This window comes from Oreochromis aureus, linkage group 9, assembly GCF_013358895.1.
Source record: "Oreochromis aureus strain Israel breed Guangdong linkage group 9, ZZ_aureus, whole genome shotgun sequence".
Taxonomy (NCBI): Eukaryota; Metazoa; Chordata; class Actinopteri; order Cichliformes; family Cichlidae; genus Oreochromis; species Oreochromis aureus.
This window is the reverse complement of record NC_052950.1, coordinates 37676298-37740655: the sequence shown is the minus strand read 5'-3', so window position 1 is coordinate 37740655 and position 64358 is coordinate 37676298. Positions and strand designations below refer to the sequence as shown.

Here is a 64358-nt window from a genome sequence, read left to right as displayed (position 1 = left end):
TGGAAAGGGTGGTGGTGGTTTTTGAGCCAAACAGGCATTGGCACAAGCAGTGGCCTTTGCCTCACCAGACTCCATGACTGATTTTTGTTTCATGGATGTTTTTCAAAAATGACAGAATGTCAAATGCCGTGTGTCTGTGAAGGTTCTCAGTCATTGAGGTCATTGTAGTCTAAGGAGCTTGGAAAGAAAAGTGTCTGGACTTCTTAAGAACTGAAGAAGCTTCTCGGATGAGAGGTGAAACATCTTCAAGCAACTTAAAGAAGTCCAGACGCTTTTCTTTCCAAGCTCCTTAGACTGTAAATGCTGTGCCTTTTCAGTAAAAGGAGGGAGTAAAAGAGAAGATTGGATAACATGGAAAAAGGACAAGCAAAAATCAACCATTAAAAAAAAAAAAACATCAAAAAAACATTTGAGACCATTAAAATCAACACAAGCCATAGAGTGGAGGCACTTTAAAAAAAAAAAATTAAGTGCAAAACATGACTGCAAAAGAAAGCAGTTAAGGACATCAGATTTAGATCAGATCTACAAAGTGAGCCATTGGAGCATCCAGATCTCACCTTGTATACAAATCGATCAAGACACGAAATTTTGGTTAGTCAGAGCCATGATGGATATGCAACACAAAGAAACATAACACAACCTTCCTTAGCTCAGGTGACAGAAATTCACCAAATCACTAAAAACCTTTGTTAAGGTTCAGAATATTGAGGGGAAATCCAAAAATAACCACAGATCCAGCCGCGTGCAAATTAGACGGCATTTTAATGAATACACATATGCGGAGCCAATACTGTTCAGATTCAGTATTGAACTGCTTTACAATAGTCAGACAAAGGCTTTATAGAGGTGAGAATTGTACCACCCCCTCTTCTGTTGCCAGGCAGACTTAATATAGCATACGTCAACTCAAAACCACAATGACTTTTAACATAGTTTAAAACAGAACATCATCTTCGCGTCGAAGCCAGGTGCTTCCTGTCTCCACCCTGCCCAGGCTTATCTTCTGGAACATCAGGTCCACGTTCTGCACAAAATGTCACTCATGCAGGCACAACTTTGCAGTCGCAAGCAAAACATAATTAAACTTTTACCTACTCAAAGGAGTCTATCTAATATGTGTGTGTGTGCACGCATGGGGCGCGCGTGCGTGCGTGCTGTGTACTGCGTGACGTGTCATGACCTCTCTCACTATATGTGTCTGTATGTGTGTCTCGCCCCTTAAATGCTCTCACATCTCACCCGTTGCACTTCTGACCTTTCACCAGAACAGAGGCTCATCCTTACATATAATAACCTAACTGGAACTATATATGTAATCTACTGAATAAATGTTTTAATCAAAAGCCTCTACTAAAAGCTTAATACAGTTTCATATCCTACTCACAGTACTTGCATTCAGAGTCTGCTTTCAGTTTCACTTCTGCAGGAGCATGCCTTGCAGACGTGTTTCCTGTCCCTGCTCTTTGAGTGCTTCACCCACTGAAGACTTCAGTATAAGAATATAAAAACATTCAAAAGCCTTTAAAATTATAGTTTCAACTCAACAATTTAAAGTGGTTCTTCTGGACTTGTAATAAAGACTAATATAATACCCATATATTTGAACATCTGAATGCATCTGCATGCAACATCACTATTAATAATGAAATGGTAATGATGATTATACTAATAGCAGCAAATAATAGCAGTAAAATATTTCTCCTCTTGACAATACCCTCTCTCGACCTCTGGCACACCAGAGGTCGCCATACATTATGTTGGGTCACTCCTTGGCCCATTCAGCTGCTTCCCTATCCACCCCTGACGTCATGGACATCCCGGTCACTGTTCCTGCTCTGACCCTCTCTAGGCATCCTGTGACCTAACGAACCAGACAACCTCATGTCATCTAGGTGGTCTAGTAATACGACACCAGCTCCCACTTGAGAACACTCATGCTTGAGGTTAATCACACCAAAGTATCAGTGAGCCTAAAGTTGATCAACGGCAGGAGAGAATAAGAGTGCGAGCAGAGCTCAATCAGCACTCCTCCCTCACCCCTGAACCCAATCATACCCGGTGAGAGACCCCTTACACTTGTGAATCTCCAGTGGTCTGTCCCTTTCCTGGGTCCCTCTCTAGTGGAAATCAGGCCGCCTGCAAAGGAAACAAAACAGCTTTTCCTCCTGCAGCTCGCCAACTTATGTCCCTCAATTGTTCTCTTTATTCAAACCTGATTCAACCTAATCTTACTCAAAACATGAACCTAATTTCGTATTTGGTTTTTGACTTTTATTTTTATATCTTAATCAACACCACTCAGCATTTGTAAACCTCTGAAAGCGTTGTCTTTAAGAGTATCAAAGGAAGCACGTCTCTGCATGTGCTTCCTGTTGCTCCTGTGCACAAAAATGTCGCTGCTGCACGGAGCTCTCCCTTAACGTCACCTTTCACAAGAAAAATCATCATAAACACTTAAAACAACCACTTTAATCACTAAGTGTAAGCACCTAGTTAATTGCTCCTAGATAAATTTCATCCTAGCTAAAAGCTGAACTCTAACTGTATTTTAGAACTCCCCTTTCCTGTGTTATAACCTGTTTTAATATATCATTTTATTTCATTTTGCTGCTCTTAATGTAATGATACATTCTAATTTATACTTTATCAGACTTAAGCAAAAAATATATAAACTTTCTCCCATTTGCTTCTGTTTTAAACAAAAACTTGGTCACTTCAACAAGCATTTGTTATTCTGTAACTGCATTTTATATAATGAGACTAATTTAGAGCTGCATGTGTTATCTCAATATTTTACATGTCACACAGTTTAGTTACAAGCAAACTCCTATTCAGTTCCTCTTGTCTGTCACTTTTTACAGGGCCAGCTCAAATTCAGTTAAAAGCTAAATGAATTTCAGGCCCTAGGCCTCAAATCAATACTGTCATATGTGTGGATGAACTCTATATGTCTGTAAGCGTGTGCAATCCTTCAATAACCCAGGTCATTCTCACAGTAGATTGGCTAATCATTAACGCTAACCAAAAGTTTGTGACCCTCAAGAGACGACTCTCTGAGCCACAACTCCGTTAAAGGCACCGAATGCAATGTGTATGAAATCATCCTCCTCATAAAAAGCTCTCCTCTACCCTAGAAATAAATCTATTTACTATCTGTTTCTAAAGCCTACATTATAACAACTTATTCTAAAAATCAAAAAGAAATCACACATTTTCTACTCATAAAATCTTCACTGTTTTTCCCCATTATTATTATTCCCACAGTTTCCCTTTAAGTTTGGTGTACAACTTCTTATCAACACCAGCAATTCATCTTCTAAACCGAATTCAGTTCATTTTCATCCTTTCTTTAAAGAATTTAAAGAATTTTACCATCTCTAAATTATCAAAAAAACCCACTACAATCATCCTAAACCCATTTCAAATTAAACAAATTAAATCTTAACCCCTCTCTTTTTTGACACATCTCATGTGGCAAAAAACTCAAAATGCTTCACCCAAGCTTAACAAATTAAAAGGAAAAAAGGTTAGTCATATCATTTCCCAGAACAGCTCAGCAATCCTCCTCTCCGGTATTTTGCTCCGGCCCTAAAAACCTGTGTTTAAGGAATAAAATCAATTTAATCATCAAGTCAAATCTTCTTGAACTCCTGCTCCCTTCGAAGTCTGGATCCTTGGAATTTCCTGGAAACAAAACCTGTACTTTACATTTCATACTCAACTCCCCCTTTATGATCCAGTCTGTGTCATGACAAAAATAAACTTAAACAGAACAGTTATTAATCCTATGTCACCTCAGTTAATGGTAACTCGAGTTATATCAAAAAATGTTTCCCTTTTAGCATTTTATAATGTAATAACCTGGTCTAACCCAAATCAATAAAACAGAAATTCACTCAAAGGAACATCAGCATCCCCAGATTTAAGTCTCCCACTTGTCCTGCTTATGGCAAAAGCAAAACAAAGCATCCCCTTTCTTTTCCTCACATGGTACATTTGTCCACATTTATTCATCCCCACCTGAGTCCAGTCACTCACATTCACTCACACGCATCCACACATGATATTTTTGCTGATACTGCAGCCTTCTGCACATATAATGAAATGCTCCACATCAGCAAAATGAGCTCAATCATTTATTTTATTTCGTTTTCCTTTCTAGGAAAATAGTTCTCTATACTTTTGACTGGATTGAATCGCTGCAATCCTTGTAGACAGAGACTCGCCGCCAATCAGGTCTCCTCCTCAGCCAATTTATAATCTGTAAAGCCCACCTGATTTTTGTACTCGGTAATTTTGTCAGCGCCGTCAGTTCACTCTCTTCCAGGCCTGCTTAGAACCAAAATGAAAAAAGAGAGCTGATTATTAGCTCATCAAAGTACAAAACAAAATCACCTGACAGGTTTTTTCTGAGTGCACTACTACAAAAATTTCTCGGGCCCCTCTCAGACATATCCATGTCTAATCAAACTCCCTCTCTTGAAATAGAAACAACAGCCTCAAAAATCTGAAACAATATCAAAGTTCACCCGTTCAGTGCAACCTGGACCTCATCACAAGCTGCACCATTTTACACCCAACGATGTCCCCCTTTACAACAATGTATCTTCACCAAATTATAAATTTCCTGTTCACATCTGCCCCTCTGAACAGACCTGCCCACCGTAATCAATTATCGTGTTACTTTACCATTATATATTTCACCAAATGATCCTCCCCAGTCACCGCTCTGTTTCCTCTACTGAAAACCTCCGACACACACGCACACAGGAAGTGTCTTTACTCCAGCTAATTTGCATAGTGACTCATCTCAACAAGTCAACTTGACAAAAGAAATACATGTTGAAACCTTAACACATTATTGAATCATTTTCATTTTCTTTCTATACTAATCACTTACTTTTATCAATCAGTACGAGAGCACTCCTAAGTCACTCTTTTAGACTACTTTAATCACTTTTCTTCTGTTAATTTTTTTCATAGGTCACTCCCCTGTCGTATAACCCCTTTGAGTCAACTTCAAGCTCAAGCTTAAGTCTATTTTATTAACCATTCACACCATTCTATCACTCATACAAGTAGCAAGCTGATCTTCATTGCGTATGCTTGTGTTCTTAGCCAGGTTTATTCAATATCTATTCATTAATCTTCATGAGCTTGTCTCTGTAAGGTTAATGCATTTTCTGTTTGTGTGTGTTATTTTTGCATATATGGCTTCGCAGTCTGTCAGACACCTTCCCAACTCTCCAGTTAAACAGTCAGTTTTCTCCTTCCCCGAATTACTAACCCTCTGTTTTAATTTCCCACCTTAAATAAAGCACTCCTAGTCTTCAGCCAGGAGCTAGGGCCTGTTTTCCAGGTTCATGGACACATCATTCTGTGAACAATTCAACCAGAAACTTCCCTTAACTTATCCATTGATGTTAACCTCTAATTTTCTTCCGACTGCTGCCGTGGAGAATTGGTCCGGTTCTGCTTTACTCCTGAAAATAACAAAACTAAGACATTTTCATTATTATCACAAGTGCTTAAATGACCCATTACTCTATCTCTGGTCAGAAATACCAATTATGCCATGCATGTAAGCGTGTTCTTCCTTGCAATCTACATTAATTGAATGTAAGCTGCTTTCTCCGTTGCATGTCATGTGATCATCTTAATTAAGTGTAAGCTGCATCTTCATTGCATCCTATATTGTAATCAGTTTTACTTCATGCATTTTTCACTGAGCTTTAGATTCAAACTATCTCACTTCTGATTCATTTCAAAAATAATCTCACATGTAACAACTTGTGTATGTGTGTTTTCTATTCATTAATATAGTTGTCAGCTATTTTGATATCTTTACCTTTTGTATTGTTTACCTCTTTGTTGTGATGTGGTGGACATCCCTAAACAATCATGAGATCCGGCTTCCATTTCAATCCAATCATATCCTATATTCTCGCAGTCAAAGTCGTCCAGCTTCATCTCTCACTGGTCCTTTTTCATTCACAGTGTCCTGTTCGGGCTTCAAAGTTCCAACAAACACAGTCTCAACTCAGCTGTTGTCTTCTTCTCTGTTTCTTTACAGTCTTTTCTTTTAGGTTAAGTCCCAGCATGGCAAAATATCACCTTCAGTGCCTTCAGTCTTATTTTCATTTGCTCTGTTTTCTTCATCTTTTCAGTCTTCTCTTCCAAGATTGCTCCAAGCATGGCAAATATGAGAGTCAGTGCCTTCAAGCAGACACATCACACTGTTCTTCACCAGCATGCATGTTGCATCACGTGCTTTCTTTCATACTGCTGGACTCATCAGTCGTCGTCAGTGTTACTGCTTTCGCTTGCACTGCTTTTTTAGCTTCAGTTAATTCTCCAAGTCCACGATGTTCTGTCAGTCTTCATCAGGAAATTGACTGTCCTTGACTGTCCTTTGAGTTTCTTCTCAGTTTCAGGGACAAAGTGAGAGATCAAGCTGCACAAGTTCGAGCCAAAGACTGGCTTATTTTCTCCCAATTCTGTTAATCTATTGTTCTGCCGCTGTACTCAAGGTCCCAACGTTGAGAGAAGTCCACCTGTATTGGCACACTAAAGCATATAATTAGTATCATATTCATTTTTTATCTTAAAACCTCCATTTTGCTTCATCTGCCTAGAGTTAACTCGTCTGTCTCTCTTCTCTAGGTGCGTCACCGTGAGTTTCCCTTTTATGGGCATGCATTTCCTGTCCCAAACACACACACACGGTTTCCTGTTTCTGCAGCCTCTGCAGAGACTTCCTGCAGGCAACAGGCAGACTCTGTCTCCCTTTGAATTTCACAGTCTACAAACAATCAGTAATTCTACTAAATCTTGATTTAAAAACAATACACCTTCATTTCACTCACGCACTTTTAAATAGAGCTCTTTCCAACATCAGGACAACTAACACTTCTCCACACACATCACCCTTCTTTAGGTCAGTTTGTAGCGTATACACTTATGTGTTTTCAATCAGAAAAATAAACTCAACCTCTCATAACATCACTCATGCGTTTCTTGAATTAAAGCACTTTCAAACTTTAAACATCCTATTTTACATCACAAAAGAAATATATTTCACACTCCTTTATTTCATACACACTTTTAAACGTTCTAACCTCTTTCGGACGCCATGAATCGTCTCACACACACTGCCTTTTCTCTCACTCAGACAAATCATGCAGAGTCACTCAAATCAAATACTGACAGCATTCACACGGTTAAAGTCACTCAAAATACACTTTCCTATGCGTATTTTGGACATGCCTTCCATAATCAGAAAGAGCAAGTCAAAAGAAAAAGAAACTGAAACCTCTCATCATTCTCACAGCTTCTCACCACACACACATAACTGAAAAAATAAAACACACCAGCATTTATGGCTCAAGATATATACATCTATCAAAATTCAGTCAATTACTATACATCCACACTAATATATTCAAACTGTATTTATACTCTCGTAATAAGCAAAACCAGCCTCTTAATTACAGGCATTTAGCAACATTTTCAAACAATAGTTACAAAGCTCAATACTCTCGAAACTGAAAGCAACACCCTTCATGCGCGTCACCGCTGCTCATTTACATTCTCACACACACACCATCAGTGCACATCCGGCTGTGCACTGGTGGCACAGAGACTGATCTCCCACAAAGATCTCATATTTTATATTACACAGAGACGTCTTTTAATTACAACTGCACAGATTTTTTAGGCCTTTTCAACTCCTATGTAATTTCGATAAATTTAACATAACGGCTCCAACCGATAAGTCCCAGACTTTTTGTGCTCAATTCACCAGGGCAGTCCCAGACTGTCCTGTCCAGATTTCTAAACCTAACTCAATTTGCCAGCATGCCCAATCAAGCGCAAAAATAGGAGACTCTAACTCCTAGCAATTTTGGAGATTCCCAAGTCCTCCCCCGCTGTCGACGGTACTATCCCTACTCTTCAGGGTAGGTCAAGGGTCAGCGTCCTGCCCAGGCGCAAGCGTTACCAAGGAGAAAAGTGCGCTTCTTAACAGACGCCGCTGTCGTTCTAGAAGAATTTAGAATAATTTGAAACAACAATCTAAGCCCAAAACAGGATTAGGATTGAGGCAGGTCTCCCGTTGTGGACATAGGGGACTCTAACCCACAAAAATGACCATCACACGTAGACCAAATGACCAACGGGACTCTAACCCACACAATGACCAAATTCCCTATCATTCTAAGTTCACTTAGCAGTCCAACTGCTTTCTCTTTTCATTCCTTTATTCTCATTACTCAGCACTGTCACTTATACTTCATTATCATTACTTCAACCGGTAAACTTCATGAAAACTTCACCAAAATCAAAACAGACATTCACCAGTAATTTCAGTGAGTAGACTTTAATTTGTCATATTCAATTTGGCACACTTTGGAAAATTCAACAGGTATGTGCCTTACCTTTGGATAAGCCGGCTTGTCTCTCACTTTCAACCACTGACTCGTATCTGCCCGTCTAATCACCACGGACCCCCTCTCACCGGACGATGCCCCCAAATGTTAAGGTTCAGAATATTGAGGGGAAATCCAAAAATAACCACAGATCCAGCCGGGTGCAAATTAGACGGCATTTTAATGAATACACATATGCGGAGCCAATACTGTTCAGATTCAGTATTGAACTGCTTTACAATAGTCAGACAAAGGCTTTATAGAGGTGAGAATTGTACCACCCCCTCTTCTGTTGCCAGGCAGACTTAATATAGCATACGTCAACTCAAAACCACAATGACTTTTAACATAGTTTAAAACAGAACATCATCTTCGCGTCGAAGCCAGGTGCTTCCTGTCTCCATCCTGCCCAGGCTTATCTTCTGGAACATCAGGTCCACGTTCTGCACAAAATGTCACTCATGCAGGCACAACTTTGCAGTCGCATGCAAAACATAATTAAACTTTTACCTACTCAAAGGAGTCTATCTAATATGTGTGTGTGCGCACGCATGGGGCGTGCGTGCGTGCTGTGTACTACTGTGCGTGTGTCATGACCTCTCTCACTATATGTGTCTGTATGTGTGTCTCGCCCTTAAATGCTCTCACATCTCACCCGTTGCACTTCTGACCTTTCACCAGAACAGAGGCTCATCCTTACATATAATAACCTAACTGGAACTATATATGTAATCTACTGAATAAATGTTTTAATCAAAAGCCTCTACTAAAAGCTTAATACAGTTTCATATCCTACTCACAGTACTTGCATTCAGAGTCTGCTTTCAGTTTCACTTCTGCAGGAGCATGCCTTGCAGACGTGTTTCCTGTCCCTGCTCTTTGAGTGCTTCACCCACTGAAGACTTCAGTATAAGAATATAAAAACATTCAAAAGCCTTTAAAATTATAGTTTCAACTCAACAATTTAAAGTGGTTCTTCTGGACTTGTAATAAAGACTAATATAATACCCATATATTTGAACATCTGAATGCATCTGCATGCAACATCACTATTAATAATGAAATGGTAATGATGATTATACTAATAGCAGCAAATAATAGCAGTAAAATATTTCTCCTCTTGACACCTTCAGAAGAAAAAGAGTGAACATCAATAGAGACTCCGCAGTTCATGTCGATGGACCACATTTGGTGATAGCCAATACTCCAGTAAAACATAAAGAACAATTGGAAGAACTGATACAAGCTGCCCAAGGGAACTGGCAGCGATGATATGCAAAGGACATCAAAAGAACCAAACGTGGAAGGCAAAAAGAAATGAGGATGTTTAAGGCAAAAGAGGAAAGGATGATATCAAGGATAAATGGTCACTCTGGCAGGGGAATTGCTACCGTCACTGACAGAAGATGATATCAAAACAATGCAAAAAGAGGCAGGAGCCTACGAGATCAATTAATGGAATGGCAAAAGGAGCAACACAGAACAGTGGACTCTGGAGAGCACATGATGGGAGTTTAGTTGAGTATTTTGTTAACTATTGTTAAAAAGCACATGATCCTTCACTTGAGAGTAGAAAATAGATTAAGAAGAACATGGAAGGTCTGTAAGTGGTGCTGACACATGGGAGATATGGTGGAAACCCATGTGACAGAAAGCAACACATTTAATGAACCCAACCCAAAGCAACTGTACCAGTGTTTCAAAGGGAAGTTTCCGATACTGGATGTCCCCTTTAAGGACATCAAAATGGATTTTACAGATACGAGGAGCTGACCAGAGGACAACAAGAATACCAATATCTTTTTGTAATGGTGGACAGATTCACCAAATGGAAAGAAGACACGACCCAGTCATAAAATGGCTGAAAATGACTTATTAAGCCCAATTCGGGGTAATCCTTTCTGTGAAGACATATGGCTGCTCTCACAGATAGGTCGAGTGCAGTAAACTTGTAATTCCAACTGCCAAAGAAAATTAAATCTTTTTAAATGACAGATATTTCCCTTCTGCTTACTTGAGAAGAAATGGAACATTACACTGCATGAGAAAACTCAGGCCTGGGCAGCCATGAGAAAGTCCGGACCTTATGCTGATTGTCTACCTGCAGGTGATGAAAACGTAGCAGATATTTTTTTACTTTAACCAGTGACAGTCTAACAACCCTAGGAGGTTTTGGCAATGCATAAAGTCTTTCTCTACCAGTTCTTATTCCTCAGAGCACTCAATTATTGACTCCTCTCCTGTGTCAGACAAAAATGAAATGCTCAATTGTTTTAACAAACATTTTATTTATGGCTCGTGCTCTTTGTTTAAAACAGTTTCTGATGGTAAACCTCTTGGAATAAACTCTGCTTATAATTCTGTTAATATTATTTTTTCTTTTACACCTTTCATGGTAGAAAAGGCATGTAAGGCCTTGAAGAGCCTTGACACTGAAAAGTCAGCCAGTCCTGACAATCTTTCTCATTTCTTCTTCTGACTGGCTGCAAATATCATAGCTGATCTCATTTCTTATATTTATATTTTTTATCATTCTATACAACAGAACACATTACCAGACATGTAGAAGTGTAACTTTGTACTACTGAAAGGTGGTGATTCACCCATGGTTAATAATACAGGCCAATTGCGAAACTTTGTGTCTTAGCTGAGGTTCTTGAAAGGCTTGTAAATAACGTAGAAGTTATCTAGCTGAAAATATTATTTTGTCTCGCATGCAGTCTGGTTTTAGGAAACTGCACAGTACTGTAAATGCTTCCCTAAAAGTTCTCGGTGATGTCTATGAAGCCCTGGACACAAAGAGCTACTGTGCAGCTCTTTTTATTGAACTATCAAAGACCTTTGACACTGTTGACCGTGGCATTTTATGTCAGTGATTACTGGAAACAGGCCTTTCAGACCAAACAGTTGGCTGGTTCTCTAACTATCCTTTGGACTTAAGTTGTGCAGCTTAATGGTCTCTGTCTTTCAGTCTGAAATGGAGTGCCATAGGGTTCTGTCCATTGGCCTACTTAATTTAGGCAAGGCAAGTTTATTTATATAGCACAATTCAACAACAAGGTGATTCAAAGTGCTTTACAGAGACATTCAAAAACAAACAAATAAAAAGCATGATTTAAAATTGAGAAAAAAAAGAAGGAACAGTAGATATAATCAGTAGTTAAAATGTAAGTTTTGAAATTTAAGCTTAAAAGTAAAACAGTGTGAATTTGGTGCTTTATTCAAATGCAACTGAGAACAGATGAGTCTTCGGCAGTGTCCGGCAGCCTCGCCTCTGTCAGTACGCCCCAGGGTGGCTGTGGCTACAATGTAGCTTGCCATCACCAGTGTGTGAATGTGTGTGTGAATGGGTGGATGACTGATTGTGTAAAGTGCTTTGGGGTCCTTAGGGACTAGTAAAGCGCTATACAAATACAGGCCATTTACCATTCAACCTGGATTTAAATAAACTGAGTGTTTCAGCTGATCTGAGGCTTTCTGGGAGTTTGTTCCAGATATATGGAGCATAAAAGCTGAATGCAGCTTCTCCGTGTCCGGTTCTGACTCTGGGAACTGATAAAAAAACGGATCCAGATGACCTGAGGGATCTGGAAGGTTCATATTGGGTCAGGAGGTCACTGATGTATTTTGGTCCTAAGCCATTAAGAGCTTTATAGACCAGCATCGGAACTTTAAAGTCTATCCTCTGATAGACAGGCAGCCAGTGTGATAGTGATGGGTCGGTCGCGAACGAAATGGCTCTTAGAGCCTTCAAAATATACGCTGTTCAATAGTCGACCTTAATCTTACAGAGAATGTGATGATTTTGTGGATAATTAAAGTCAGTCATATATCCACAAACACAACAAGCTGAAAGTCAGTGATGCTGCTCGGTTTGCAGTCCTGAATATGACGGCACAAGCAGGATTCACTGCACTGTTAATGTTAGCTATGTTATATTGCTGCCTCTGTTCGGTGGTGTCGAGCCAAACGGACTTTAACGTGTGTTTGAACGAGCTGACGGTTCACTCGTTAAGCTGAAAGAAAGATGCTTTAATCACAGGAGTCACACATGTGTCCACTGCACCATCTGGAACTCTTCTTGTTTAGCACTCGTAATAACACAAACACTAAATCCTCCTTCTCTTGTGCTGTTTTGTAGCAGTGTGTACACCTGAGACTGTCACCTGTCTGTCTGTCCTGCACTCTCTCTCTGTTTCTTTCTCTCTGATTGTGGAATAAAAGTTTGAACATGTATTTATAAGTTACACTTGTGTTTGAATCCTGCAGCTTATCACACATTTGATTTCCATGTGTGACGACTGCAAGTGTCCAGAGTGAGGACAGACTGAGGGACCCACTGCTGCACATCATCTGTGAGGCTTTGCACCCTGATGATCCACCAGGACACACTCAGCAGTGTGTGAGGAAGAGGAGGAGGAAGAGCCAGCAGCAGCTGACAGATGGAGAGAATAGACAGACTGTTCCCTGTTTGTGAAGGACTGCTAGGAAAGTTTAACATAACTAATTGTCTGTCCTGAATCAGTCTTATTAGGTAATGTTCAAATAATGTTATCATCCCAGTGTTTTCAGTGTGGGAGAAAGTACTCAGGGCCTTCAAGTTACACACTATGAAAGGCAGCAACAAGTTTAATATTCAGAAACCTAAAGTATGTATCAGCAGCAGAATGGAGCTAAAAATAAATGTTTGTTTCAGTTCTATGAAGCTTTGAGTGTTTTGGATTAGTAGCACTGCTGTGTTTGTTGCATCATATTGCTGTAATTGTTTATATGCTTTATATATTCTGAGGTAAGTTGATCTATAGTGTTACATCATATTCTATAAGGATGTTATGTGTTTGTAGACTTTCTGCCCAGTTTGACCCATTTAGCAGAAGTCAGCCTGTTTAAGGCTCTGATATCTATTCTGTATGACTTAAAGCAGTTATGACATGGTCTGATTTTCTCACCCAATAAAGGAATATTTCATATATCAGTCTGATCTTCATTCTATCAGAAACAGTTATCACAGCTCGTACATTTGCTTTTTACACATATATGTAAGCATTGACCATATCCTTAAAGCAAGTGTCTTGTAGTGGAACGAGACAAATTATGAGGGACATTTCTAAAAGGAAAAAAATCCCACAAACCTTAAAGTGCACTTGAAAAGCTCACACAAGAAGGCTAAGCTAGCTTACCTGGAGAAGGTAAGGGAGCACGCCCAACCCTCATCCCCAGAAACAGAAGCTAACCCCAGGCAAGGCAGCGTGATGCATCCCGAGACAACAGGACTGGGATATCTACATAACTGTGTGAGTCAGTTGCCTTAACACCCGGTGCTGCAAGAGTTAATAGTCTCATTAGGGCCAAGATATACATTTTATAGTTGCCTGGTATCAATGGTTGTTCATCTGCCTTTATTTATTTATTTAAAGAACCCATAGGTGGGAATGTGAGTTGTCTGTCCCTGCGACAGACAGGCGACCTGTCCAGGGTGCAGGGTATGGTAGCTGGAATAGCAACATACCCAAGGATAAGCAGAAGAGAATGACTGATATGATGAAACTGGGATTTTGTTACACTTAATTATTGCAAACACAACTAAATCTATAACTGAAACTAATCAAAACTAAACTGAAACTAAGGAGTTTCAAAAAAATAAAAACTAAACTAAACTAGCAAACAATTGGTAAAAACTAATTAAAACTGATATAAAATTGAAAATCTGAAGTCAAAACTAAATAAAAATAAAAACTAATGAAAATTGCAAAACTATTAAAACCATGGTCCTGAGGGTTGTCCACATGGATGTTAAAATCCCCAACAATAATTACACAGTCGAAATCAACACAGATCACAGACAGCAGTTCACTGAGGTCATTAAAAAAGTCTGTGCAGTATTTGGGAGGCCTGTAAACATTAAGAAACACAACTTTGGATGGGGCCTTCAGCTGTAAAGCCACATATTCCAAAGACTGAAAACTTCCAGGAGATAGCTGCTTACATTGAAATGTTTCATTAAATAAGACAGCAACCCCTCCTCCTCTCCTGCTCACCCTGGCCTCACTGATAAAACTGTAGTTAGGAGGGGTCGACTCGATGAGAACAGCTCCACTGTTACTTTGGTCCAGCCAAGTTTCAGTTAAAAACATAAAATCAAGGCTGTGCTCGGTGATTAAATCATTAATTAAAAATGTTTTCCCAGCTAAAGATCTAACATTTAATAAAACCAACTTAAGTGTTTTAGAGGTATTATTTGCCCCCTCGTGTTTGGGAGCAGTCTGTGGCACACAAGGTATGTTTACTATATTTAAAGATCTTTTAGAGTGCAGCTCTCTGTGTTTTGACCAGGCCACATGTCTCCTTCTGTCCCCTAAAAGTACAGAAATTTTAAAACCTTCTAATAAACAGGGTCCCAGCTTCTCCTGGGAAAAGTCACCACTGCCATAATCCTCGCAGCCTGGACCCTCCACACATCATACATCAGACTGCGGAGACAGAGCAACAAGGTGGTAAGGAGGAACTAACGGAGGCAGCGCTCGGCAATGTAACTTTGATTGGTCTGTTGAGGGCGGGGCTTGGTAGCAAACCTTTGACCGCTCTTGTGGGGGGTTTATGGGGTACAAAAAGAGATTGGGCCGGGGGGTAGATCTGAGCCCAGCATTGACCCGCTCCATCATCTCCTCAGTGAATTTCAGGTGTGGGGAGGAGGGAGAAAGGGAGGGGGAGGAGGGTGATGGCCTGTCAGGGGTTTGGGGGACTGGGGAAGGTCGTGGTCCCTGGTCCTGGTCGTTGGTGTTGTTGAGAGAGTTGGAGGCAAATAGGGACCCCTCTTCTTGCCTCTGATGTCTCTCTTTTCTGAAGCTGTTCCTGGTGTTCTGGGAACACGAAATTAAGTGCCAAACCATCCTACCTTTGTGAATGTGACCTACAAGCATACTTTATCAGCTAAATTTAAGTGGCAAACCATCCTACCTTTGTGAATATGAGCTAGAAGCATAATTTTACAGCTAGAATTCAGTGGCAAATCATCTTACCTTTGTTAATAAGAGCTAGAAACTTACTCTGACGGGTAAAATTAACTGCCAAACCATCCTGCCTTTGTGAATGTGACCTTCAAGCATACTTTAACGGGTAAAATGAAGTGGCAAACCGTCCTGGCTTTATGAATATGAGCTACACGCATACTGTGATGGGCAAAGTTAAGTGGCAAACCGTCATACCTACTTAAATTTTTGCTGGAATTACTCTGTGACAACAGTAATGTGCATAAACTACTTACGGTAGGACGTTTTGCCAAAGTAGGATGGTTTGTCAGAACACCGGGTGGGGGCAGATGAAGCTCCTCCTCAAGATTTCTGCTGGGCTTTGTCTGTTCTTCCAGTACTGTTTGTTCCTCTTTAACCCCTTGTTTTTCTCAGCCTTGGCACCAAGCACAGATAGATGACGTATGAAATAAAACAGGTTGGAGGGGAACAGTTTCAACCGTGACTTGTTAAAATTAAATCCATTTGCTTTAAACAGATGCCTGTGTTCCCAAAAAATATTAAAATTGTTGATAAAATGCACTGGGTGGTCAGCACATGCTGATATAAGCCATTTATTCAGTGCAAACAACCTGGTGAATCTCTCGTCTCCTCCTCTGACAGGCGGTACAGGTCCACTGATGAATACAGCTGCATTTAGAGAGTTTACAGTATTCAATAATCCAGTAAAGTCCTGTTTCAGAATCTCTGACTGTTGTTTGGACACATTGTTTGACCCTGTATGCAGAACAATGTTTGTCACAGTTGGATATTCATCTGCAACTTGAAGAATTCTCTCCTTCACGTTGTTGACCATATCCTTAAGCTGGGCATAAACTGTGCGATTTTTTCAGTCGCATTATTCAGCTTCTGCTCAAACTGCATGATTGACTCGCAGGGGTTATAAGTTCGTAAGTCACGATGCAGGGTCTCACACTATACGGCCTGATGCTCTGATGTGACCTGAGTGCTCACACTGTGCGTCCAGAAATTCTGTTGCTCGCTCTCCCTCTCTGTCTTTCACTCACACACACACACCACCACCATCAACTTTGCTAAATTGCTAATGAAAAACATAGGGTCAGGCAGCTGTGATTGAGCAGCAGTGTAAATCCAACTATTTTCACGGTTGTTGTGGTTGTGATAATTTTGTGAGGCCACATCGAAAAGGATCGGATGAGCTTTCCAAAGTTCTACAAGTGCCTCCATCGCTTGTGTCCAGATCACACGCTGCACTACCGTGCTACTCCTCTTTTTCACCGACATGTATGTGTTTGCGCGTGCACAGCGTGAGCGGCTGTGGTGAAATCCTCACGACCAAGCGATTGATGATTGGGAGCTGGTCGTGAGGTGTTAATTGCTTCTTGTTACCCCACATATACTACACGATGCGCGACGCACGATGAAGGCAAAAATCGGGCCGATCATCAAAACGATCGAACGCCTCAAAAATCGGCTCACAAATGGGCCAAAGATTGCACAGTGTAAGCGCAGCATTAGGAAAGCAGAGGACTTTAGTGTTCTTACCGCACATCCTTTGTACATCCTTTATGGCAGAGTCACCCACAATCAGAGTCTCAGGCTTAGCCTTTAGCTTTCCCTGTGGCCTTTTACTTTCCAACAGATTTTCAGTCCTTACTACTTTTAGATCGATGGTTGTCTGATAGAGATCCAGGGTCCTTTGATAGTGGAGCAAATCTGTTCTGCAGTTTCACACTGAGTTGTTTTGGAGGTTTGTTGTTAACCTTCCTATTCACGGTTGTCCAGTCCTGTTTCCTCCCGTATACAGGGGTAGAAGAGCTTCTCTGTCACGTAGGAAGTGAAGGCCAGTTGGTTTCAGAGATTTCAGCTCGCTGTGCCCTGCCTGTGATACGTCCTCCCCCTTCCAGGAGACATGATTTATGTCTTTTGCACCAAGACAGCCCAAGGGGGGATTATCGCTTGAGGATTTATTATAATGCACAGTCTACTTTCTTGGTCATGTTATCTGTGCTCCTTAGCTGTGTACTAGCTTGCTCATCGCCATTGTTTTGAATCAAAGGCAAGGTTGTTTCATTTCCACACGGTCCATTTACCTCCACGTTTACTTCTAAGTAATAATTTTTTGTCTCCAGTACTGCAATCTTCTGCAGGAGGCTGTGGTAGTCATCTGTGGAGAGGGAAGGCATCTTGTTGCTAGTTAGCCTAGTGGTTAGCACCTTTCCAGGCTATTGAGGCCGGTTGGTGCCCAGACGCTATAAATCAGCCTTCAGCTGTGTGTAGGCCACAGACACACGCAACGCTGAAGATAAGGTAACTATAAAAATGTTGATGTTTCTGTTAAGAACACTTTAGTCCTAATGATCTGTAAGTGTCCAGAAGCTATCACAGGTAAGCTCATATGGAAAAAAGGGAAAAAAATCAGCATAAAAATCAATAAAAGAAGCAAAGCATGTAAAGAGCAAAGAGAGGAAGTCCCCACACTCACCAAAGGGGGGTGAAACATTACTATTAATGGGACGTGTGGGACAAAATGTAGATGCATCTGTTCATTTGTATGCAGATGATACAATTATTTATTGTTGTGATCGTACCATCAACATGTTTTTCAAACAATTACAGCAAGCTTTTCACAGTATTCAGTCTCAGCTTGGTCAATTCAGACTGGTTTTAAATGCAGAAAAAAGTCATGTGGGAGATCGTGGCGCAAGAGTTGGTTTGTCTTGTAATCGGAAGGTTGCCGGTTCAGACAGTCTCTGTCGTTGTGTCCTTGGGCAAGACACTTCACCTACCGCCTACTGCTGTTGGCCAGAGGGTCCGATGGCGCGATATGGCAGCCTTGCTTCTGTCAGTCTGCCCCAGGGCAGCTGTGGTTACATCTGTAGCTTGCCTTCGCCAGTGTGTGAATGTGAGAGTGAATGAATAGTGGAATTGTAAAGCGCTATATAAATGCAATCCATTATTATTATTATTATTTATGTCATCTCAAACAGAAAGAGAGTGCCTGCAGTGCTTCCTTCTCTTGTATCTGCTCAAGGTATTTGTATAGAAACAGTGGCCTCATACAAATACCTATGTATTGTGATTGATGACAATCTTTCCTTTAAACCACACATTGACCATCTATTAAATAAACCGAGAAACTAATGTTCCTCTTTCACAGAAAGGAAAAAGCTTGTAGCTGCCACTTTTTTTTGTTAACCGTTAAGACACCCTCTGTAAACTTTTGTCCTTATTTTCCTTGATGCTCATTTCGGAATTTTTAGTAAATTGCAGGAACCCCCAAGTCTCCTCCTCTGATAAACCTCCACCTGTACCACTGAAAACAGTTAATTTGAACATGAAATCATGGCTCAAACTACTTGTTGTCAGACCATTTCTTTATTTTTTACATCAAACTGTTTTATAAAATAAACTTTACACGGAGTTAATCAAATATAACAAATGCTTTAACAGTATCACTGTTTCACAATACAAACTAGACCCAACAAGAAAACAGCTGCAAAACATGCAGCTCAAAATGCATTGACTAAACAACACGTGGATTTAAAGGATACAGTAAAGACACTAAAGTGAAAGGAGGACCCAAAAGCAGAGGTTTGATAGAATTTAAATTAAGTACAAATTGTCTTTGTGATCGTTTCAATGGTCCTGATATGTGCTGCACATCAGCTAACCTTAACAATTCTTTGCTGCCACTGTGAATAAGAATGTGTTCTTTGCCTGATTAAATAAAAATTACACTCACTGCTCAATCTTCTGGTACAAACTAGTACTACATGGAAGTACAGCCCATTGCCAGTTTAGCTTGAGATTCTTTTTTCTGGACATTAAGTCAAAGGAGCTTTTGTTTCAAAGCTGGTTGACAATTAAGTTTGTATTGGGTGCTGTAAGAGCAACTAGTGTGAAATTATTTGCGGTTTTGGGAGAAAGGGATTTAAGATTAAAGTTTGAAAAGATAACACATAAAATTACAATAAAACAAGGTGGGTTTTAAAAGAGAGCATCAACATTTATCAAAGAAAAATTAAGTAGATCTATATATCCATAATTGCAACTTCTAAATTTAAGATTCAGGATTATTCATTGCAGGTCCAAATCAGAGCTACCTCATCCAAGTGTGACATCAGCTGACACTCTTTTTATAGGAGAATCCAGCTGAACTCTGTAGAGCCTGATCTCGAGATTTTAAGTCTGACCCTGAAACCTGAAGGGGATCTTTCTTTTTCTTCAGATTCATTGTGATCCATTGATTTCAGTCATGCATGATCATGCTGATGTTTGCACAGAGAAGATAATGAAGTGAACGTTTTTGCACATTGGTAACAGTGAAACTGTTTATTTGCAGCGTGGGATCGTTTGTGTGCAGAGTATGAACTGAGATTCTTGAAGGTCTTGTCACACTGGTCACAGCTGAAGTTCCCTTCAATGTGTGTAAGTTCATGAACATTACGATGGCCTGAAAGTGAGAAGCTTTTGTCACAGTGTCTGCACTTATATGGTTTCTCTCCTGTGTGGACTCTTTTATGCTCTTTAAGCTGATTTGCAGTGAAGAAAGATGAACCACACTGGTCACAGATGTGCTTTTTAACGCCACTGTGATAAACATAATGTTTTTTTAATTCACTTGATGTGGGGAAGCCTTTCCCACACTCTTTGCAGTAATTCATGTTGTCTCCAGTGTGTCTACGTTGATGTAGTTTTAGGCTATCTGGATGATTGAAAGTTTTTCCACAAAGGTCACAATGAAACGCTTTCCCACCACCACAGCGACGACAGGGTTGAGAAGTGGATCCATCTGTGTCGCTCTGTTTCTAAACAAAGACACAAAGACAGTGTAAGTTATGACAATATTAAAACATCTGTTTCATATTCTATGCAAAATCAGCTGTTCACGGCAATATTTTTTAATCGATTTGATGGTCGCTGTAGAGGCTATATCAATCTCTTGAAGTTCTCTCTTCCTCTTTTATTTAACCTCCTAAGACACTCTTTCATAGCATGCATTTTCAATTTCTCTTTGCTATTTGTGCTGATTGGGACCTAAAGAATGCAAAAACAAAGAATTACCTAATTATTTCTTTTATCTGACTTTTGTTTCTGAGAAAAATGAGATCCACATAGGAGGACATGATAGAAAAGTGGCAGTATAGTGTACTTTAAGTTGATATCAGGCCTTTGTAGAGCAAATGTTTTTTTAATTTTGGTGTACACAATCCAAATTGTGATGTCCAGGTTGTATGAGGTTAAAATAACCACACTATGGATGGACAAATAAATGTTTTTATGCGTACTTTCGTTAGCAAAACCACTGTTAGTGAAACCATTGTGTGACTCCGCCGTCAGCTTGTTTATTTTCCACATAAACCTGTCACGATAAAGTTCAAAATCCTGTTGTCTAAGGAGCTTGGAAAGAAAAGCGTCCGTACTTCTTTAGGTTGCTTGAAGACGTTTCACCTCTCATCCGAGAAGCTTCTTCAGTTCTAGTGTCAAATGGTGGAGAGTCTCAGATTTAAACCCCGTGGGAGTTTCCCCCCAAAGAGGAATAAAAGGACCCCGTGATGATCTTCTACCTAATCGCATGAGTAAGGTGTGAAAATGGGTGTGGGTCACAATCAGCCAGGGTTTCGGGTGAGCTCATTGTGAAACCTAGCCCCACCCTATCATGTGATTTCCTGAGGTCAGATGGCCCAGGGTGTGAGTCGGCATTAAGGCGTCTGGGAAGGGATCTCAAAACTGGATTATAGATGGCAGACAGTTGGTGTCATAAGCGACCGCCTCTGTTCAAAGATGGTCGCTCACAGTGGACATAAATGGCTTCTTTCACTCCTGTTTCAAACCATCTGTCCTCTCTGTCCAAAATGTGAACGTTGGCATCCTCGAAAGAGTAGGGATGCCATTATGGCACCGGTTCTGACACAAACAGTAGTAACCAGACCGAAAAGCAGTGCACATTTCGGTGTTATTTTTCCTGAGATGTCATACACTTTAGATTCTAGCCGATCATTTTACCTTTCCAAGGATAGTAGGCGGGGCCAGGTACGTACGTTCTTTTAGAGCAGAGCTACAGATTAAAAATGCCCAAGGCGAAGCGGTCAAAAGTCTGGCTGTACTTCACAGCAAAAGATGCAAACTCAGCAGCCTGCAACAAGTGCTTTAAGGTGATACTGTCAAAGGAGGTAACACCTCAAATCTGATGAAACACCTGGCGACGCATTTTTAAAAGCAGAGAAATGCACCGTACTTGATAGCTTGCTGCGAGACCTCACACTGAGCACATCTATTGCGAGTGTAGTGTCTGTTATCAGACCCAGAGTTAGCAAAAACCCCCAAGAACCTGAAGAGGAGAGTCCTGGCCCTAGCCCTGCCAGTGTAGCATGATGATGATGATGGCAGCAGCAGCCGTTCTTCTCTGGGTGAGTAGCTTAATGTTGTTTGTGTGTAATTTACGTTAAGTAGGCTAACTACGTTATTAAATTAATGCATGCAAGGCAAATTAGCAAACACGTTGTAGTTACATGCGGCTGTCTTTTTGTTTGATGGCAGATACTCCCTTCATGTTGTATCAACAGAAAATGCTAACTTGGTTATCATTTTGCAAAAAAAAAAAGAGACTGCTAAAAATAAAAACATAAGAGGTTTTTGGTCAAAGTTTTTGTTCTCCATTTTTTAAGCACCGGTTCAAGCACCGGTTCAAGTACTGTTTAAGCAAGGGCACCATATCAAAAGTACCGGTTTGGAGCATGTACAAACTGATATTAGTCTTTTAAACAAAACAACTGCTGTATAATGTCCTCCGCTATTCTTAGTTTAATTGGTCACATGACTGCATCACACGAATAAAATGCATCATCATTTTCTTAAGTCTCAGTTTTCACTGTCCACACTGCCATGCGAAAGCACTGTGTTCAAATGTATGCGTTTTCCAGAGCGTTTTCAAAACGCTGTGTTTTCCTTTGGGGAAAACGCCATCTCTCTGTGGACGGGAGGCCAAAACGGAGAGAAAAAAATGCGTTTTCGTTTGAACACATTAGTGTGTTTACGTCTTTGTGAAATCTGTTTACCTGCTCTCATTTGCCATTTTAGTTGCTTAGTGGTTGTTGAAATAGTTTTGGGAGCTCCTGGCTTTTCTGGCAAAATATATCTATATTTAAAAATCAGTTCAGTATTTAATTAATCAATATCGCATTATTCAAACTAAAATCCATTTTAATCAGAAAATCGATTATTGAAACCCACCCCACTACTTTTTTTTAGTCGTACCACTGAGAATGTACGGCGCAATGTAATCATGCACAGACTCATTTGCACGGTTAATACACAGGAAAAAGTCCACATATGGATGAGCTAATTGTCAAAAAAAAATATCAAGTCGCCAATTTGGGATTTCTTTGGTGTTAAACTAGATGAAAGACTTAAACCTAAGGATGTAACCAAAGCGCTGTGCCACTTGTGCTGACGTATAGTGCGAGCAAAGGACTCAAATGCTACTAACTTGCATTAGCATTTACGTATCCACCATCCAGCTGACTATGCTAGACTATAGAGGTGGGTGGATCGATCCAAATATCGACAGTATTGATACCAAGTTGGCATCGGTATCAGATCGATACTAGCCTGGTGAGATCGATTCTTTACTTTGAGTTCTGCTTGTTTGCAATGCTGCGCTGTGCTTTCGGCAAAGACGAAACACCGAAACACTGGACTCGCCGCTCCTGTGTCAGTGAAGAGCAGGCACACTTTGCTCCCCCAATCTTATGTTTCGGTGTTGCGCTGTCACGTCACGTGACTTAGACACTTTGGGGGTTGTCAAGTTGTTTATATATTAATTATATTTTTACCAGTTGTTTTTGTTGTTGAGAATTTTAATTGTAATTTTTGTATTATAGTTTATCAACAGTATTTGTTTTAATTTGTTTACTGGTTTGCATGCACTTAAGATTTTTCGAAAAAAAAGAAAAAAAAAAAGGTTCGCCAGCCCGGCAGACCCGATGGCATTTTCATGTTTCGCAGCATCATTTATTCTAACAAAAAAAATCACATGGTATCTGTAACAGTACATTCAACGGCTGCAGCTCTACCGCTGCCAGCCATACACATCACCACCACCAAACCTGCAGAGGCATCGCAAACATGCCCCGCCACATACCCTCATCACCTGCTTCAGGCCGGGGAGTCATCCGGCCTAACCTACCTACTCCCCACTCCGTGAGCAGGCGAGATAATCGGCCCAGACCATCGGCGCCCCATGACCCAGCCCAGCGACGGGGAAGTGTCCACTCTGGCGGCGCCTCCAGCGGAAGCCCTGGAGCTGGTCTGGTGGCCACCCATGTGGCAAACAGTAGCGGCGCAGCAGGCGTGGATGTGAGCCGGGGCTCACAGGCAGCTGGCAGACGGCCGGCACGCAGGTCAATGCAGCGTGCCGGCCTCTGTTGGAGAAGGCTGAAGCAGACAGCACGCCGCCCTCGGGCGGGGCAGGATCCCCGCGCACCACGTGGTGTCCACCCTTACAGTAATCACACGGTTGCTGCAACAGTACATTCAATGGCTGCAGCTCTCCTGCTGCCAGCTGTACACATGAACACCAAAAACAACAGCAAACAGCACAAGCAGCGCACAGGTTTTAAGCCCACGAGGCATGATTGTAGATGCCGTGAAGGTGAGTCCATCTCACCTGCAGGGCATCGCAGACCACAACCTGCCACAATAATAAAGCATTTTTTAAATTTAATTATAAATACATTATTTCTCCTAATTATGTCCTGGGTTTTAACTATTTAATAATAAAAAAAGGAAACATCACAAAAAATACTTAAGGTCATGAAAATTAATTGTGATTTAGCAATTCAATGACACATCCACCTTATTTATTGAAAAGTATCAGTATCAGTATTGGTATCAGCGATATTGGCCTGTATTTACTTGGTATTGGATCGATACAAAAATACGGAGTATCGCACACCACTATTAGACTATCACCAGCTTCTGCAACTCAATCAACAAGCCCTGGAAAAGCTTTTCACCAGCACAATATTCTAAGTCCTTTTACTAAAACAGTTACACATTAAAAGGGCAGCCCCAGGTGGACACGGTGAAAACTGGCTGCATCTTTATATCTATCAAAGGGAATGATGCCGTTTCATACAGTGAAAAAAGAATTCATTAGTCGAGTTGCTGAAAACCTTTGACAAGAAATACGTGCTTCCAAGACGGAAATGTTTTTCAAAAACTGCCACACCAGATTTCTACACCAAAGTCCATGGACCTACAAGCAGCTACCATATTTGTGTTGACCACTGATATGAGCTCAACTTTAAGCACGGTGTCTTATATGAGCATCACAGCTCACAATGTCAATGAAAACTGGGAATTAAAAGCAAAAAGCAAAATCTTGAAACCATTTGTTTTCCCAATGATCACACAGCTTCAGTGCTTGCTGAGGAACTTCCAAGAGCGCATCGAGGAGTGAGGCATCATGGAAGAGAAATATTATAAGCACTTTAAGAACTCTCTACTGGCCATGGCTAAATTGTTTTTTGTTTTTTTGTCTGAAGACCAACAAGGATACCCAATGGATTTACTTTACCAAGTGGATCATTACGGCCTTGCCGTATTGGTCCATTTGATCGACCTTTGTTGTTATTATTTATTTTATTTTATTTTCAGTTGTTACAGACGGGACAGACATGAGTGGGGGATAGGAAAGGGAGAAAGAAAGACGAAGGAAAAGAAAAACAGAAGGGAAGAGCGACAGTGAAAAAGGGCACTTAAAAAGAGAAAGAAAAATAATCTCCTGGATCACCTGTTGAGAGAAAAAGAAGACAAAACAAGCAAAAACAACAACAACAGAGGAACATAATAAACACAATACCATCGCATTAATCTAGCTAAGTGTAAACAGCAGTAAATACTAAATATTGAATGTTGTTGTGCAGCACGCAGGACCGACAGCGCACAATGTGCTTTGAGGTAGCAGCCAAGAAAGGTGTAGTTTATGTCTATGAACAGTGAACACCCGTGTGCGCACATCCCAATCGGATGGCCAACACCTCCTCCCCTAGCCCCCCGTCCCGATGGCCAGCAGAGAACGGGGGTGTGTGAAGACCCCATACCACCCTCCTCTTGCGCATGTGTAGTGTTGCTGCGTGCTGTTCTAAAGTGCATTAAAGTGCTAAATTGTTTTGGACATAACTTAATAATAATCAAAGTGTTTTTATTGAGTTTTCAAAAAGCATATCATCCATACAGAAAAACTCGAACTCAAGTCCTACAACACAATGTAAGACAAAACTGTACCCAGACAGAAAGAAAGGGGGGAAAAAGAAAAAAGAAAAAAAAGAAAAAAAAAAAAAAGAAAAAAAGGGGGGGGGGGGGTAAAAAGTTGCCAGTTATGGAGTAGACGGAAACTCATCTTCAAAATAGGAAATGAAAGGCTGCCAGACCTTAAAGAATTTCTTGGTGTTGCCCTGTATAGTAAATCTGAGATGTTCCAATTTGAGGTGTGCCATCACCTCTTCCACCCAGCGTTTATGGGATGGCGGTGTTGCCTTTATCCAGTTAAATAGAATCAGTCTCCTAGCCAACAATGAGGTGAATGCTATTGCCTTCCTCTGAGAGGCTGTTAGTTGAGTTTCCCTCGGTGCCACACCAAAGATGGCTGTCAGAGGCAGTGGTTCCATATCTTTATTATAAATGAAGGAGAATGTTCTAAAGATGTTAGCCCAAAAGTCTTTCAGCCTGGAACAAGACCAGAACATGTGGCATAAGTTGGCTGGCACCTGTTTACATCTGGGGCAGGTCGGATCGGCCCCCTGGTACACTCTTGCCAGTTTCTCCCTTGACCAGTGGAGTCTGTGTAACACCTTGAACTGTATCAATCCGTGTCGTACACATACAGAAGCAGAGTGTACTAGATCCACTGCCCCTCCCCAGTCAACCTCTGAAATGTCCAGCCCCAATTCTTCCTCCCATTTCCTTCTTACATTGTCCAGGGAGGGGGAAGCCACCTTCTGAATATTTGCATATAGCGTGGAGATTGTCCCCTTAGCAGTCGGATCTGTGTCCATCAGCTCGTCTATCCATCCGCTTTGTGGAAGCTCGAGGGAGGGGCTGAATGACTTTTTCACAAAGTCCCGAACCTGGAAATATCTAAAGTAATTAGTCTTGGAGGAGATTCCATAGTCCTTTTAAAGTTGAGCAGCAGACATAAAAGTACCATTTTTAAACAGATGTTTGACACATTCCACCCCAGCTCTATGCCATTCCCTAAAGGCTGTTCCCCCGAGGGCTGGGGAAACAAGTGATTTCCATAGATGGGAGCAGATAGGAGGGCGTTTCTGTTTTTGAAATGTGATCTGAATTGAGTCCAAATTTTCAAAGAATTAGATACCACCGGGTTGTTTGTGTAAAGATGTTTGCTCAAGGGTAGAGGAGCGCAGACCAGGGAGCGCAGGGACACTGGGCTAGAGACATACCTTTCCATATGAACCCATATTGGGGTTTCATCCTCATCTAACTCTCTCAACTTATGTATATTGGCAGCAAAATAATAGTGCATATAGTTCGGCAGAGCCAGGCCTCCCTCTTCTTTCTGTCTCTCAAGAAACTCTCTTCTTATCCTGGGGACTGTTTTTTTCCAAATAAAGGCAGATGTACATTTGTTCAATTCCTTAAAAAATGATTTAGGAATGAAAATTGGTATCGTCTGAAATAAATAAAGGAACCGTGGCATTATATTCATTTTAACAGAATTTATCTTCCCTGCTAATGATAAGGGGAGCGATGCCCACCTTTCCATATCTAATTTTGCTTTGTCCAGTGTGACTTTAAAGTTATTGTCCAGTAAATCTTTATATTTACTAGTTACATCAACACCTAAATATGTAAATTTATCCTTATGTATTGCAAAGGGATAGGCCCGGAAAGAGAGTTTCCTCGCCTGTTTATTAATGGGGAAAAGAACACTTTTGTCTAAATTAATTTTATAGCCCGACACCCTCCCAAAATCTTTGATAATACCAAGGGCCACCGGGATACTAATGGCAGGGTTTGACAGGAAAAGGAGGAGATCGTCAGCATATAAGGACAGCCTATGGGTTTGTGTCCCCCTTTGTATCCCTACCAATTCAGCAGCCTGTCTTAGCATTATCGCAAGGGGTTCAAGTGCCACATCAAAGAGCAGGGGCGACAAAGGGCACCCCTGTCTCGTTCCCCGGAATAGAGAGAAGGGTTCAGATATGATATTATTTGTTCTTACCATAGCCTGGTGGCTCGAATAAATTATTTTAATCCACGAGCAAAATGTTGGACCAAAGCCGAATCTCTCGAGGGCCGTAAATAGATAGTAATACTCTATTCTATCGAAGGCTTTGTGGGCATCTAGGGATATCACAACCTCCGGCATAATGTTATCTTCAGCAGTATATACTACATTGAACAGACGGCGGAGACTGCTGGAGAGTTGTCTACCTGCAACAAACCCCGTCTGATCAGGATGTATTATCTTACTTATAACAAGCTCAATTCTAGCTGCCAGTACTTTGGTCAGTATTTTATAATCACATCCAAGTAAACTTACTGGGCGATAAGACTCACATTTAAGTGGGTCCTTATTCTTCTTAAGGAGTACAGAGATCAAGGCCTGTGACATTGTTTGGGGCAGAGCTTTTTTATCAAGAACTTCCTTAAATACTCTGCAAAGCAAGGGTATCAGTTTGGGAGCAAATGTTTTATAAAACTCACTTGGGTACCCATCAGGGCCCGGCGCTTTTCCTGTCTTCATATTCCGAATTGCTTTGTCTATCTCCGTGGCAGATATGGGTCCCTCTAACCTATCTCTATCTGCTGCCTCTAGTGGTGGTATTTCAAGGTTGTCAAAAAAATTCTTCACTCGGTCCCTATCATTTATTTCTGAGGTATACAAGTCCTCATAAAAAGATTTAAATTGATTGTTAATACCCTTCTGATCTATAATTTTATTACCCACATTATCTCCTATCTCTACTATCATACCAGCAGCTGCTGATTGTTTTAGCTGGTAGCTCAGGAGTTTACCAGCGCGCTCACCATGTTCATAGAGATCTTGTCTTGACCTAAGATATAAATCCTCCTCACGCTGACTTGTCAGGATGTCATATTCAGTCTGAAGCAAAATCCTTTTTCTATACAACTCCTCAGATGGAGTCATAGAATTTGCCAGGTCAACTTCTTTTATTGCTTTCATTAATTCTGTGGTACGTTTCATTTTTCTTTTCCTTTCACCAGCACTGTATGAAATGATTTGTCCGCGTATATACGCTTTTAATGACTCCCATAAAGTGCCACTGCTTATATCAGGAGTATCATTAAGATCCAAGAAAAAAACTATTTGCGAATTAATGAATTCTTTAAAATCATCATCAGCCAATAATCTACTATTAAGACGCCACATCCTCTGAGGTGGTGTATAGTCAGGGAATTTAAGTGTCAGTGTGACCGGGCTATGGTCAGATAGTACTATACCAGGGTATTCTACATTCATTACCATAGGGGTCAATTTATTGTCTAACAAAAGATAATCAATTCTAGTATAAGTTTGGTGCGGTGGGGAATAAAAGGAGTACTGTCTGGTAGTCGGATTTGCATATCTCCATGGATCGAATATACCATATGTTTTACAAAAGGAGTTAACGCATTGAGCAGATCTACTTAGCACACTAGGTGTTGGGCTAGAGTGGTCCAGAGTTAAATCTAGGACACAATTCAAGTCTCCCCCCAAAATCAAATTATGTGTGTCCAAATTAGGTAGTAATGAAAACAAATCTTCAAAAAATTGAACATTATCCCAATTGGGTGCGTATACATTTGCCAACACCACTGGCATATTGAATAATTTCCCAGCTACAATAACGTATCGACCATGTTTGTCTTTTATGGCAGTTGTTTCTATGAATTGTACATTCCTGTGTATGAGGATGGCCACTCCTCGACTCTTACTATCAAAATTTGAATGATAGATCTGGTTGAATCCCCCCCTACACAGCTTGAGATGGTCCCTGTTTAACAAATGTGTCTCTTGCAAATATACTATCTCTGCTCCCTGGTCTCTTAAATGGGAAAAGATCTTACTCCGCTTAGCCGGTTTATTGATCGCCCTCACGCTCCAGCTCATCAAATTTGTGCCCATTCTGCTCACATCCATGTTTGGTGCCATGCCAGGAGTCCACAGCCCAACATGCCCACTACACTCCTATGCCGTCCACTATCTGGATCACACCCTGAAGATCTGGCAGCAAAACAGAAAAATAAAGGGGCGGTGTCTGGGAAAAACGGGAAGCAACACACACACATACACAAGTAACACACAACACATTGCATATATGAACATGAACCCAAACACAGTGCTCTTTAACAAGCACTCTCGTGGCCAACCGGGTCCACCATCTCCTACACGCCAAGCCTACCGTGTGCGGCTCGCAAAAATATCCCATGGTTCTAAAAATATAATATCACCCTCCAATCTACTCACCTCCTAAAAGGAGGGAAAAAAAAAAAAACAAAACAAAACAAAACAAAAAAAACAGTAGGGAAGCTTGTAGCAAAAGATCTTTGAAAACAAAATACAGTAATACAAAAATAATGTGTAAGTAGTATGAAGCAGGGCCACAGTATTTCTTAAATAAAATATTCAAATATAAAACAATAAAATGAGATATTACTTTGTCACTATTGTAAAATCCAATCAACAATATCTTTCCTGAGACATTTAAGTCCCTACACCAGTGCAGCCCTTATACTTAGCCAAACTCAGACCAGCCCATATACTTCACCCGGGATTCAGTGTCTTCTTGATGAACTCCATGGCGTCCTTTGGGCTCTCGAAGGTTTTCGTTTGTCCTCCTTCTGGTGTAATCACCAGCGTTGCCGGGTAACGGAGCCCATATCTGACCCCCACGCAAGTGCGCAGGAGGCTCCTTGCTTCTTTGAAGGCTGCTCTCTTGTTGTTTACTTCCTGGGTGTAGTCTGGGAAGATGTGAATCCGTCCATTCCGACCTTCTGGCGTTCTCTCCATTTCCCTCGCCTTCTTCAGTATCTCCTCCTTCTCTGTATAGTAGTGGCATCTCACCACGAACGCTCTCTCGGTGGAGCCCGGCTCCATCTCGCCTCGCGCCGAGTGTTCGTGTGCTCGGGTCAAGCGTCGGTGTCACTGATAGCCCCAGCTTTTCTTTCAGCAGTCCAGCTATGAACTCCGGCGGCTTCTTGCCTGTCTCAGCCCCTTCTCTTACCCCCACGATGCGTATGTTGTTGCGTCGTGATCTCGCCTCAAGGTCCTCACTCCGTCTCCTCAGCTTCAGCATCTCCTTCTCCATTTCTTTCAATTTCGCTCCATGCTGGTTATACTGTCAGACTGGTCGCTCAGCGTGTCATCCACTTCTTTTTTCCGCGCTTCCATCTCGTTACCCAAACTGATGGTCGTCTCGCTTACCAGCCTCACCTCCTCACGTAGCAACTCAAACTGAGCTTTAGTGTTATCTTCCACACTCTTAGCCCACTTCTCCATCTCGGCTTTGGACTCTTTTCTTCCTTTTTCTATTTCTTCTTTGCATCTCATGATCTCGGTTTTCATCTCCTCTCTGTATTTTGTGATCCCAGCATTCGTTTTCTTGATCTCGGACATCATGTCTTGGGCCCACTGAGGTATGTTGTCGGCGTGTGCTGGGCTAGCATTAGCTTTGCTAGCTGCGGCGGCAGGGTTGCTATCCGCGCAACTTTTCTCGCCGGCACGAGTCTGTCGGTTGGACATTTTCGGTCATAAATTGCCCCGTGAGCGCACTCGTTCACTCCAAAGCACGAATCGTATTAAACGAGCTTCCTCAAAATGGTAGCAAACTGGCGATATTACTATTTTTGACTACTTTTACACGGAGCCTCCGCACGGACGTCTTCACACGGCGAAGCACATCCGGAAGTCCCTTGGACATAACTTAAATGTGGCAGTACACAATGTCATCAAGACAGAAACACAAGCGTTTAGTGTCTGCCACTCTATTAACTCTGTCACGGTGAGTTGTGTGGCTGTCAGTGGCTGGACCCACGTGCAGGACTCGGAGACAAAACGTGAACTTAAACGGCAGCTTTATTTGCTGGAGAATCACGCTTGGCATTACATAAACAACAACTTAAACTTAACTAGACCGGAGATGCTGACGGTAGACGACAATGAGAACACACACAACCAATGTGGAGGACGCAACAACAGGCAGGGAAAAACACAGGGCTTAAATACATACTGAGGTAATTAGGGAATGTGAAACAGGAGGAGAGCACAGCTGGGACTCATCAGACATCACAAGACAAGGGAGGCAAAACTCAACACACTGACATAGTACACAGACTTTCAAAGTAAAACAGGAAACTGAACAGAAGTAACAGAACCACAACCTAAGAACTAGAACACAAGAAATGCCAAGGAACTAGGGATACTAACAACAGAAATCAAAACACATCATGAAATCAAGGAAAACTTAATACAAACAGAAAAACACTGAGTCCACAGACTCAGGACCGTAACAGTACCCCCCCTCTAAGGGCTGGCTCCAGACAGCCCAAACCCGAAAACCAGAGACACAGAAAACCAAAACAACCCAACCAGGGCGGGCGGCGGGGGTCCAGGACGGAGGGACCAAGACCAAAACAAAAAGGGCACAGGAGCACAGAACAGTCCCAAACGGAATAGGCGTCAAGACATCAAAAACACCTAGATCCGGAGGCCGGCCCGGAGGCCGACGACACAAAAGCCCATCGCTCAACAGTTCAGGAGGCCGGCCCGGAGGCCGACGACACAAAAGCCAAAACAGTTCAGGGGCCGCCATGCACACAGCAACAGTGACGATAGGCAAACACTTTTCTGGAGGCCGACCGTGCATCCGCAACGGCGGCGGCGAACGAATCAGGAGGCCGACCACTGGGAAGGTAGTGGCGCCACTGAGCAGGTCCGGAGGTCGCCCCGACGGCCATGATGCAAACTTAGAGGCCTGGAAAGCGGCCGGCAGAGGCGAGGCGGAGCAGGACGAGCTGGGCCAGATGGAGGCGGAGCCGAAGCTGGGCCAGACGGAGGCGGAGCAGAAGCAGAAGCAGAAGCTGGGCTAGACGAAGGCGGAGCGGCTGCGGAACCTGAGGGCAGCGAGACGGCTGCGGAACCTGAGGGCAGCGAGACGGCTGCAGGCGTGGATGAAGCTGCGGCTGCAGGCGTGGATGAAGCTGCGGCTGCAGGCGTGGATGAAGCTGCGGCTGCAGGCGTGGATGATGATGCGGGTGACGGCTGAACAGCCCTCCCCGGACCGCCAGCCGACGGAAGGATGTGCTGTCTGGGTCTTCCAGGACCCTCAGCTAAAGAGGTGTGGTGCTGGGTGGGCTCCACGGACCCACCAGCAGACGTGGCATAAGGCTGGACGGGCGACTCCGGCCCTCCAGCTGACGACACTTGAGGCTGGACGGGCGACTCCGGCCCTCCAGCTGACGACACTTGAGGCTGGACGGGCGACTCCGGCCCTCCAGCTGACGACACTTGAGGCTGGACGGGCGACCCGCCCTCCAGCTGACGACACTTTGAGGCTGGACGGGCGACTCCGCCCTCCAGCTGACGACACTAAAGGCTGGCTGGGTTCTCCCAACCCCAGCTGACAACACTTGAGGCTGGATGGGCTCCTCGGCCCTCCAGCTGACGACACTAAAAGGCTGGCTGGGTTCTCCTGAACCCCAGCTGACAACACACGAGACTGGACGGGCTCCTCGGGCCTCCAGTTGACGACACTAAAGGCTGATTGGGTTCTCCTGAACCCCAGCCGACGACACACTTGAGGCTGGCTGGGTTCTCCCGAATCCCCAGCCGACGAGACATGAGGCTGGACGGTTGACCGAAACAGAAGTTGTAGTGGTGGTCGTGATGATGGTTGTGCTGGGTGTAGTGGTCGTTGAACTTGCAACAAAGCGAGTAACCGACTCTCAGCAACTCCTCTCCGGGGAACAGGGAGGGGTACTGGGCCCGGCCGAACATCAGCCATCCCCACCTGAAGAACAGATACAGGTCCAGGGAAGAGCTGCGTTCTGGCTGCCTTACCCCTGGGGGCCGGTGTGGGTGCAGGAGCTAGCTGGACCGCCGCTGCTCCCACCCGGGGTGCAGGGATGAGCGGAGCCATAGTCTGCCTGGGAACTGGAAATGGATGCGGAGAGCAGAGCAAAGGAGCTGTAACCGTCACAGGGAAAACCAGGTTTATGGTACCAGACGTGGTTCTAGAAAACCCGAGACTTATGGCAGGCTGACCTTGGTAAGACTGCTACTCCAAAGTCGTCCCAGGTTAACGTTAGCAGTTTTAGAAAAGATAAGTTCAGGGGCAGTCACAGGTGCTGGAGAAATCATACAAGCGGTATCTGAAGAAACTGGGTGCGAAGCAACATTAAACACAGTCTTACAAAACCCAGCCTGGGAAGTTGCACACACAGTGTCCAGGGCTACTGGCTGAAAAGCATGGCGCACAGAGTTGTACAGACATGATCGTGGAACCGAAACTTTAACTTGAGCAACCAACTCTGCAGTGTTCAAACCAAGCATTTTTGCCAGCTTGTTAACAGCAGATGACACCTTGTTGCTCTTAACCTGGACAGTCACAGAACCCATAGTCTTGAAGAGTTCACAATGAGCAACACAAACAGTCTTTGAATAAGCATACTCTGGGCTTGTGAAATTTAACTCAGGGAGGTTATGGAAACATGAGGTTTATCACAGGCAGCCTCAGAATGAACTGGCTGGTGAGTCACAGAACTCATGGGTGAAGCAACACCAACAACAATCTCATGAGGTGTAGCCTGAACAGCATAGATGGAACTTGGCTGGGAAATTGAACTGTCCCTGTTTAGTTTAGGAGTAGGAGAAATTGTCTTTTGATCAACATTTTTAATGTCCTGAGTGAGATTATGATTGTCCAAGTCAGAAAATTCCATAACAGATTCACATATGTAATCTACACCTGAAAGCTCACAATCGACTAGTACTCCCGAAGCCATCGTTGTACTGTTAACTGATCCAAAAACAGGTGGCTCGGAATCAACAAAACTTGGCTGAGAAGTGAAAACAGAAACCCTAGCCTTTTCAGAAAGAAACCCAGAAACACCACTCTCAGTTACAGAAAACAAAACTTCTTTTGACTCTGAAATAAGGTCATCTGATTCCTGAAGTCTCTCAAACTTAGAAGAAACAAAAGAAAAATCATTAGAATGTTCAGAGTCCTGAAAGGCATGCTCAGAGTCAGCCATCTTAGGACCATCAGTTTCTAATTCAGACTCAGAGTTAACAGTCAAAAGGTTAACTGACTCTGAATTTACTGGCTCAGAGCTTGAAATTCCCCGCGTGGAAGAGGCCGGGTGAAAATTGTTCTGTTCACTCACCACGTCCAACAGTTCAGAGCAGGAACTGGACTCGGGTTGCGGTGAGGGACGGCAACGACGAGAACGCCGCTTTCTCTTGGAAACGGGAGCGGCAGAGGAAACGGAAGGTGTCGGAGCAACGGTGACCAGACCCTCATCCTCCGACCACATTCCTGCCAGGCACGAGGCAGGTGAAGGGTGGTCGGAACCAGACGTGAGGAGGAAAGAGTCCGATGCTGCGACTGCAGCTGCTGCAGCGGGGCTGAAGAAAGCTCTGTCACGCGGCGGCGTGAGAGGGCTTGCTCGCTGTGACTGAGGCAGTGTGGATGAGGAGATGAGGGTGAATTGGGCCAGCTCCCGGGCTTTGACTGCCTCCTTAGCCTGGGTCAGCGAACGGCCGAACTCCGAGGCAATAGAAAGCTGGCGCAGTTGAGGACTTCTGTCGAATATGGCTTGTATGGCATTCAACCCGACTGAGAATGTCTGCAAATCCGAGGCGTGGCTAATGCGAGTCATCAGTCCGAGGATGCGAGCAAGGTCCACCTCCCTCTCGAGGTGAGCTGAGTCCGCTGGGTCCATGTTATGGTTGCGTCCTTCTGTCACGGTGAGTTGTGTGGCTGTCAGTGGCTGGACCCACGTGCAGGACTCGGAGACAAAACGTGAACTTAAACGGCAGCTTTATTTGCTGGAGAATCACGCTTGGCATTACATAAACAACAACTTAAACTTAACTAGACCGGAGATGCTGACGGTAGACGACAATGAGAACACACACAACCAATGTGGAGGACGCAACAACAGGCAGGGAAAAACACAGGGCTTAAATACATACTGAGGTAATTAGGGAATGTGAAACAGGAGGAGAGCACAGCTGGGACTCATCAGACATCACAAGACAAGGGGAGGCAAAACTCAACACACTGACATAGTACACAGACTTTCAAAGTAAAACAGGAAACTGAACAGAAGTAACAGAACCACAACCTAAGAACTAGAACACAAGAAATGCCAAGGAACTAGGGATACTAACAACAGAAATCAAAACACATCATGAAATCAAGGAAAACTTAATACAAACAGAAAAACACTGAGTCCACAGACTCAGGACCGTAACAAACTCAGCATTTTCACACAGCTGGCAGAAACAATGGGAGCTCTGCAAGATGCAAGAGGAACTCGAACTGCGGCAACATTCGATCATCACGGCAATGTAGTAAATAATTCTATTTACTCATTCCATGTGCCAGCATTAATGTAACATTAGACATTAGTTACAAAGTTAACTCATTTTTCCTTGTCCGAGATTGTCTGACTCTTGGGGAACCAAACAAAAAATGGTGCAGTGCATCCGTGAGCAAGCCCCAGCCATTCAAAGAGTTTTTGCTTCAGACGGGAGCTGCAGTTTGCTACCCAACTTGACCTGGTAGGACACCAGTGTTTTGGAAGTCGTGAACGCAGCACTGATACCTGTCATTATTTCGTTGAGTGAAGGACAGAGGTGTTTAATATTATGAAGGAGAAAATACGAAGACCAAGTGATATTATTTATATGTGCTTTGAAGGAAAGAGTGCTGTCGAGGATGACACCAAGACTCTTAACCTTGGTAACCTTGCAGTGTTATCAATGAATAATGAAAGACTTCTGGTTTGAACTTGACTCAGTTTTGATTTGCTGCCCACTTTATTGACATTAAGTTTAAGAAAGTTGTGAGTAAACCAGACCTTGGTTTCACTTAAACAGTCAGAAATTGATGTGGGTGGGAGAGTAGCTGTGGGTCTGGAAGATAAGTAGAGCTTGGTTTCATCTACATAGCAGTAAAAGCGGAAGTTATATATATATATATTTTTTGTAAATATTACCTAGGGGTAGGAAATAGAGGTAGATCGAGTATCCAAAAATTATTAAGTAATTTAGTAAGAGTAGCATTACTTTAAAATATTATTACTCAAGTAAAAGTGAAAAGGAGTTTAAAAAGATAATTCAAGAGTAGGAAAGTAGTTGGTGAAAAGACTACTCAAGTACTGAGTAACTGATTGTAATGTGTAATTATATTTTAAATAAATGCAATCAGACAAACAAAAACTAAATACACAAATTTTAGTATTTTCAAATAGAATAAATGTAAAAACATCAACAGAATAAGGCAACAATTCAACAATTCAACAATTTAGACTTCAGCTCAGCATTTAATCATATCATCCCAGAGAAACTGTCTCACCTGGGACTCTCCACCCCCATCTGCCTCTGGATTAAGGACTTCCTGACAAATAGACCACAGTCTGTCAGACTCGGCCCCCACCTGTCCAGCACCATCACACTCAGCACTGGGTCTCCACAAGGATGTGTTCTGAGTCCCCTCCTGTTTACGCTCTACACATCCGACTGCTCCCCTACCCATCTCTCAAACACCATCATAAAGTTTGCGGACGACACCACTGTGGTTGGACTCATCTCAAGGGGGGATGAGTCGGACTACAGAGATGAGGTCAACAGACTGACTGAGTGGTGTTCAGTTAATAACCTCCAACTGAACACCACGAAAACTAAAGAACTCATCTTGGACTTCAGGAAGGGCAGAGCAGACCCGGTCCCACTTTACATTCACGGGAACCGTGTGGAGAGGGTGCACTCCATGAGGTTTCTGGGCGTGCAGATCTCTGATGATCTCTCCTGGACTGCAAATACCACTGCGGTGGTAAAAAAGGCCCAGCAGCGTCTCCACTTTCTGAGAGTGCTCAGGAGGAACAGCCTGGAGGAGAGGCTGCTGGTGACATTCTACAGAGCCACCATAGAGAGCATCCTAACGTACGGCATAACAACATGGTATGCAGGGTGCTCAGCTGCAGACAGGAAAGCACTGCAGAGGGTCATCAACACAGCCCAGAAGATCACTGGCTGCTCTCTGCCCAGCCTGGAGGTCATTGCAAACTCTCGGTACCTCAGCAGAGCTGGCAATATCATCAAGGACCATTCTCACCCCAGCAATCAACTGTTTGAACTATTACCGTCAGGCCGACGGTACAGGTCACATAAAACCAGGACAAACAGATTCAGGGATAGCTTCTTTCCCAGAGCTATCACCATAGTAAATAAGCACAAAAACAATTGAAACTGCTTAGCTACACCATACTGTCACCGTCAATTATTATGCTGCTATTCATACTGTCATTATATTAATGCTGCTATCCTGTATATATTGTACTTACTATTGTTTGTTTTAATGTACCTTTTATATTTTACATTTATATTTATTATTGTATTTTTGCACCAAGGGAGTGGCACTCCAATTTCGTTGTACCCTGTACAATGACAATAAAGGCTATTCTATTCTATTCTATTCTATTCTATTCTATTCTATTCTATTCTAACAATTCTAACTTCCAGATTTGTTTTTCACATCATAAAGCTTTTTCAAACCAACGACTACAGTAAATAATATAAATATATGGCAAGATATGCTATACAAATTATATTCACATTTACTTTAAATGGCACAGCAGCCTCAGAGAAACCATTTGAATGAGGCATCTTCAACTTATGTACATACAAGGCGGCTCACTTGTATGGGTGTGCATTAGGGGTGCAACAATACATGTATCGGTATTGAACGGTTCAAAACAGTGCTTTCAGTTTGGTACGCATATGTATCGAACAATACAAAATGTTTAATTTATTTTATTAACTTTTCTTCTGACGATGCTGTCAGTGTTGAGAGCTCAGTGGATTGCCGTTTTGGTTTTCATGTGAAGCAGGACCCTCATGGTCAGCGTGTCATGGACAAAAGTAAAACAGTATGTCGGATGTGCCATGCAATGCTCAATTACATTGGTGGGAACTATGTGCGTTAGCGCAGTTAGCTCATTAAAGTGTTGATGGCGTCCAGCCCGACGCAGGGGGCGATCCACGCTAACTCATTAGCGGAGATTTGACGCATTGTGGCGTTAACGTCATTTTAACGAGATTAACGCTGACAGCACTAGTGGGAACACAATGAATAAGACTGCACACTTACGCCGACATCAAAAACAACAAGCACGCATGCTACAAACTTTACCCGAGTCATTTAGACAGCCGTTAGCACATCACATGATTTTCCTTATGGGGACCTGATATGTTTAATTTGCTGCTGAGAATATAGCCCAGAAGAAGCGTGTAGTATAGATTTATTTTGGAAAGAGCCATTTCTCTGTTATAAACTCTCTTTTCTAAAGATGAGTGATTTCTCAATCAGATAGATTTATTTTTTTATTATTATTATTGTTTTTTCAGCAACATCAAACTTAAAAACTGTACTTTTGAGTTAAAATATATATTTATATTTTTAATAAATGAAAAATTAAAAAGGCATGAACATTTTCTTGTATCGAAAAAATATTGAACCGTGACACCAAAATATCAAACTGAACCGAACCGTGTATTTTGTGTATTGTTGCACCGCTAGTGTGCATCTATTTCAGCATATTTCGCAAAAATGTGCCATTTCTTCACTCAGTAAGGTAATGGTTAAGCTTCAGCAGCAGTTTGCTATCAAAGTTCTTGCTTTGAAGCTGTAACTGTTTAGCAGTGAACAGGAGTCCGGCCTGACTAAAAAGTCCTGTACAAGCTCCAGACGCAGAAAGAGCTGTATTTGTTTTGATTGACAGCATCTTGATGTGAGGAAAGCTATGCAATAGATCCACTCCTCAAGTGAATGGACATGAAAGGTACCTCTCCCTGCTTCTGGCATTCCTGACCACGTGGATCCAAAGAAGTCATCTTTGTCACATAGGCTGCTGTTTGTGCTGGCCTCATCCAGTTCTGTGTCTAGGTGATGTCTGATGAAGTTGAGACCCATGGAAAGATGTATGGTTTTCAAAAGAATTAGGTCTGGGCATTATAGTTCCATATAGACTGCAAAGCTGCGGATGTTTGGCATGAGAATTTTAATCACACTGGATATGTTTTCTACCAACTATTGTTGAAAAACAGAATCTTGTCCTTCATATCCCAGACAAACAGTTTGCGATGAATCCCAGATTAAGTTTAAAATAAGGCTAAGCAGAGCTAGCCAATAGATCCTCCTCACACCGTTTGGCTGTTACTCTGGGGAAAGACGAGGAAGACATTGATGAAAGCCGTGACTGGAGCTGCGATGTAGCCTCTAATCTTAAGGAATCGAGCTTGACAGAGCTGCTGTAATATAAAGACTGACCTTCACTTAACTACAGGTAAAAAGAAATTTAGAGCAAACTTACCATGACCTTTCGTCAGGTTAGAGGAGTTGAGTTTTTTTCACGCTGAAATGTTGGTTTGTTTGGGCTCATATTGAAGGCACCACATTATGTAGCTGTTCTTTTGTTCTGTTCTTAAGCGAAACATCCTTTAAATATGAGGCCAAGGGTGTTTATCTTGAATTCTAGTGCAGACAGTAGCCTCTGCCACGTTTTCCTGTCTCTTCTTTCCATGTGTCCGCTAGTTTGAAAGGCTTGGGCCACTCTGCCCACCACAGTTTATAACTGGTCATGCGACTGCATGGCTACATTACTTGGTAAAAGAGTTACATTAAACTCCACTGGCGGCATGATCCAGTATTAGTAGTATTATCTAATGTGTGAAATTAATTACATTTTTAAAGTAAGGATTTGAATATTGCCAAATATAGCTGAGTAAAAGTATCGTTTCTTCTTCATAAATGTATTCAAGTAAAAGTGAAAAGTATGGTGCAATAAAGGTACTTTTTGAAGCACATTTTTTTCAAAAGCTTTACTCGTTACCACCCACCTCTGGAGATAGATAATAAAATTAAGCAACACAGGACAGAGTCTTGGGGTACACCGGAATTAACTGGAGTAGATAGTGATCTGTGAGTGAGTAATAGAAGAAACTGAACGGCCAGAGAGATACGGGGTAAATCAGGGCAGCGCTGTACTGTTGGTGGCAGTAGATGCTAATCTATGACGAAGGATACGGTGAGAGATAGTATCAAAAGCTGCTATAAGGTCAAGGAGAATGCAGGTGGTGATGAATACAATATTTGAATTTTTTAAAAAGCCCTCCACATTTTCTGGAAATATTTGTGGGTGTTTTTAATTGCTTTTTTGTACTGCTTGAACACTGAAGTGGCCCTACAGTGAGATGATGGCCCAGAGCACATTTAAGTAACGTTACATTACTCTAAATGAGTAATGTAATGGAATACGATACAAACTACTTTTTGGGGCATGTATTAGGTAATCTGTAGTGGAAACCAACACTGGTCACAAGATATTAACTCTCAAGCTGCTCTCCGATGCATCCATTGGAGTGTGAATGTTAGATAAACAGAAAGGTGAGAAACTTAAAACTTTACGTTTTTTCCAACATCAGGATAATTTCAGGAGTTTTGTCTCAGATTTGACTGAATATTCTGTACATGAAGTTTTCATGTCTCATTTAGCTTTGAAATTAAAATCAATTCACAAAATACTTCAAAATAAGTGTGACTGTACAAAGAAAAATACATACCTCACAGTAAGTGCACTTGTAGAGTTTCTTTCTGGTGTGAATCTGTTGATGTTGTCTCAGGGAACGTGGATCTTTAAAGGTCTTCTCACACAGATCACATTTATAAGGTCTCTCCTCAGTGTGGATAAACATGTGCTGCTGTAAATATTTGTATGCCACAAAGGTTTTGCCACACTGATCACAGAAGCAAAAATCCTTTTTGGTGTGAATGCGTTGGTGAATATTAAGGCTGAGTGGCCAGCGGAAGGTTTTTCCACAAATGTCGCAGCTGTACGCCTTAATTCCAGAGTGCGTAACTAGATGACTTTGTAAGTACCTACTGCGAGCAAAAGCTTTACCACACTGATCACAGCTGTATGCCTTAATTCCAGAGTGGGTAACTTTATGACGCTTTAAGCTTTTACTATGAGCAAAAGCTTTACCACACTGATCACAGCTGTATGCTTTAACTCCAGAGTGGGTAACTAGATGACTCCGTAAGCTTCCATTGTCAGCAAAAGCTTTACCACACAACTCACAGCTGTACGCTTTCATTCCAGAGTGAGTAAATTGATGACGTCGTAAGTGGCTTCTGTGATTAAAAGCTTTACCACACTGATCACAGCTGTATGGTTTAACTCCACTGTGGACGAATTGGTGTGTTTTTAAGTTGCCAGAACGGGTAAAATCCTTCCCACATTCCTCACAGGTGTATTTTTTTTCTCTTTTTTGTCTGTGAAGTTCGTCAAACTCCTGAGAGTGCTGACTTCTCGCTCCATGTTGGTCCTGAGGTGACAGAGATACAAACAGGCAGTGAGAAAAATTCGGTCATGGAACAAACTGAACTTTCCAACTCCCTCCATTAGTTGAATCAAAGATGTTAACAAAAACATTGTAGGTGTGTTACCAACACATTCTTGGTGATAGTATCACATTATAATCAGATGCTACAATGAGAGTTGTACTTAAAATGCAGGGTTCATACGCCTTTTTTAGAGTAAAATTTAAGCACTTTAAGCACTTTCAAGGTCCATTTTGAAGCCCTTTCAGCACAACACTAAAAATAAAAATAACAATGTATGTTTCACGTCACATCAACCCTGGTAAGACCATGTGAAATCATCCTTGGTTGACTTAAACGCTTTTGTTCGCTTTTTGTTAAAACTTAGAAAAATGCACCACACAAAAATACTGCAAAGGGAAAAGGTCATCTTGTATGTATATAGTGTATGAACTCAAAACACACATTTCAGTTAAAAATGAAGATGTGCAAATGTGAACAAATCAACATGTTGAGATATTCATGTCCTGTTGAAAAAAAACACCCCAACCCCACAAAACAAGAAAACGGCACTGTAGTTGTCTTGTGAGGTGGTATAAGTCAATAACCACATCTATGTGTATTGCATGCATGTAACCCCAACATACTGTTCCAATTGGTTTAGCCCACACAGGTACGGTGGCTCGTAACAGACAAATGATGCAAAATGATAATTTAACCAAATGATCTACATCCTTTCCGTTTAGCTTTCAGCACCTGACAAAACTAAGTTACCCCTGCAAGAAAACATTTACACTATTACAAGTCTTTCTAGACGTTATTTTTTTAAAGTGAATTTTAACCTAACAGTGTTTATGGTTGGACGAACCCCATACCCCAGTACAGCACCAATCATTAGAAATGCAAACACCCAGTCAACATCATTTCTCAACATATTGACTTTAGACTGATTATACATGTGATGTCATTGTGTTTATCTTGGGTTAGGTCTGCAGATGTGACCTGCATATGTAATGTATGACGCCTGGTTTACAATCTCTTGGTCGGGTACTTGCACAGGCTTGGGAGGGGATGCGCTCTGTGAGTCTTCATTTGAGCGTGTGTGTTGCCGTGGTGTTTGTAGTGCGAGTGTAGAACTATCCAGAATGGTTGGTGTCCTGGCACTCAGGGTCATAGTCATGGAGCTATGGCGGCAGCGATTGGGAGGATGTGGCAGCGATTCCTCCTGTAGGTTCTTCCGTCGATCTGGATGATGTAGGATCGTGGCTTGTTGCTCTTCCTTCCTACAGTTCCTAGCTTATCATAGCCTTTTTCTGTCTGCATTCGGACCACTTTTCCTTCTTGCAATGGCTGTAGTGTGCAGCTGGACCTGTCCCATGACATTTTAGCGTGAGACTTTTCACACAAAGTCGGTCACTGATCTGCCCTGAGATCTTTTGTGACAAGCTCTAAAAGCTTGCTGCACACAGTAATCCCTGCGCATGGGTGATGAGACATGAGACGTTTGTCAGGGGAGCCTAGTGTTGCAGGGAATGTTTCTAAGGTTTAAGAAGTCAAGAAAAAGTCAGTCCAATTTCTCTGTGATTTCTCCATGAGTTGTTTCTCACCATGTACTGCTCTCTCAGCAAGACCATTTGACTGTGGAAACTCTGGACTACTGGTCGAATGAGTGAAGTCCAGTTGCTTCGCAAAATCGTTGAACTGCTGACTTGTGTACTGTGTGCCATTGTCAGTAATGAGCGTGTGTGGTGCGCCACTGCTGTGGTTGAGTGACGGAGAAGGTTGATCTCAATCCATCTTGAACAGGAATCTACATGGACCTGGTATTGTTTTCCAGGCGAGGTGAAAATTTTAGGAGGTGTGTAGAGGTTCTGTCTGCTGATGCGCCTTAGTGCTGCTGCACACTGTGCAAGAGTGTAGCTCTCCGTGATGTCTTTTGACATTGCCAGCCAAAAGATGAAACTTCTAGCTCTGCACTTAGTTGCTTCAATGCCTAGATGACCTTTGTGGACAATATTGGTGTATTCCTTGTGCAGGGATTGGGGAATCCTCCATGCTGAGCTCATCCCTGTGTGGAAAACAAGGGTCTAGAGCGGGCTTGACTTGGCTTTCTCTGATGGGCTATTCTCGCCGGATGACTGTGCTGAGGGCTTGTAGCACATCACTCACTGTCATCACTTCATAATCAGTGTGTGTTCAACTCGGCTTTGTGACAACGGAGCAAGTGGAGCTCTAGACAAGGGTGTCAGCAAGATACATGTGCTTTCCTTTTTTGTAGACTAGGCTGATGTCATAACTCTGTAGTCGGAGTAACATCCCCTGGAGCCAGGCAGGGGCGACATGGATGGGCTTTTTCATTACGGTCACCAGGGGTTGGTGGTCAATTGTTTTGACAATGGTCGCCTTTCCACAAACAGAATCTTTAAATTTTGTGCAGGCAAATACCATGGCTAAGAGCTCCTTCTCCATCTCAGCATATCGCGTCACTGTGTCCATGGGAGCATGTGATGCAAAAAATTTGCATGTGTTATATACACATAGTCGAAAATTATTTTCTAGGACTCACATAAACTTCCCCATTGTGAAAAGGTGCAAATCCTTGTTCCAGACATGCAGAGGTGCAAGGCAGATCAGGAGCAGAAATTTTGTTTCTAGACTTTGTGACTCATTTTATTTCTCTATCTGTTAAGAAAAATATTCAATCAGATAGTTATTTGTGGTGAATGAAATACAGTTACAATTTCAACCCGTTTTAAGCACCACATCTAAAGTTCAAGCACTTTTCACACCTTGAAATGACTATTAAAATCCAAGGATTTTCAAGGCTTTCAAGCACCCCTACGAACTCTGAAAATTCTATTGTTGAAGAAATATTGATCACTGCAGAAACTCTTCAACTGTTTTTATTGTTATTTAAATGTTTGCTGATAAAACATGATCTTTGTATTTTCTTGTAACTTCTGTGGCTTTTCTGTGTGAATGTAGATTCTGTATGAATGGTTTTATGTTCAATATACTTAAAATTGTTAATCTTATGGGTGTAATTAATATTTTTACATTTGATTTAATCAATTGTAAACCGTTTTAATGTTAAATAATAGTGATATTTCCAATTTATTGAACACATTTAATTAAATCCAAAGAGCCCTTTCCACATCCCTTATGAACATGCGCAGAGAATGAAAAAAATCTTCATGCATACGCATTGAGCTTCTTCATCTACGCCATAGTGTGCTTTGGCCACGTGTCTGGAAAGAGGGATTAATCACGATTCATCCGTTGGAGTTAAGGTAATTTCTTCGTATTTTTGATAAAATATAATTTAACTAGTACTTTGTGATAATATATGGAGTATATTTTTCAGATAAAAATATAGACTTCATATTTTTCTGGTAAATATATGGGCCATATGTGTTCTGTAGGTTTTAGCATTTTGCTAGCATTGGAAACACTCGTTTGCATATTCGACATTACTGCACATCTGAATATTCCCCAATCTGTGTTTAAAATTTCATTAGAACTCCAAATGGCACACTTATTTTATTTGTTTTATTGTGGTATCAAGTTAGCAGAACGTTAGCTATCCACTGCTTGCTTAACATTGCCTGTGTGAACGTGTCATGCTGGCGAAGCTAAGTGAACTGAAGATTTTATGAGTAAAAGCGAACAAGAATTGGGATACATGTGCAGTGATCGTTGACGAGTCCATACTCGCTGTTTCACTGAACAGAACTGCGAGCTGCGTAGTTTGCCTATCTTCGCGCAGTGAGTCTCAAAGAGACCTCTGAAGGTGACCCCCACTTGCCCCCCAAAATAAAATCAAGCATACTGGGTGGTTAGTGCTCCGTTTGTGTCAGTTTGTGCTGGTAAAATCATCGTTTGTATCGCTATGGTGTCAAAGTGATTACACTTTTATTTCATAGGTCATTCAGAGTTCACCAGCCCCCCAAGCAACACGAAAACAGGCCAAAACATGCCACAAAATCTTCTGCTTGGTTAGTGCTTGTTTGTGCCAGTAAAATTGACATTTGTGCTGCTACGGTTTTCCAGTTATTAAAGTTTAATTCTTTTTGTGATGACGTCACGGCCGTCAGGCACGCTCCCCGTGCTTACGAGCATTTTGTGGCATGTTTTGACCTGTTTTGGGCCATTTTCATGTTGCTTTGGGGTGGGATAAAGGGGATTTCCTTCGTGGTCCATCTGTGAAGCTGCATCGAGCTGATGTCTTTTCAGCTTAGTGCAGCTAAATTGTGTTGTGAGAAGGGCAGCACCAATGGAAGGAAAAATTTGGGGAAAACAGGACATTGCTAACATGATACACGTCAGAGTTTCCTTTTACAAATAAAGTGCAAAATTTGTGCATTTTGTGATTTTCGTACTGCATGGGTGAGGCACTCTTTTGCAGCCACCTGATTCTGCCGGTCCATCTATAAATGTTTTAGGTGGCATGTTGGAATAACTTTTCTGTCTGATTTAAAAATCTTCTTTTTTTTTTTTTTTTTTTTAATCGTAATTGATTTTACACATTCCCATCTGATTAATTGATTTTTTTCCCATTTTTTTCTTTAAATCAAACCTGGACAGCACCAGGAGTTTTTGTTTGGGATTAGATCAGGTTTGGTCTGGATTTAGTCCTGTTTTGAACTGAACTATTTAAAAATTTTAGTTTTGAACTTTGTAGATCAATGCGGAGTTAACCCAAATCACCATAGTTCCAGTGCTGTCCACATTCATGAGCGGTCTTGACCAGTACTCTGGGCAGTTGATGAAGATTCTACGAAAAAAAGGAGGGGAAACAGCGCGGCGGATCACAGCAGCGTTGTCTGCGATTTCACAGGTATTCTGTCTTGTTAAAATGTTCTGTAACTAATAGATTAATTGCAGGTTGACCTCAGGTCTGGTTATGAACCTGTCTTTATAACTTTCTTGGGTTATTTTATGCTTGTTCTATCCTGGGCTATACTTCTCATCTTGGTTTTGTATTATATTCTGGACTTGGTCCTGAGATAAAGCAGAACTAAGTAACTCATGCCAGCAGCGGCCATAAGTGCCGCTGCTGGCATTGTAGCCTTTTTATCTTCTTTTTTTTTGTTACTCATTAATTGTCCAAAGGAATAATTAACTACACTGAGAAAAAACAAAGGCAGACAACATTTCACATTTTGCCACAACTCAGTGACACAATAGATTATTTTTTTCACTCAAACTTGGTATAAATACTGTGAATGTGGTGGTAGCCCGCATACCTCATATTAATGTGACAGTGTGTAGTTTTTGTCATTAATTTCTGGAAATATCTATTGAAATGTTTTTGATTCCTTTGAACACTTTTCTTCCTACTTTCGGGTGGTACACCACGCTAAAGCAGCATTTTCCACGACCCAATGTATCGGAATCAGTGTAACTGGACTCATAATGGCAGAAAACTACACACTGTCACTTAAAATATAGGAATAAAAGCTGCTTTGCCCTTTAGTATATTTTGGAAAAGCAGACATTTGTGAAAGTAGGTTTCTGCTGTGCATCCAGTTAAAAACCATACATCTAGATTTTCAACTAGCAGGCTAAGAATATATATTCTTAACGCTTGTTTTATGATTATATTGTTTTATGTATTTTAATAATAAAGGCCTTTATAAACTAAGGCCCGATGTGAGAAAGAACTCGATCAGAGGGTGACAGGTCGCCTAGCAACAGGTTTCAGTAAGGGGAGTTAAGAAACAGGAAGTTTAGTGCAGAGCTGCAGAAGCATATTAATAAAATACAGGAAACCAGACAGAAAAAGTGGAACTAAGTAACATACACACACATTAGTCAGACCAGAAGGAGTTGTTTTGATCGAAACTATGTGTGTCTGTGTGTGACGTATAGCAGAACTATCTATACTCATTCTGGCTTCTAATGCTTTCAGACCTGAGCGTGTGTGTTTGTGTGACAGGTCTCCAATTCCGGAAATGTAAAATAAATGTCATTTTTTGAGCTTTGACCACACTGAGTCCAGTCTTTCTCTGTTGGCAAAATAATTCAGAAAAGAACGGAATTTAATATTCTCCAATCCCTGCATAAAGAAGACACCAATATTGTCCACAAAGGTCATCTAGGCATTGAAGCAACTAAGTGCAGAGCTAGAAGTTTCATCTTTTTGCTGGCAATGTCAAAAGACATCACGGAACAGGACTTTAATATCACCAACCATTCCCATGTTATTATGGTGTATCTATATAAATGGCCCACCCTGTATATCACAAAATGATCCATTTTCTGTAAATTCTCTGAATTTGACACAAGTCGCCCAGCTGAAGACACTGTAGCTGGAGTCGAGTGTTTTGACGATGCATGAAGCTATAAATTTTTAGACATAAGTTGTAACAGCTGCCATCTTCTTCGTGAGTATTTATTAGATGGCCGCTTGCGGGGGAAAGGTGTATATTGCAACACCACAAAACAAATGATAGCGCATAATATAAAAGATAGATATCGTCATTCCATATATATTTCATCATATCGCACAGCCATAGATTTAACTGTGATATTTTTCTCACCTCCTGTGTTGAAGTCATTGTTTCCTCTGTAGTGGCTGATTCCAAATGGCTGAAATTGTTCCTCTGCTGCTCCACCAGACTCTCCTCCTCCTGTTACTCAGCTGGGACACAAAAAGTACAGATTTGTATTTTATCCCTGACAAGAAGAAGCAGAGCAAATAAACATTACTACACTCCTCAGTGACAACAATATCTATGAAGCTTCAAGGTGAAACCCCAGAAGCAACTACAGAAAGAAAGTCATCAGCTGCCTACAAGAACTTCAAAGGGAAAAAGCCACTGAGCGCCCTGCATACCACCACCTTTACCCAGGGGATGCTACACCCTGTATATAAGGACTTCCATAGATCCACAAAGAAGGAGTCCCACTCAGACTCATTGGTAGCAGCATAAACTCAGCCACCTACAACATTTCCAAGCACCTCATCACCATCCTAGCTCCCCTTGTGGGGAACACACCCCATCACATCAAAAACTCTGCTGATTTCACCAACAAGGTCCACAAACTTACACTTGATCCAGATGAAACCAGAGTGTCCTTTGATGTGGTCTCACTTTTCACTTGTATACCTCCAACCGAGCCAGTGGAGACTGTCAGGAAACAACTACATCAAGACAGCTCCTTACAAACCAGAACCAGCTTCACCCTGATCAGGTCTGCACACTGTTAGATCTCCCCCCCACGTGGGTTTAAATACCTGGGAGTCCACAATGCAAGAACTCCAGCAACACTTAAGGGAAGATGAACAACTTTAATAATCGACCAACGCGTTTCGGCTTGTGGCCTTCATCAGGGTCATAGTAAAACATTGTAGAAAATTGCTTAAATCAATCAAACCAATCAAAACTTCATAGATGGATCAACTGACATATAACAGGTAGGTATTGGTTAATGGGGGCGGGCCCCACACTTTGGGAAGCTCTGGGTTAAGTCACGCTTAAGTAAATACTGGACAAGATCATCAATGATGATGACAGGGAGGAGGAGACATAATCCCCACCTGTCTCAAAATAACACATGCGTGAAATACATAAGAAGAATACTATGAATATATACAAAAAAGGGACAAAGAGCAGTATTTAATAATAAAAGGAGGTTGGTCCAGCAGTTGAATTAAAAAACAAGAGGACATCGTCACACGGGAACAGATTTGTTAAAAGGTCCTAATTTATGTCTCTAAAATGTAAAATCTCTAAAATGTAGACTTAAGATGAGCTGTCTAGAATGCTACTCCTTCTTTGGCTGAAAAAATGAATAAAATTAATTAAATAAACATTACCCATAAACATGCCATCTCGTATTACCCATGCGAGAATAATGTAACTGATAAAATTAGAATAAAAACAAAAAATAAAAAAGGCTCAGTTCAGAAAAACTCATTGATAGAAAAATCCTGATTCATCCCTCTGGGGTGCAGACTCTTAAAGCGGAATATCCAAAATGCTTCTCTTTTTTTCTGGATAAAATTAATATTACCACCTCTTTGGTTTAGTTTAATGGCTTGAATGCCTAGAAAAAACAATGGTAAATTTGGATGTTTATCATTGAAGAGTCTTGCAATAGGGCTGGTTAGATCATTCCTCTTGATCAAACTTCTGTGTTCAATTCAATCTTTTTGCTGTGAAATACCTGGGACTCTCCACCATTTGGTTTTAGAATTGAAAAAGCCACTTTTGGATGAGAGATGAAACGTTTAAAAAAGCTTACAGAAGTCCAGTCACATTTTTCTAAGCTTCTTAGACTCAGAACAAAAGCTGTCCAGCTTTGTGTGTCTGTCAAAATGCTTTTTACAAATCCTGCTGGAATCAGTGTTGTTACAGCTGCACTAGAGCTGGGCGATAGAATGATAACGATATGTATTGCGAAATAACTTTTTCTCGATAGAAAAATTAAACTATTGCGATAGGCCTCATCTCTCTTGTCCTCTTAAAAAAAAAAAAAAAAGAACAGCCAATCCAAATTAAGTAGCGCAGAGCCGAACCAATCACAGCCACAGCGTCACGTCACGTGACTTGTTACGTACAGCACAAGTGCCAAGGCGCACATGTGTATTTGTTTTTGCAGCCGGGCTGCCCGGGTAATGGAGGAAATGAGTTTGCTGACTAGAGAAAATCAACCGAGAGCGTGAGCGAAGGTTACCAAGAAAAACAGATGATGGTTCCAATGCCGGAGAGCTTGTCGAACGGAAGGGCCACAGAAGTTCCGTAGTGTGAAGGTATTTCGCTATTTCAAGTCTGACAAAAACAGAGTAGCACGCACTGTAAATTGTGCCGAAAGCAAGTCTGGAAATACAATAAAGCGGTGCATGCTCAATCTCTGACTGAAAGCGCTAATTCATCATTCGGCTTTTGTCAGACTAAAGTAACTGTTAAAACTGTTTGAAAAGCTAAGCTATACAACAAGGAGAGATTGAGAATTTCCTTTTAGTTCTCAGTTTATTTGATATTGACAAAAGTTAGTCAATTTTGTCTGTTCTTCTGTAAAACAAACTAAGATTTATTTTTAGAATTAATATTTTGTTTCTAAGTGGAATTGACAATTTAGTCTGTTTTGTTTGTTCTATTTTGAAACTTAAACGCTTTAGCGGCTGCCTTTTGTGTAGTTTGCAATATTTGCCTTTATTTATCTGAAGTCTCATGTTCCTTAAGTACATCTACCCTGTTGAACTTATTATGGGAAATAAATATTTAAATCAAAACAAGCTGCTGATTATTTCACATTTTACTTGTGAGCAACGGCACATTTAAATCTTACAAATATAGTTATTTGGCTTATATCGTGATATATATCGTTATCGCCTGAAATGAAAAAAACATATCGTGATATGAAAAAATCTTATATCGCCCAGCTCTAAGCTGCAGTCAAAGCAAGATGGAAATAACAAGAAGGAAATTTCAAATCTACTCAGACTAAATGTCTTCAGTCAGTGTGTCAGCCTCCAGTTAACAACAGTGGTGAGAAACTGCACTACTGAACCTCCACTGACTGAGTAACTGCAGTTTGGTGCTTCATTATAACTTCATGGCAGGAAGTGTTTCAGAGTGGGGACAGAGACAGTTTCAAAGTTCAGCTTTAGTGAGGCTAAACTCCAAAATCTGTTTTCAGCTAACGACTCTGCTTCTGTCTGGAAAACAATCAGACGGTGAACCAACCACAAACCTAAAGACCCGACTCCACCAACAAGTCACAGCTAGCAAACAGCCTGAACAGCTCCTGCTGTGGATTCTACCAACAATGACGTGATCACAGTCTCTCCGCCCTCCATGGGTTCTCTCCATACATGACAGCTACATGACAATCGTGACTCTTTAAGAAATAGAACCCCACACAAAGCAACATGTTGTTTTTAAAGTGCTACATAAACAAATTATGGTTTGGTAAAGCAGCTGGACGAGAATCAGAGTCTCCATCATAAACCACAGGTGGACAAAAAAATAAAATAAAATCCAACCTTCAATCCACAACGTGGTTAAAAACATTCTTCTTCTCCCAAATCACCAAGAGCTGCACATCAACCTCCACAATATATTTTTATTCTCTGTGCTTTCAAATATGAACACTGTTTACTTTCATCTCTGTTTCATTAGTTTTTGTTAACATCACTTTGCAGCAGCCAGACTCATTAAAATGAGACTTTGTAGGAGTTCACTTCCTCTCATGTGTTCATCCACAGCAGCTGGACAATAAAGTTTATTGTGACCCTGATACTGCAGCAGATCGCTCTGATTTCCTGTTATCACTTAAATAGAAATGAGGCTGTAGAGGTTTGGTGCATGCAGAAAAACAGCTGCAGGGACAATGAAAAGACTTTTCTGCTCCAACTTTCTGCCAGCAAACGCTCAACTTCTCCCAGCATGCTGAGCTAATGATTAGTTGGTGTTTTTCTCCAAACACTCTCTCACTCTTCTCTCAACGTGTTGACAATAAACTGTGAACAGACCCGAGGAGAGCAGCAGAAGACCTCATTCAGGAGCTAAACTCAACATGAACTGAACTCACAGTAAAGTTAGCTCGGTGCTTACCTTTAGATGAGCCCACAAACCGAGAGAAACTCCGTGATGAAGCTGGAACTCTTTCCAAACACAGGAAACAGATCAGGGAGCAGAGACCCACGTGGTTCACGCTGATCTCAGCTACGATCCAGGAGACAAGGGTGGGCAGATCGATGCAGATATCGATCCAGACGTTGGTAGTGGTTTATGATCGATACTTTAATTTGTTTCTCTCCTCTAAGTTCACGACTTTACTCCCGTTTCATGAAAACGCAGCTCTCTCTGCTCGACTCCTCTCCTGCACACACACTTTGCTCCGCCCCCTTCTTCCTGATCTGCTTTGATTCGATGCTGTTTGGACACGTGACTCGAAAAAGATGGCCGATCCTATGTTTTTTTAAAATAACTTTTATTTTTCCAAAACAATATAAACATATAAGGCACCATCAGTTATCCATGCATCTAAATACACAAGGTTGAGCAGTACAACAAGAGAAATAACAAAAGAAAGAAAGAAAAAGGACAATGCAGAATGTGTCATGTGTCTATGAGAACATAGACACAAACAGTGTGAACAGAAAGGGAAAATTATGATCCACATCTCAGATAGAGAGGAGGCCTCCTTTTAACATAAATTGAACTTATTGAATAGAAATATAAGTTTAGGGGCTTTCTTGTCATTTACGTGTTTCAGCTACTTACTCGAGAGTTTAAAATCATTCAGCCATCTGTTTATACATGGTTTAGCTTGAAATGTCTGCATTTGTGAATAAAACTTTCCCACTCTAAATTTGGGTTTTAAGCAACCATCCCAAATTTAACTACAGTCAAATGTGGTTACTGAATTCCCCTGGACTGTAGCCAGCTCCACATGTCAGCAGTGTTGGTCAAGTTACTTGAAAAAAGTAATCAGTTACTAATTACTGATTACTTCCCCCAAAAAGTAATCCCGTTACTTTACTGATTACTTATTTTCAAAAGTAATCGATTACTTAGTTACTTAGTTACTTAGTTACTTTTTAAAAACACGATTTACAACCTGAATAGGTGATAAAGCGATAGATCTTTCAGCCCAATTCTACTTTTTCTGCATAATTCATCATACAAAATGTAATCAAATGGAAAAGTCTCTTTTTAAAACTTGTTTTATTAGTTTTAATCTTTTAACTTTATGCATCAAGCAAAAATTAAATTATATGCAACATTCTCTGACTGGAAGAAATTTGTTTAACATTTAAACCTATTTTCTGCACATTCCAGCACATAAAATAAAATATTTTTTTGTGTTTACACTCACTCTTTCAAATAGATGCAAGTAAAACACAGCAGAAAATAAATAAAATCAAAGACTAGCGGTCCTGTTGCTCTATTTTCACCTGTAAAGCAGGACTGGGGTAGGCGGAGGAGGTTTACCCTGGTGCAGGTGTGCCGCAGCGGTCAGTGGAAGAATCCGCGAGTTTCTCTGTGAATTTCACATTACGTTACGTCGTAGTACACTCGGTGCTTGCTTGGAAGTTTAGGGTTTTTTCGCTGTAAAAGAAGTTTTCTTCCACGCACAACGGACACTAATGTTTTGTCACTTTTTATGGAATCAAACTCAAAATAAGGTCAGTACTTCCACGCTTTAAACGCTGCATGCTACACTCTGTCCCGCACTCGATATATTATGATCTGCAGACAGCTGTTGTCACGAACGTCGCACTCGCCACGTCACTGTCATGAGACGTTCTCGCAAAAAATCACGGTTTTAGTAACGCAGTAACGCAGCGTTCCTACGTGAAAGTAACGGTAATCTAATTACCGTTTTTGCAATAGTAATCCCTTACATTACTCGTTACTTGAAAAAAGTAATCAGATTACAGTAACGCGTTACAAGTAACGCGTTACTGCCCATCTCTGCATGTCAGTCCTGTTGTTGTTCCTCCATGTGATATTAAAATTAAGATTAAGTATAGATTCAATTAGTTTTGGAGAGGCTGATAGATTAGTCTGGACAGACTGTCTATTTTGGTTAGCCAGATTCTCCCAAACAGTGTTAAGTCCCTCTGCAACCACCTGTTAAAACTGACTTACACTTTTCTATATTAGGACAGATATTCTTATTTTCTTTTAATATCCTATTGCTTCAAATGACACTGCCCAGATATCACAGCTCCTTTTTAATCTGTATATTGCTGATTGACTGCAGGGGGCACTCATGCAGAGCTAGTATCTCACATTTATTTATATTCATCTGTAGGCCTGAAGCTTTGGAGAAGTGGTTAATCACCTGTAAGGCTGAAGGGATCTGGTCCTCATTTCTCAAAAACATGGTGCTATCATCTGCCAGCTGACTGATTATGATCTGTTCACCCATCACAGTTAGTGTGACTGTTTTTAATCAGAATAGATAACAACTCAGCAACCATGATAAACAGAAGTGGTGAGCTACTGCATCCCGTCCTTAATCCTCTATTACAAATCAAATCAAATCACTTTTATTGTCACATCACATGTGCAGGTACACTGGTACAGTACATGTGAGTGACATTCTTGTGTGCAAGCTTCACAAGCAACAGAGGTGTGCAAAAATACAATAACATAAAACAAGCAAAATATAAGAATGGCTAAATCTGAGAATTATATGAATAAATATATGTACAATAGAAGAGTGTATGTGACAGGGGATTTCTTTAAATCACCCTGCCGTTCGTTCTTTAGCCAAGACTCCTGAGTTAGAAAACACAAACACTGCAGATTGTCTTTCACTCGCGAGGGGCAGTCATGGAACGCAAGACCTGACCTGCGCCTCATGACTGTCTGCGTCCTTTATTTATACAAGATTGGTGTGTGTGTGTGTGTGTGTGTGTGTGTGTGTGTGTGTGTGTGTGTGTGTGTGTGTGTGTGTGTGTGTGTGTGTGTGTGTTACAAAGGTAAGAACGTCACTTAGAGCAGCGGGTTTTTCCCTTTTCTACATCTGTATGTTCTCATAAAAGAGCTGAGCTTTCTCTTCTCTACATCTAAATGTTCTTTAAAACAGGAAGCAGTTAGTAGCTGCATAAGTTCATCACACAAGTTACTAGGTGAAAAGTCATGTGTAAATGTGCTTAATGACAAATAATGAAAGGATACATTTCATGTAGCTGATCACATATATACAATATTCTTTTGACAGTATGCATATTACTGAATGTGTATACTAAATACGTATATCTATGTGTGTGTATATACATATTTTACAAATTAAATAGAGTAAACAATAAAATAAAATATATAAAATATACAGAGGTTGGTAGTTGGATATTGTGCAAAACAGTGGCATTAATGTACAGTGTGGAGTGCATAATGTTGAAGTTCCAGTAGTGAGGGTGAGGTGTCTATGAAGTGTTCAGCAGTCTGATGGCCTGGTGGAAAAAGCTGTCTCTCAGTCTGCTGGTACGGGACCGGATGCTGCAGAACCTCCTTCCTGATGGAAGTAGTCTGAAGAGTTTATGACTGGGGTGACTGGAGTCCTTGATGATCCTCCCCGCTTTCCTCAGGCACCGCTTCCTGTAGATGTCTTGGAGGGAGGGAAGCTCACCTCCAATTATCCGTTCAGCACACTGCACTACTCTCTGGAGAGCTTTGCGGTGGTAAGCGGTGCTGTTGCCATACCAGGTGGTGATGCATCCAGTGAGGATGCTCTCAATGGCACAGCAATAGAAGGTCCTGAGGATGCGGGGGCTCATGCCGAATCTTTTCAGTCTCCTGAGAAAAAAGAGGCGCTGCTGCACCTTCTTTACTGTTCTGTTTATGTGTCCTGACCCCATGAGATCCTCAGCCAGATGTACACCAAGGAAGCGGAAGCTGCTCACTCTCTCCACAGCAGCGCCGTTGATGGTGATGGGGGTGTGTACTTCTCTGCACCTCCGGAAGTCCACTATCAACTCCTTTGTCTTTGTGACGTTGAGGGTGAGATGGTTGTCTTGACACCAGTGGGTCAGGGTGCTGACCTCCTCCCTGTAGGCCGTCTCATCACCGTTGGTGACCCACCACTGTAGTGTCATCCGCAAACTTCACAATGATGTTGGAGTTTCTAGTGGCCGTGCAGTCGTAGGTGTAGAGTGAGTACAGGAGAGGGCTCAGTACACACCCCTGTGGAGCACCAGTGTTCAGTGTGATGGGGGATGAGGTGGTGCTGCCCAGTCTGACCACTTGGCGTCTGTCAGACAGGAAGTTAAGGATCCAGCTGCAGAGGGAGCTGCTCAGTCCTAGATCCTGCAGTTTCCTGTCCAGCTTCGAGGGAACGATGGTATTGAATGCTGAGCTGTAATCTACAAACAGCATTCTCACATACGTGTCTCTCTTCTCCAGGTGTGAGAGGGCAGTATGTAGTGTCAGGGCTATGGCGTCATCAGTGGACCTGTTGTGGCGGTATGCAAATTATAGAGGGTCTGTGACAAAGTGGAGGAGCAGTTGTGAAGTTCTCCATTTGTCCCATATGTGTTTACTTTATTTTGCACATTGTACACATTATTCTGTTTCTATGTATTTGCTATGATTTGCTATTTGTCAAGTAACATTGCTTCACTCACTATCCCGGGTTTGTTTGTGTAAGCGTTTTGTTGCCGGTAGTGATGGGTCCAGCAACACTGACGCACCGGCGCTTGTATCAAGCTCACAGAGTGAAGCCTGTGTCGGTGCGTGCGTCGCTTTAAGAAAAAGTCACGTGAGCGATACAGCTGCTGTATCGCTCATTGCCAACGCGCCAAACTGTGTTTAAAAGGTACCGCGTCCGCATCTGCCAACGGAATGAGTCGCCACCAAAAAAAACACAAAATTACTCTCGCAAAGATAAAATAAAAATACACATCTCTCCATAACAAAATGGAGCCCGAAAGAAAAATAAATGTTTCTGCTGTGTGGGATCATTTTGATCTTTTAACTGCAAATAGTTTGTCTGTCTTTGTTTCAGTGTAATCTATCAGAATAGGAAAAACAGCAATATGACCTGCAGTGTAAATTATTTATTTCATTTTATGCAGGTTAAATGTCGCATCTGTTCTGCATTTCTTACACAAACAAAAGCACCTCCTCAATGTTTAGGCATTACAGAGCCAAACATGAAAATGAGGAGACACATTCAGAATGAACACAGGTAGGCCTATATTGACACTGAACAGCTTTATCATCATTTTTTTTAAATTAATATGTGTTTTATTATTTTGAAATCAAGCATCTAGGAAGACTGTTCTGGACCAGGCAGTCCTGAATTTTATTATAAAGGACTGCCAACCCTTAGTATTGTGGAGAGTGTTGGAGAGAAACATTCCAAGATCAGAGGATCCTTTAACGTACTGGGGGAATAGGAAGACACCACATCAGAATCTTTTCCACCTGGCCTTACAGTTTTTGTGTACCCCAGCTTCATCTGTGCCTGTGAGTTTTCCAAAGTTGGGGAAATGGTGTTAAAAAAAAAAAAAAAAAAAACCCACAACAGACTGAATGCAAAAACATTGGATAAACTTATTTTTCTGAATAGAAATTTATAATAAACTCTGAGTCAATTACATTTAAATGGGTAATATTATATTCACAATACTTTCATTTAATTTTCACTTAATGTCATTCACAATATATTTTAAAGATTTCTACAATATTTGCAATGTAAAACATATAAAATGATTCCATGGAAAGTAAAGGGGTTTCTTTTTCCATAGAGATGCTTCCTTTTGTTTGTGTTAAGGTTTAAAGGAATTTGTTGAATGTTTCTCTTTTTGTTAATACTGCCATTTAGTTGTGTAAATGTGCATATTAGAAGTGTGAAGAGGTTTTGTGTTTTAAAATCATCTGTGTAGAGTTTTAGATCCCTCAGTTTGAGTGAGTGGTACTGGCTGGGCAATTGGAGGGAAATTGATGGCCCTATTTAAAGCCAGTCTCTACCAGATGCAGGAGAGAGGAGAGGTGAGCTGTGTTACCAGAGCCATGTTATGGTGAGTTTTGTTAATAGAGTTTATTTGGGGGGAAGTTTTGTTAAGTTACATTAAATTAAGTTCACTGTAAATAAATTGCTCACCTTGGAAATCTAAAATTGTCACAGCGGGACGGAACGGACTCACGCGCAGGCCCTAAGTCTCGAAAACACAAGAGTCTTTATCACAGTTCACCAGGTGATCTATTTACAAAGGTGAGGGGAAGGCCAGACTCCGGGGGTCCACACACGAAAGGGAAAGACGCTGAAAGTCCACGCACACACTCCGTCCACTCCACACGCTCCTCTTCACACTCCACAGAAAGCACACTCGATCACTTCAGAAAACACAGGGGTGGGTCCAGGGAATCTGTACACAGAGACACAAAGGGATTACAATGGAAGGTCACTGAGAAACACTCTAGAGTTAACTGAGCTGGAGTTACACTGACGAGGGTCGGCAACGGTCCAGCGACGAGAGACACAGAGCTGCCATCTTATAAAGGAGCTGGAACACTCTCGTGATGAGCCACAGGTGCGTGGGTCAGGGGCAGGAGCCCACAGGTGAGCTCCGCCCAGGCCGAGGGAGGAGGGAAAGAGAGGAAGGGAGAGAGCAGGAATAAAAATGAAAATAAAAACATGTAGCCATGCTGAGCCGACCAGGTAGGCACAGGGACCCTGACAGTACCCCCCCCTCAACGGGAGCCTCCCGGCGACCCACCGGGCTTACCAGGGTGCCGGCGATGGAAGTCACAGAGCAAACGCCGATCCAAAACAGCCGAGCGAGGCACCCAGGAGCGTTCCTCCGGCCCGTAGCCCTCCCAATCGACCAAATACTGGACCCCCCTCCCCCGGCGCCGGGAGTCCATAATGCGAGAGACGTCATACGCCGGCAGCCCACCAATGACCCGGGCGGGAGGCGGGGGCCTGGAAGGAGGGCACAAAGGGCTGGAGAGCACGGGCTTAATCTGGGAGACATGGAAAACATTGTGGACACGCATGTTTCGGGGAAGTTTCAACTGAACAGACACAGGGTTCACAAGGGCACCGATTTCGAATGGCCCAATAAAAGCTGGTGTGAGCTTCTTTGACTCAGCCCGGATGGGCACATAGCGTGTGGACAGCCATACCTTTTGTCCGACCGTATACTTAGGAGCTGGTGTCCGATGGCGGTCTGCGAGCTGTTTGTTACGTTCCTTCGTCCGGAGAAGGGCAGCTCGGGTGGCTCTCCACACCCGGCGACATCTGCGTAGGTGGTGTTGGACGGACGGCACCGAGAGGTCACCCTCAACGGCTGGAAAGAGCGGAGGCTGGAAACCTAATGACGCCTCCATCCCTGTTCCTGGTAAGCCCATGGTTGGTCCTGCTGAGCAGGCATTTTGTCCCCAGAGTCCTGAGCCACGCCTTTTGCCCAGACAGGAAACAGCCACCGCCCAAACCCAGGTAACTCAAAGAGAGAAAAACATAATTAATATAACAAAACATTTTAGAAAACCACACAATGTTACTATGCGCTACCTCATAATACCAGTGTTAGGTTTAACCAAATGATTAATGAATTAAATTAATGAAGAAAACTGCAAAGCAAACTAATAAAGTAAAAATGGACTGATTTACCCTGTGTGGCTGATGCCATCACACACCCCCTCTTCAGGACTCTCGCTGGTACAGCGAGAGAGGAAGTCGGCGTGATAACGTTGTTCTTCCCAGGAATGTGCTTGATGACAAACCGAAAAGGTTGCAGCGCAAGGTACCATCTTGTAATCCTTCCGTTCTTATCTTTCATCTTTTCCATCCACTGAAGTGCACTGTGATCCGTCTCCAGGGTGAATTCTCTTCCAAGAAGGTAGTACCTGAAGGAATCAAGGGCCCACTTGATGGCAAGGGCCTCCTTTTCCACTGTTGAATACCGAACCTCTCTTGGGAACAGCTTTCGGCTGATGTAAGCAACAGGGTGACGTTCTCCTTCCAAACCTTGAAGTAGCACTGCTCCCAGACCCCTATGAGATGCATCAGTTTGAAGGAAAAAGGGCTCATTAAAGTCTGGGCTGTACAAAACTGGTTCACTACTCAGTGAATGACTGATGTCCTTGAAAGCTGCTATAGCCTCCTCTGTCCAGTTAATCTGATTAGGACACTTGATGCCTGTCAAGTCTGTTAGTGGAGCTGCTCTGGTGGAGAATCGTGGTATGAACCGACGATAAAAACCTGCCATGCCCAAAAAGGATCTTAGTTGCTTCCTTGTCTGTGGGAGAGGACAAGACTCAATGGCTTGGATCTTACTGACCTGAGGCTTGATCACCCCATTCCCGATCACATGACCCAGGTACTCAGTCTCAGCAGAGGCAAAACACACTTTGAGGGGTTTACCGTCAACCCAGCAGCGCCAAGACGGTCGAAAACAGCGTGCAGATGTTCCAAGTGTTCCTCCCATGTGGTGCTGTAGATGACAATATCATCAAGATATGCAGATGCAAAATCTGAGAGACCACATAGTACCTGGTCTATTAATCTCTGAAAGGTTGCTGGAGCCCCATGCAGCCCAAATGGCATCACTGTAAATTGGAAGAGACCCCAAGGTGTTCGAAAGGCAGTCAACTTCTTTGATCGCTCCGTGAGTGGCACCTGCCAATATCCCTTGCACAGGTCAAGTGTGGTCAAGTACTTTGCCTTCCCCAGCCGTTCTAGCAAATCATCAATGCGTGGCGTGGGGTATGAGTCAAACAGTGATATTGAGTTTAGGTACCTGAAGTCTATACAGAACCTCATGCTTTCATCCTTCTTTGGCACCAGGACCACCGGATTACACCACTCACTCTTTGATGGCTCGATGATCCCCAAGGACAACATAAGGTCAATTTCCTTCTTCAGGGATGTCAGCAGACGTTCAGGGATCCTGTAGCTCAAACGCTTTACTGAGACACCCTCTTTAATGACAATGTCATGCTCAACAATATCTGTTCGGCCAGGATTTACTTTAAACACTTCAGGGTTGCATGCAGCTCTCACCTGAAGCCGTTTATCATCCGGCAGATGACTAAGGTCAAAGTCTGCTGCATCAGCAGAAGGTAAGTATTGCTCACCAACCTCTTCTTCCTCTGGCACACCCCTTATGAGCATCACTTCTGCAGTCTTTTCAGGGCGCTGCACCCATTCCTTCAAAAGATTTATGTGCAGAACCCTGCTGGAGCGTGGCTTTCCAGGGATGAACACCTGGTAAGTAGTGGACTCCAATTTCTTCTGAACCTCAAAGGGCCCTTGCCACTTAGCCAATAGCTTGTTGTTGTCAGTAGGGAGGAGCACCAACACCTTTTGTCCAGGACTAAAAGATCTCTGACGAGCTGCTCGGTCATACCAAAACTTCTGCTTCTGCTGGATTTTGGTCATATTTGACTGAGCAAGCTCACTCATTCATCTGCAGAACATAGGAAACAACGTTAACAGAGTCCATCTTTTCCTTGCCTCCCTCCCAGATGTTTCTTAACAGGGCTAAAGGTCCTTGTACCTCATACCCATACAAAAGTTCGAACGGAGAGAAACCAGTGGAGGCTTGTGGTACTTCCCTGTAGGCAAAGAGAAGATAAGGAAGCCACTGATCCCAATCAGCACCATTCTCATCTACCACCTTCCAGAGCATCTGCTTCAGAGTCTGATTGAACCATTCTGTTAGCCCATCAGTCTGAGGATGGTATGGGGTGGTCCTCAGGCTTCTAATGCCCAGCAGCTTGTACACCTGTTTTAGTAAGTTGGACATAAAGTTACTCCCCTGATCAGTCAGTATTTCCTGTGGAAACCCTACTCTTGCGAAGAGCTGTACAAGACAGAAGGCTACTGATTTTGCCTTGATGGATTTCAATGGGAAGACCTCTGGATATTTAGTTGCATAATCAGTGATTACAAGCATATAGCGATTCCCTGACTTACTCTTCTCAACGGGTCCAACAATATCCATTCCGAGGCGCTCAAATGGGGTACCAATAATAGGCAGTGGTTGGAGTGGAGCTTTGGAAGGGACTTTGGAGGATGTCATTTGGCACTGAGGACAGCTCTTACAGAAGTAGGCTACATCTCTATGGAGGCCAGGCCAGAAAAAATGTTGTTTAATACGAGCTGTGGTTTTGTGCTTACCCAGGTGGCCAGCCCAGGGAATAGAGTGTCCCAAATTAAGCACCGTTTCTCTAACTTCTTGGGGAACCACTAGCTTCAGAAGTGAGCCCACCTGATGGTAAAGTATGCCATTTTGCAAGACATAGTCACTTTTGTTAATGCCTACCTCCTCTACTTGGTCCTTGTCTACCGCTCGCTGAAAGCAGGAAGTTAAACTAGGATCAGTTTTTTGCAACTCTATTATATTGCCAGGAATTTGAAGTCCCAAAGGCAAGTCTGGGTCAGTATGCATTTCTGGGTGTACTATAGTATGCTGGAACTTCTCCTGTCTCCTCTGTCTGCGACTTTTCCGAGGTTTCCCAGGTGCGGCGTCCCATTCCTCATTAAAAAATGGCAAGGCACTGAAAACTTCTGAGGTTTCACTAGATTTTTGAGCTTGGGCTCTAGTAACAGCCACATTGCATTGATAATTCTGGTCTGACTCCAACAAATCAAAAAGCACTGGAAAATCTCATCCCAGAAGAGCTGAATAAGGCAGGTTATCAACCACCCCAACATTTAAAAGGTAAATCTGTCCATTCACCTTAATATACATGTCAGCTGTTGAGTACATCTTCTCATCTCCATGCACACAACAAATGGGGATGGTATCACTAACACGGACGATATTGGGGGGCACAAAATCTCTGTGTATCAGTGTACGAGAACTGCCAGAATCAAGTAAAGCGGTTAAAGTTGTTCCATTAGCTTCAATTTGTATCATTTTAACAGTCTGGTCACACTGGAGCCCACGTTCAGCATGTGGACGTGGCATGAAACACATTTGAACCATCTTAGCTGAAGTTTTTGGGCACATTGGCTTTGTGTGGCCCTCTAACCCACAGAGGTAACAAAAGATCTTTTTTGAATTTTTTAATGGTCTGCCAGCAAACTGGTTCTCACCCACAGGAGTTTTATCAGCTGACACTGGCCTCTGATGGTACATCCGGTCTGATTTGGGGCCTTCCTTTGGCATTTTATTTGCATTACAGGTCCAAGGTTGTCCTTTCCTCCTGGCAGCTACAAACACTTCTGCCAGCTCAGCTGCCTTCGCTGCAGAAGACGGATTGTGCTCTCGAATCCAAACCTGTAGCTCAGGGGACAACATTCTCAAATATTGTTCAAGGATGATTATTTCACCAATTTCTTGGTTCGTTTTACCTTTTGGTTGAATCCATTTTCCGTACAGATCTTTAAGTCGAGCATACAATTCCTTAGGGTTCTCATCAGGCCTGACTTCAAGTGAACGAAATCGCTGCCTGTAAGTCTCAGGGTTAACATCATACTTGGCCAAAATTGCAGCTTTAACTTTGTCATAGCTGAGAGAGTCATCAATATCCATATGAACGTATGCCCCTCTTGCCTTGCCCGTTAGCAGTGGTATTAAACGAAAAACCCAGTCTGGTTTTTCCCAACGATATGCTAAGGCAATGCGTTCAAACGTGGTCAAAAAATGCTCAATATCATCACTATCAGTCAACTTTTCCAGTCTGGGTTCATGCAATGAAAACTGACCTGATAATGACTGACTGGATTCAGCTTGAGCATGAGGAGAACTAGAAATGTTAGGTAGCTCCCTTGACTCTGATGACTCTGTGCTCTGTGCTCTGTGCTTCAACCTCAGTGCTCTCCACCATTTCAGAGACTCCAATTTCCTCCTAAGCATCAGCTTCCTTCTGAACAGTTAC

At 42.1% G+C, this 64358-nt stretch overlaps 1 protein-coding gene across 1 annotated transcript; it reads right to left on the bottom strand.

The window, feature by feature from the left end:
* Positions 1 to 18762: 18762 nt before the first annotated feature.
* On the bottom strand, positions 18763 to 48738 carry LOC116318427 (zinc finger protein 99-like). The gene is made up of 3 exons (XM_039617747.1): positions 48603 to 48738; positions 41301 to 42065; positions 18763 to 20229 (listed from the first exon to the last, which is right to left on the bottom strand). Exons 1-3 carry the CDS (start codon positions 48618 to 48620, stop codon positions 19675 to 19677), a joined length of 1338 nt encoding a protein of 445 aa, XP_039473681.1. The 5' UTR covers positions 48621 to 48738; the 3' UTR covers positions 18763 to 19674.
* Positions 48739 to 64358: the final 15620 nt, after the last annotated feature.

Excerpts from the sequence above, each read along its gene's own strand:
- LOC116318427 (XM_039617747.1), bottom strand. Across the intron at positions 20,230-41,300 it reads ACAAGTGCACTTACTGTGAG|AAACAGAGCGACACAGATGG; the intron begins GTATGTATTTTT and ends GTCTTTGTTTAG.